The sequence below is a fragment of the Notechis scutatus genome, chromosome 2 (genome assembly GCF_049901735.1).
Source record: "Notechis scutatus isolate UNSWTSFEM ecotype Mainland chromosome 2, rNotScu1.2, whole genome shotgun sequence".
Lineage (NCBI taxonomy): Eukaryota > Metazoa > Chordata > Lepidosauria > Squamata > Elapidae > Notechis > Notechis scutatus.
In genome coordinates, this window is record NC_142010.1 from 261,073,382 (window position 1) to 261,145,470 (window position 72,089).

Consider the following 72,089-nt stretch of genomic DNA (forward strand, 5'->3'; position numbering starts at 1 on the left):
TAAGTCATCTGGGTGTTTTCTTTTTATATGTGAGCTTACAAGTGTCATCTGCACCTCTATAACTGTCTGGTTAGGCTCTGCAACCAAACAAGACAGACACAGACTTAAATGGATAATTAGAACTGCAGAAAAAGCAACTGCTACCAACCTGCCTTCCATTGAGGATCTGTATACTGCACGAGTCAAAAAGAGGACTGTGAAAATATGTACAGATCCCTCTGGACATCCTGGACATAAATTGTTTCAACTTCTACCCTCAAAATGATGCTATGGGACACTGCACACCAGAACAACTAGACACAAGGACAGTTTTTCCCTGAATGCCATCACTCTGATAAACAACTAATTCCCACAACACTATCAAACTATTTACTAAGACTATATTACTATTATTCTTTTCATCCTTCCTATTACCTATCTCCTTTTCTACTTAGGACTATAAACTTGTTGCTTGTATCTTTACGATTTATATTGTTTTATTTAGTTTCCTAGTATGATTTATGTTGATTGCTTATTTAGTATCCTAAGACTATCACTAAATGTTGTATCTTATGATTCATGATGAATAATTTTTATGTACACTGAGAGCTTATGTACCAAAGACAAATTCCTTGTGTGTCCAATCACACTTGGCCAGTAAATAGTTCTATTTCTATTTCTATTTGTATTTGTATTTCTATTTGTATTTCTATTTCTATTTGTATTTGTATTTCTATTTGTATTTCTATTTCTATTTCTATTTCTATTTCTATTCTATTCTATTCTATTCTATTCTATTCTATTCTATTCTATTCTATTCTATTCTATTCTATTCTATTCTTATTCTTATTCTTATTCTTATTCTATTCTATTCCATTCCTATTCTACTCTACTCTACTCTACTCTACTCTACTCTACTCTACTCTACTCTACTCTACTCTACTCTATTCTTCTAAAAGTCATTCTTGACTCCTAGAGACTGTCTGGATAAGTCCCTGCAACAATGTTTTATAATTGGTTTCCCTTACTTTCTTTTTCCTGAGGAATAATGAGAACAAAGTCACCCATTTGGCTTTGTGTCTTGGGCAGAACTGGAACTCCTAGTCTACCAGTTTCTAGCTTGGCATCTTATACCACTACACTAATTTGACTCTCATCTAGGTATCTAGCTGCTATTAAATTTCTCCAGGAGATATCAACGGAAAGTCCATGGACATCACACTATTAATCCGAGGAGTAAAGAGTTTCCCTATTAAAATGAAAAAGAGCATAGTCTTATTTTATCTTAATGCCTTCATTATATTATTCTCATGGCTCAATGTTTAGATTGGATTTGGCTTTTTTGTCCATGCACCGAGTCCTTTCCAAAAACCTGGGATAGGCAGTTGTTGATGTTTGATGGTGTTCGAGGTATTGTTGCAGGATGTAAGCTTTTCTGAGTAAAGCTGCCTTTTGCAATTAACTGAGTTTGAATTTGTCAATGCCGATGGGGTTCAAGTGATGGGGTTCCAGTTGTATTCGGATTGCACACACCCTATCTTTGCTTTTGTGGTTCTATTTCTATTTATTTATTAATATGAGGGTTGGTCGCACCGTCAACCAGATTTACAGTAGAATAGAGCTGGAAGGGACCTTGGAGATCTTCTAGTCCAGCCCCCTGCTCAAGCAGGAGAACCCACAATTTCTGAAGGCAGCTTCTGTTCCTCTGTTTAATTGTCCTCACTGTTAGGATGTTTCCCCTTAGTTCCAGGTTGCTTCTCTCCTTGATTAGTTTTTATCCATTGCTTCCTGTCCTGTTTTGAGGTGCTTTGGAGAATAATTTACCCCCCCACTTTCTTTTTGGCAGCCCCTCAAATACTGGAATACTGCATTCATATTGGATTTGGCATTTCTATCCGCCTATTAAGGCTTTCCCAAAGACCCGATGTTGTTGTTTGATGGTGTCAAAGCCATTGTCACAGAACATAACCTTTATTATTCTTATTATAAATTATTATTATTATTATTGGCATTATTCCAATCCACAATTTTATTTGACCCACCAAAATGTCCATGCTCAGCTTTTTTAAATTTTATTTTCAGCTTCCTTAGATATTGACCTTTTGTGAGTCACTTTTTCTAAGCAGGGTAATATCTGTCTTAAAAGTGGAGCTCTTCCCATACAGTATATACTATTAAAAAAAAGAAGAAGATTTATGTCTGAACTGTTTTATAGAATGTGCACTATTACTTGTTCTATGCAACTTCCATAATCATGTTCTTTTTCCATGGTTGTTTGTTGATTTGTTTCTTCTTGAATAATTAAAATGCTATTTTCTATGAATTTTTGACCAGGAAATTATGAATGCGAAGAGAATGCATTCATTGCCATGCTTTGAGCCATGATGAGATCCGTTTTGACAAATATTTCAGTTCATTCCAGGAGAAATATGTTGCAATTTTTGCCTCCCCTCCTCTCCCTCCTTCTCCTTCACCTCCTCCTCCTCCTCCTCCCACTCCACTTCCTTCTCCTCCTCTTCCTTCTCCTCCACCATCTCCTTCTCTTCTTCCTTCTCCATTTCCTTCTCTTCTCATTCTCATTCTCCTCCTCCACCACCTCCTCCTCCTCCCCCTTTTCCTTCCTCCTTTCCCTCCTTCTCCTCCTTTGCCTCCTTCTTCTCAATTTCCTTCATCTTCCCCTTCTCCTTCACCTCCTCCTTCCCCTTCCCCTCCCCTTTTCTTCTCTTCCTTCTTCTTCATTTCCTTCTACTTCCCTTTCTCCTTCTCTTCTGCTTCCAGGGATATTTTCAGAGGTATCTCATAGCTTCAAATAACACAAGATGTATTAAAACAAAACTATGTATCATGCCATCCTATGAGAAATGCTGGTCACAAAAAGGAATGCAGAGCTATCCAACCCACCAAGACAAGGACCGTTACCCAAACAATTTGTTAGCACAATGTCTATGAAGATTCTCAGTCATCCAAGTCATGGTTGTTCCAAAGGTGCTTTTTCAAGAGGCAACTGGACTTTCTTTATTTTTTCTCTTGAAGATGTTTCACTTCTCATCCAAGAAGCTTCTTCAGCTCTGACTGGATGGTGGGGAATGGGAATTCTTCAATCAGAGCTGAAGAAGCTTCTTGAATTGGAAGCAAAACATCTTCAAAGAAAAACCAGAAAGTCCAGTTACCTCTTGAAAAAGCACTTTTGGGACAATTTGTTAGCACCTAACTGGACACTCATCGATAACCAGGAGAGTGGGTAGGAACAAGGGAAGTTAACCATATGCTTTGAGTATGAAACCCTCAGATCCAACTTTGCTTCTTCTGTAACCACTTGACTTGAATAAATTATCTTTTTGGCTAACTGTGGGCCCAGGTGTCTTTCTTTTCTACCTGTCCAAGTTAAAATGGCTGACACCTCCCTCCCTCCCTTCCTTTCTTACTTATTCCTTTCTTTCTCCTTCTTTCATCATCCAGTTCTACCCACAGATTCTTTCTCTGCTTACACTCTGCGGGAGTCCAGATTATACATTTTTGGAGAGAATCCAGGGAGAAAGGGAGAAAATGTATGCATTTTCACTCCAGGAACAAAATTGTGGATTTCAAAAGTAAAATAGTTTTCTAATTATGCCCTCTTTTTAAAACTACCTCTGGGAGCACATAAGAGAAATATAATTTCCCTTTTAATTACAGGAATGAGAAGGGGGTATCTCTCCGTTCTCTGTACATGGCTGCAAATAAATTCTTTTGCTCATCCTTTCTTGTGTGGTTAGTAGAGGTTACTACTAACATACTCCTTTGACCCTGAAGAAAGCTAGGTTTTAAACATCTCTTAAAGACCTACTGAAGAATATACATTAGAAGTCCTGCCCCTGCTTGTTATGCTGTAATAACAGGGACAGATGTAAAATGCTTTAAAGGAAAGGAGCCTCAAACACACAGGGGAAAAAAACAGTAATGATGATAGAGAATTAGAAAGAGGGGAGAAAAGAATAATCTGTATTAGCATTTGGTTTTCTTACGGAAGATTATGTCTGTTAGGAATAACATTGTTTACCCTAACTGGTTTGGGTAAAAATAATAAATATGGTATCATGGTTTGTTAGTTAAAGTGTGTGTAACTTTAACTGCAAGAATATAATTAAGGGTGTGGTTGTGAAAGCACTATATAAGAAGCGAGGCATTTGCAGCCTCTCTCTCTGGCTTACTGATCTTAATTACTGGATGGATTGATGACTGCGTTCTTGCTGAAACGGGAGTGTTGATATTTCTCAACGGAGAGAAGATAAAGATTGATTTATTGTAAGTGAACTGACATTGGCTATTCAACACGGACTTTGCAAATAGAGTATCCCCGACAAGACTTGAATGAAATTGATATATGACTAATGGACCGTTTATTTTGACTATGCTATAATTCTTAAATGGAATAAACTATATTTTTGATAGCACAAGTGTTGTGTCCCTGACTAGCTAAGTCTTCAACCTGGTCCGCATTTTGAGCGGGACCATCTTACTGTTCCCATTGGTTGGTGCCGTTTGACAGCAGACTATATAAGGAGCTGTCAAGCGGCATCAGCTGGGGAGTTGGGGCTCCGGCTCCAGCCAGCCGGCTGCCAGCCCAGCTGGGCAGCCACGTTAATCTGTTACTGCTTCAAATAAAGAAACGTTACTCTTCAGCTCCTGTGTCTGCCTGGTGTGTCCGTCTAGCCCAATACAACACTGGCGACGAGGGTGGGATGTCAGAAGAGACACCCAGGCAAGAAGCTAAGTCACTGAAGAAAGAGCTGAAGCCACAGAATGTCTGGAGCCGCAGACAGTCTCTGCGCCGCCAAATTTAAAGAGCCTCCTGAGCTGAGGAAAAGAAGTCTCCTGAGCTGAGAAGAAAGTCTCCTGAGCTGAGGAGAAAAAGTCTCCTGAGCTGAGGAAAAGAAAGTCTCCCTGAGCTGAGGAGAAAGTTACTGCCTGACAGGCACTCTAGCCTCCGTGCGAAAGGCACCCCTGTTAGCGCTACAAAAGCGCAGAAGTCTGAAAAGCCTCCCCAGTCGAGGAACAGACGTCGCCTCAAGGCCCGTGAAGGCTGGCGAAAAAACCCCACCCGTGGGCGCTACAAGAGCGCAAAGCCTACAGCCTCTAGCAGAGGTCCAGATTTTGCCTCAAGGCCGTGAAGGCCGGCGAGACTACACTTCCACCCCCCACCGATCCGGCCGCTGTTACCGTGCGCTGCCGCCACCGCGGCCCGACAGCCGCTCCCGCCAGGGCGCCGAGCGCCTCCGCTGCAGCCGCTCCCGCCGAGGCGCTCGCTCCGGCCATCCGCTCTTCAGCCGCCGCTGCGGCCTCCGCTACCGCCGCCCGCGCCATCCGCTCTTCAGCCACCGCTGCGGCCTCCGCTGCCGCCGCCGCGGTCATCCGCTCTTCAGCCGCCGCTGCTGCCGCTCTCCGCTGCCCGCCCGCGCGCAGCCTCCGCTCTTCTGCGCCCGCCGCGCGCCTCCGTTCTTCAGCCGCGCGCGCTATCCGCTCTTCGGCCGCCGCTCGCGCTCCGCTACCGCCGCCGCGCCATCCGCTCTTCAGCCGCCGCTGCGCCTCCGCTCGCCGCCGCGGCCTCCGCTCTGCCTGCCGCCGCGCGCCTCCGTTCTTCAGCCGCCGCCTGCATCCGCTTCAGCCGCCGCTGCGCCTCCGCTGCCGCCGCGCGCGCCATCCGCTCTTCAGCCGCCGCTGCGCGCCTCCGCTGCGCCGCCGCGGCCTCCGCTCTTCTGCGCGCCGCCGCTGCCTCCGTTCTTCAGCCGCCGCCGCGCAGCATCCGCAGCCGTCGTCTCTCTCCGCGGCCGCCGCGGCCTCCGCTGCAGTCGCCTCCCGTCCCGGCCATCGCCGCCGCTGCCGCCTCCGCCGTGGCCGCCGACAGCCCGCCTCCTCGACTTCCACCGGCTGCCGAGCGATGGGCCTACTGCGGGTGCAGCTCTTCGTGGGCCTGCTGCGTTCAGCTCCAGGCCTTTCTCCATTTCAGGCTTTTCACCATTGTGGACATGGGTGCAGCCATTGGCTCTGCAGAGATGCAGATAATAAAAATTCTCTCTGCCCCCCCTTCCAATGGCTCTGGGGGGATGGATCCGGTATTTAGGGGGGGGTGTCAGGCGTTGAACAAGGAAGTTCCATGCACCCACCTCCAGGGTCTCTCCCACCTTGGCTTGTCTCCCTTGTCATTAGCACTACACTCCCCAGGGGGCGAAAGCTAGGTAGGTGGGAGGTTGGATGTTCTTGTCCCAAGGGGGCCAGGAGAGCACAACGAGCCTCCAGCCTTAGGGTTCAGGCACCTCTGCCCTACCCCATGCAGGCAGTCACCAGACAGGTTTATTCACCATCTTACCTGGTTCCCTTCTTAGGCTCCTGCCTTGTGACAGGTGGGGTGCCATTTTTGTGCAAGCCACAGCTAGACCTGCCATCTCTGCAGCGTTGGTTCCAAGGCAGGCAGCTGTCAGTATTTGACCCACAACCCTTGGGATGTGGGGGCCCTACTCCGCCACAGGCGGAGGTCACCTGGGCAGGGTTGCTTGCCACGTTTGTCAGGGTCTCCTTCCCAGGCCAGGTGCTCGTCCCCTGGCCACTAGTTCAGTTTCCTCACTAGTTCAATTTCCTGGTTATACCATTGTATTCCCAAAAGGCTGGGCAGCGCATGTCCTTAGCTAGGGAAAGGGGTGTTGTGTCCCTGACTAGCTAAGTCTTCAACCTGGTCCGCATTTTGAGCGGGACCATCTTACTGTTCCCATTGGTTGGTGCCGTTTGACAGCAGACTATATAAGGAGCTGTCAAGCGGCATCAACTGGGGCAGTTGGGGCTCCGGCTCCAGCCAGCCGGCTGCCAGCCCAGCTGGGCAGCCACGTTAATCTGTTACTGCTTCAAATAAAGAAACGTTACTCTTCAGCTCCTGTGTCTGCCTGGTGTGTCCGTCTAGCCCAATACAACAACAAGCGTATCTGTATTTTTACTGCGTGTTAACTAGAAAACTTATCTCACACATTTACCTGTCTTCCTATCTGACTTCGCTGCACGTTCTGTTTAGTTTGTTTTCCTTGACACCCGTTGGGGAATCCAGGCTTAACAATGTCCATGAAGAGTCTCAGTCATCCAGGTCATAGATGTCCCAAAGGTGCTTTTCCAAGAGGCAACAGGACTTTCTGGTTTTTCTTTGAAGACGTTTTGCTTCTCATTCAAGAAGCTTCTTCTGACCATCCAGTCAGAGTTGAAGAAGCTTCTTGGATGAGAAGCGAAACATCTTCAAAGAGAAAATCAGAAAGCCCAGTTGCCTCTTAAAAAAGCACCTTTGGGATATGGAAGATTATGTATGGTTTTAAGGTGGCGGAGATGGGAATAGGTTATATGAGTTGTTGGGGATGAGATGTCCAACTCTCAGAAATGTGATACAGCAATCTTTCAGCTCATATCCAACTCCATCCCTAGCTCCATTCCATCTCCACATCCATCACCACCTCCATGCAACCTTTTTTTAACTCCATCTCTATTTCTGTCTCCATCTCTGTCTGCTTCTCCTTTTCCACCTCCATATTCACCTCCATATTCATCTCCATCTCTCTCTCCCTATCTACCAAAATGTCATCTCCATGTCATCTCCATGTTCATCACCATGTCCATGTCTGTTAGGAATGATAGTCACCTAACAGTTGGGTTGGCAATATATAAACCAGGATAGTCATTTAATACTGTTGTAACTTTAAGAGAATGTTGTAATTGTGATTGGCTGAGGTTCCTCCAATGGCCATAAGATGGAGCCAGAAACCTGGTTTGTTCTTTTTTGCATTTCCTTTTGCCTTTTGCCTGATCATCATTCTGCTTGAATTGCTGTGAGTCTTGCAACTATTCACAAACTCCGTTTACTGAACTTTGTTTATGATACTGGTAAAGAAAAGGACTTCATTTTTGGATTATCCCTGGACTGATTATTTTGAATAATAATTGCTTTAACCACGTATGATTTGGACTGTTTGTTGGACTTTGTTTACCTGTTTACAGGAAGTAAAACTTACATTTTACTATTCAGTGTATCTGTGTGCTGGTTGTGTGCTTATTCATCACCACTCTCACTATGTTTCCCTGAGTGCCTCATTCTCCTAATGGGGAATACCTCAACAATGTCCTTCTCCTTCTCCTTCTCCATCTCCTTCTCCATCTCCTTCCCTTTCACCTCCATGTCCAGGTCCATCTTCCTCTCTCTTTCCCTGTCTACCACCATGTCATATCCATTTCCATTTCTACCTCTATCCCATCTCTACCTCTATCTCCAGTTCCATCTCTACCTTCACCTCCACCATCCCTACTTCCACCTCCATATATCTATTTCTTCATCAAGACCTAATATCTGACAATGCTGTCCACAAATAAGGTGATGAAAAGTTATATTTGCAGTGAATCCATAGATCTCATTCAGAACATGGTCATTCCAGAAAATAGTAAAGTCATCTTCCATAAGGTAGAAAACAGTTCAACATAAAACTCCCAGTCACGTGGATATTAAGTCAATGTTCAACATTTCTTCTTGCAAAAATAATTTCTCCCTCACAAGATTAAGTATTCTGTATATTCTGCGCTCACCCACAAAGTAATCTCACACCATAAATTTCAAGGGGAACATTATAAATCTGTAGAAAGGTAAATCTGTTCGTAAGCAAAGCTGGTTTGTTTCTTTTTTTTTAAAGTTTCTGTTTGGATAACTAGGAAGGAAGTGTGGAAAAACACCAGAGTAAATGCACAACAAGTGGCCTGTGGAATCTTTTAATCAGCTTCAAACTGTATTTGAGGTAGGCAAGGAAGCATCCATTTAAAATTACTCTTTTCAAAAGGAAATGAAAAAGAGGACTTCAATGATGGAGCAGTTTTCTCTCTCTGTGTGTGTCTTTTAACAGAATAACAGAATTGGAAGGGACCTTGGAGGTCTTCCTCTCCCCTCTTTTTTTGTAGGAGCCCCTTAGATATTGGAAGACTGCTATCATGTCATCTTTCTTGCCCCATACCCCTGAATACTTTAAGGAGCTCGGGACAAGCAGTCCAACACTACAAAGGCTTCCACAGAATGTTAATTTATTGGATTTTATTAGGTATCCTCAAAGTATAACTCACAGGTATGTTGAGATTCATCTAATGTCCAATCTTTGCCTCAATAGTCACCTCAATAGTGTGAAAAGATGGTGCTCTTCATCCCATATCATTATAGCAAAGGAAAACTCCAGCACAATGGTTGGGGTCGAGGTGAGAATGCCCAAAAATTCCCCCAGCCCAACCAGAGATCAAGTCAGTGACCAATCAGAATTACAGATGTGACCATGTGACATGAACTTCATCTCCCAAGAGACATTAACTACATTTCCCATGAAGCATTCCCTTAAGGGGGCAGCTTTCGTTCCTAAACTAACCATATACTGTCTAACCAGCACATCACCCATGGTCCTTCTTTTCATTAAATTAGACATACCCACTAATTCCAACAAATGTATGTATTTTATTCATTTATTTTGATTTATTTTGATTTGTCAATCGCTTACAAGATAATAGGTATAAGTATATACATAGTTATGTATATATGTATATTCATAGTTATGAATACATGAAATGGGTACATATAAGAAAAATAAAAGAAACAATAGGACAGGGGCAGTAAGCATGTTGGTGCACTTATGCACGCCCCCTACAGACCTCTTAGGAAAGGGGTGAGGTCGATAGTAGACAGTCCAAGGTTAAAGTTTTTGGGGTTTGGGGAAGAAACCACAGAGTCAGGTAGAGTATTCCAGACATTGACCACTCTGTTGCTGAAGTCGTATTTCCTGCAATCAAGTTTGGTGCAATTAACCTTGAGTTTGTATCTATTGTTTGCTCTTGTTTTGTTATGGTTGAAGCTGAAGTATTCATTGACAGGTAGGACATTGCAATGTATGATTTTATATACTATACTTAGATAGGACTGAAGGCGGCATAGTTCCATGTTTTCTAGGTCTAGAATTTCGAGTCTGGTGGCATAAGGTATTCTGCAACGAGTAGAGGAGTGGAGAACTCTTCTTGTGAAATATTTCTGGACTTTCTCAACTGTGTTAATATCAGATATGTAATGTGGGTTCCAGACTGATGAGCTGTATTCAAGTATTGGTCTAGTAAATGTTTTGTATGCTCTAGTTATTAGTGTAATATTACCAAAGAAAAAGCTACGTAAAATTAGGTTAACAACTCTTAACGCCTTTTTGGCTATGTAGTTACAGTGGGCTCTAGCACTCAGGTCATTAGAGATGAGTACTCCAAGATCCTTGACAGAGTTTGGATCATCAACAAGGTCTTGACTATTCAGCCTGTATTTTATTTTCTGATTTTTTTTTTTTTGCTAACATGTAGGACAGAGCATTTATTTGTTGATATTTGAAGTTGCCATTTGTTTGACCATTCTGATACATAGTCAAGGTCTTTTTGAAGGGTAGCAGTATTGTCTGTGGTGTTGAATACCTTTACATCATCAGTGAAGAGAACGCAGTTGCTCTTAATATGATCACAGAGGTCATTTATGTAGAGTATGAAGAGAGTTGGTCCTAGAACACTGTCTTGGGGGACACCACTGTTGACAGGTACAGAATTTGATAGGACGCTCCCAATTTTGACCATTTGTTGTCTGTTTGACAGGAATGTTTCTATCCAGTTGTGCAGGTGTTCAGAGATACCATAAGATTTTAGTTTTAGGAGTAGTTTGTCATGTACCACTGAATCAAAGGCTTTACAGAAGTCTATGTAGATTGCGTCTATTGCTTTGCCCTGATTGAGTTGTGTAGTCCATATGTTTTTGCAGTGTAATAGTTGCAGACATAAGGTATTCTGCAACAAGTAGAGGAGTGGAGAACTCTTCTTGTGAAATATTTCTGGACTTTCTCAACTGTGCTAATATCAGATACGTAATGTGGGTTCCACATTACATATCTGATATTAGTTTATGATATTAGAAGTTTAGTTTTAGCCTCCCTTCCCTAATCATCTTTGTTGCTCTTTTCTGTACTCTTTCTCTGTGTATACATCTGTGTGTGTGCGTGTATGTGTGTGTTTGTTTGTATGTATGTTTCTTTGTGTGTTCAAACTTGGAGGTCAATTTTTGAACTGATGTAGCCTTCCACATCATTCTCTGGGCCTTTTTAAATCTGTTTGAAGATTCAGTGGATTTTGACATATGTTTTCGCGCCCTTTCTTCACATTTCTTTGACTTAACTGGATTCATCAATTTTAATCACCAATTCAAACCCAATTCGTCTTGATCTTCAAATAAAGTCTATTAGGCTGATTTTCATCCCTGATTGTATATTTGTGTATATACAGGAGTCTGTGCATCTCTTTAAAAAAAAATTCTTGCATTATCATTGTCCTCTTATCATTTGGTCTACTTTGGATTTGTGATGGTCATTGGGAAATCATAACCTTAACCCAAGAAAATAGAGGTGTGAGAAAGAAACTCAATATTTCCTTACCTTGACTCTCTTTGGTATTAGAAGAATGGAAGGGAAAAAGATGCAAGACTTTCAATACTTTGTTACTAGATCAGGGGTGGGCAAACTACGGCCCGGGGGCCACATCCGGCCCGTTGGTCTGTCCAATGCGGCCCGCCCCTGAAAAAAAATAACTGCCATTGGTCTGTCCAATCCGGCCCGCCCCTGAAAAAAAATTGCTGGGTGTGGCGTATTGCCCTGTGCCGCGTGGCCCCCAAAGCTGCAAAACAGTGCGGAGCGATCTAGGGGTAGGAAAGAAAAGAAATTTGCAAAGGCCTCGGCTGGGAGTTCGAAATCACCTTCGAGTGCGACCTCTCCGAAGGTGAGTCCCGCCGATCCCCTTTTTTTTCCGGGGCTTCCAGGCTTAAACTTTGCAAAGGCAAAGCTTGCAGGCTGGAGCGTCTTCCCGCCGAGGAGCGGGAAAGGTTCCACCCGGCGGGCGGGCGGGCTGCTTGGAGCCACCTAAAGCTAGGCCGCTGCTGGTGGAGCCTTGCCCTGCCTTGGTGCCCGTTTCCCGGCTCGGCGGTCCTGCTCGGGCGGCACTTTAAAAGCCTGCTCCCAGCACCCGAGCAACTTCCCAGCAACTTTCGGCTTCGTTTTAACTCGCGGGCGCCAGGCATGATATTCCGCTCTGAAAAAATAATCGGGGCCAGCCAAAAGAGACCCCCCGCTGCGCGCCCGGGGAATGCCCACTGCTTTCCCTCACCGGGGCCGGGCGGCGGCGTGTTGCACGGAGGCTGGTCTGTGGCTGGCCCAGCTCCCTTTTCCTGCCGCTCAGCGGCCTCCGCTCGCACCGCCCGGGCTCCGCTCAGGTATCCGGCTGGGGCTGTCAGGAGTTGCTACGCCGGCGCAGCTCACGCGGCCCAGTCCCACGTTGCCTCGGGAAGGGAAAGGCAAAACCAGGAGCCGCTGCTGCCGTTGCAAAGCACCGCCGCGGCTCTTCCTTTTGCCTTTCCTTCCCGAGGCAACGCGGACTGGAGCAGCGCAGAGCTGCGCCCGGTAGCAACTCCTGACTCAGGGGCCTCGAGGGGAGGGGAAGGAGGAAAAGGGGGAAGGGTGGGGGGCGATTCCCAAAAAATCTTGTGCTGACCCGGCCCGTCTGTCAAATTTTAAAAGTCAATGCGGCCCCCGAGCCAAAATGTTTGCCCACCCCTGGTCTAGATCAAAGGCTTAGTATTTCTCATAGTATCTATTTCCTACCATCAAGAGCTGACACCAGGCCAAGATAGTGAGAGAAAATTTCTTCCTGTGATGTAACCTTACTCTTTTAATGAACTTCAAGATAGATTTTGCCTTTTTAGCAATCACATCACACTCATATTTCACTTGTGACCCACAAGGATACCCAGCTCTTTCACACATGCTACTTATGAAAATTATCTAGGTGCCCTTGCTGAGCTTCTAATTGGAAAGGCACATGGGGGAAGAGTCATTTAGGAAATTGTGGGTCATTTCTACACAAAGCCAATCCAGACCTAGGCTGTATTAATAGATGAATAGAAGCAAGATCACATGAAGTATTAATACCACTTTAGTGCCTTAGTAAAACCCCACTTGTAATATTATGTCCACAATATAAAAAAGATGCTGAGACTCTAGAAAGAGTGTAGTTAGGGGTTGGAGGCTAAAATATATGAAGAACGGTTGCTGGAATTGGGTGTGTCTAGTTTAATGAAAAGAAGGACTAGGGGTGACATGACAGCAGTTTTCCAATATTTGAGGGGCTGCCACAAAGAAGAGGGAGTCAAGCTATTCTCCAAAGCACTCGAAGGTTGGACAAGAAGCATTGGGTAAAAACCAAACAAGTGGAGAAGCAAGCTAGAACTCAGGAGAAATTTCCTGACAGTGAGAACAATTAATCAGTAAAACAACTTTCCTCCAGAGGTTGTGGCTGCTCCAACATTGGATGTTTTTAATAAGAGATTGGACAACCATTTGTCTGAAATAGAACAGGGTTTCCTGGCTGAGCAGGTGGTTGGACTAGAGGACCTCCAAGGTCCCTTCCAACTTATTCTGTTATTCAATGCACTTGAACTATTCCATGGGCTTAGTAGAAGAACCTATCAGAAAATACTTGCAATACTGTTTCATTAGAATATACTTTTCTGATAAGAGAAATTGGAAAATTCTCATTCCTTTTCTGGAACAAACTTCATGGGTGAAGATTGCTGTGATTTAATACGAAAGGCTTCCTTCTCTGATGCAAACAAATAAGGGAAATTGGAAGGTTTTTCCTTTTTTTTTTTTTAAACCACCAAAGAAATTTTTTTCGAGAAAGCCATGAATATTTCATATACCTGTCAGTTTTAGGGAAGGGACACCATTAAGCCCAGAGCTAAATATTACATGGCATATGCAATTTCCCCGAATAAGTGGTTGCAGTTTTGGGAATGGCTGGTCAGAGAACCCAAATACCATGCACTGACCAGAAAAAACTCTCTCCATGCACAGCTATGTCTAGCTGACTCAACTATAAATGAATGGACAATGTCATCTCTCTTTGTGTGACTCTCTCTCTCTCTCTCTCTCTGTGTGTGTGTGTGTGTGTGTGTGTTTAAGAAGCAAAAGTGGACATCTGTTACGAGCAGAGGAATTGCTCCCCGAACAAAATGGAGAAGGAATAAAAACCATTTTAATGCTTCAGCCGAGTCAAATTATAAGTAGTGAGGCAACTAGCCAAAAAGAATTGCTCTAGAATTTTATGGGCCTCTTATTTCCAAGGAACAGAATGGAAGAGGGTGACCTCCAGCATGGACTGGACATGGTTTCATCACTTGAGCTATAAAAACTGGAAGGATTTGTTCAGACCGAGCACATGGACAGTAACTGGGATGTCATAAAAAATTTCTCCAGTTCCATTTCTCTGTACTTTCTCACAGGATGGAGGGACCATTTATTCCCTTCCTGGCATCGCTCCCATCCTAAACTTTCTGAACTCATCAATAGCCTACTCTTAAGGTTCTGGATTTCCAGCCTCTTAAGACTGTCTTATGGAGGATGTACCCACAAGTACACATCCTCTATAAGACAGCGGTGGCTCAGTGGCTAAGACGCTGAGCTTGTCGATCAGAAAGGTCGACAGTTCAGCGGTTCGAATCCCTAGTGCCTCGTAACAGAGTGAGCGTGTTGAGGTAATTCCCCGTTAGGAGAATGAGTCCATACAGGGAGACGTATAGAGAGTAGTGTTGGAATAATAGACACAGAGCACACAGATACACTGTACAGTAAATGTAGGTTTTTACTTCCAGAAACGTTAAGCAAAGTCCAAAATAAGCAATCCAAAGTCATTCACAAGTTAAATCAGTCAGTTTTCAATCCAGGGATAATCCAAATATCAAAGTCCAGTGTCAAAAAACAGTTCAGTAACAGACTTACATTAAATCCAGAAAATATCAGTCAATTAGGAAAAATGGAGCAACGGCAATACTTTCCAACAGAAGGAAACAGAGATACACTCTCTTCTGAGACTCAGACTAAGACGAAACAACCCAAGTTTCTGGCTCCATCTTATGGCCATTTGTGAAACCACACCCAATTGCATGCTCTTGCATTCCCTTAAAGAGACAGTATTAAAATGTCTATCCTGGTTTATATATTTCTAACCTGAATAGCTGTTAGGTGACTCATATTCCTAACAGAGCTCCCATTACTTGTCCCAGCTTCTGCCAACCTAGCAGTTCGAAAGCATGTAAAAAATGCAAGTAGAAGAATAGGGACCACTTTGGTGGGAAGGGAACAGCGTTCCATGCGCCTTTGGCATTTAGTCATGCCAGCCACATGACCACGGAGACGTCTTCGGACAGCACTGGCTCTTCGGCTTTGTAACAGAGATGAGCACTGCCCCCTAGAGCCGGAAATGACTAGCATGTATGTGCGAGGGGAACCTTTACCTTACCCACAAATGCCATGTTTTTCAGAGTATAAGATGCTCCAAACAGTGATCCCCAACCTTTTTTATGCCAAGGCCCGGTATCCCCAACCTTTTTTATGGCGCGGCCCAGTACCGGCATCAGCTGGGCGCCGCCATCTTGTTTTGATGAAAAAGTGCTTCCGGTGAGCTTTCTACCCGGAAAAGCTCACCGGAAGCACTTTTTCATCAAAACAAGATGGCGGCGCCCAGCAAACCAGCGGCCTGGTAGGACTTGTTCCACGGACCGGTACCGGTCCGCGGACCAGTGGTTGGGGACCCCTGCTCCAAAGTATAAGATGCTTTTGGGGAGGCAAACAAGAAAAAAAATCTTCCTCTGTCTCCCAGCAATTTGCCTCCTTGCAGCAAACAGCAAACAGCCTGTTCCAGTTTCAGTCTCAGCACAGCCTGATTAGCACAAGCAGCTGATTGTCGGTTGGATCGGCCTCCTGATGATCAGCTGTTTTAGGCTGCAGGGATTGCCAATGCTTATTGCCACCTCTGCGTGCCCCATTTTTGGCCTCTGCATCCCATTTTCAGCCTCCGTACACCCCGTTTTTGGCCTCCGTGTGCCCAATTTTCTGCCTGTTCTGGGTGGTGGAGATCCGAATGGCAGAAAATGGGGCATGCGGAGGTCAAAAATAGGACGTGGAGGCCAAAAATGGGCTGCATGGAGGCGGCAATAGGCAACGACAGTCCCTGCAGCCTGAAACAGTTGGTTGGCTGACCCAGCCAACTATCAGCTGTTCGTGCTAAATCAGGCTGTGCTGAAGCTGACCAGGCTGTTTGCTGTTTGTTGCAAGGAGGCAAATTGCTGGGAAGCAGAGGCCAAAGGGTGGGGGCCGGAAGGTGGGCAGGGCTTCATCAACATTCACTATATAAGACTTTTGGGGTGAAAAAGACCGTCTTATACTCCAAAAAATATAGTAATCAGAGAAGACTTTATGTAATAAAGAACTGAATGTGTTTTTTATTTCTTCAACCTGATCTGTACTGAGGAATGAATATTCCATGGACTAGAAGAGCCATGGTGGTGTAGTCGTTAGAATGCAGTATTGCAAGCTAATTCTGCTCACTGTCAGGAGTTCAATCACGACTGGCTCAAGGTTGACTCAGCCTTCAATCCTTCTGAGATCAGTTAAATGAGGACCCAGATTGTTGGGGGCAAAATGCTGACTCTGTAAACGGCTTGGAGAAGGCTGGAAAACACTATGAAGTGGTATATAAGTCTAAGTGCTGTTGCTATTCAGTGAAATTAAGTGCAGGAACTAGGAGGAAGTAGGTAATTAAGCCAATAAACCTTGCTCAGCAAATTCAGGTAAGAAGCATTCATGCAAAGTTTTTAAGAAGAGATTAGACAACCATTTGTCTGGAATGGTAGAGGGTCTCCTGCTTGAGCAGGGGGCTGGACTAGAAGATCTCCAAGATCCCTTTCAACTCTGTTATTCAGTATTCTGTTAAAAATGGTCATAACTCTCTTTTCAGCATTGATTAGAGCAAATGACAGACATGGGCAGGGGTGGGATTCTACTGGTTCGCACCTATTCGCTAGAACCGGTTGTTAACATTCTAAGCAGTTCGGAGACACCGATTGTTAGAAGAAATTACTGGCCTAATCCTGTAAGGAAGGCAGGAAGGAAACATTCTGGTGTTGCTTACAGAAACGGCCTCTCCGTTAACCCTTACTACGTTCTTGGCAAGACTAGACTTCCTATTTCAAGAACTTCTCTGGAGTTTTTTTCCCCCTCCTTTGCTGGTACTTTGCTTGTGTGGAGTGACCATTCAAAGTTACAATGGCACTGAAAAAAGTGACATGACTGTTTTTCACACTTATGACTATTGCAGCATCTCCACATTCATGAGAGGCCAGGCAAGGATATGCGTGCCTCGATGTGAGTGATGTTGAGTTGGCCATGCCCAGTCAGTCACATGACCACCAAGCCATGCCCACCAACTAAGCCATGCCCACAGAACCGGTTGTTAAAAAATTTGAATCACACCCCTAGACATGGGTAACTTACAGTCTTGCTTTCACCAAACCAGATAAGATCAAAGGAAAGAAAGAAAAAAGATACTATCTAAGGTATAATATTAATCCAAAACAAAGAGATGCCATGCCATTATTATACCATCAACTAATTAATGTAGGCTCATGCCCACACTAAATCAAATCAACTTTGGCTTATCCTTCACCAATATTCTCTGATTTCTAATGGTTCATCTCAAGAAGGTTCTCAGGCCCAACCCAGGAATGACATAAAACTCTCCAGACAAAGTTTGATTCTTTATTTGCTTTATACCACAAAGACAGAATCTTGTGAGTTTAAACCCACACTACTCTCAGCTGGGTTACGTGCTCGGACTCACCATCTCCTGGTGATTGGCCCAAAGTTACTATCATGCCCCCCCGTCAGACCCTGAATTTTGAGAGGAAGACGAGCTGAACTGGAGCCAAAAGAGATCAAGGAGATGATGTTTGTTGGCTTTGGGGAGGAGTGAGGCTGAGTCAGGCCAGCGCCTTTCAGGATTGGGATGGCTTGTAGGTAGGGAGGAATGGGGGTAGGATGCTCAAGAGAGGCTAAGCAGTGAATATGAGTGCCCCACCCATCTCCACAAGGCACACCTAGGGACTGATACTTAACAAGATCCTGTGGGGAGGGGCGTGTGTCAGGAACAAATGCTGAATTCCTGGAGTGTTGAGTGCCATTGCCAATGTTTGAAGTTTCCTGGATATCCTGCTTTCTTCCTGGCTTCCTGGATTAATTGACTTGCTCCTTTGCTTCCTGGACTCATTGTCTCAACCCTGATGGATTTTTTGGTTTGCAGCCATTGTGCTCACAGCATTGGGCTGGACTATTTGCTGCCAGAGGCTGCTGGCTTTCTAGAAACGTGGGAGTGTTTGGGGAAATTTGGAGCAATAAAGAGTTCGGTTTGAACTGCCAGCTGCCTGTGTAGCCTCTGTGCCATGCTCCGAGTCCAGAGGTGGTATTCAGCAGGTTCTGACCAGTTCTGGAGAACTGGTACTGGAAATTTTGAGTAGTTCAGAGAACTGGCAAATACCACCCCTGACTGGCCCCACTCCTATCTCTTCTCTGCCTCCCGAGTCCCAGCTGATTGGCTGGGTCTCCTTTTGTTGCCCTGCACAGGAGAATTGAGCTGGAAAGCAGGTTAGTGGGGTGGGGAGGGAATGGGGATTTTGCAATATCCTTCCCCTGCCACACCCACCAAGCCACACGGCCACAGAACCAATAGTAAAAAAAATTGAATCCCACCACAGCCCGAGTCATCACTGTTACCTAACTGCCTTTCATGCTTAAGGCAGGACTAGAACTCATTATCTCCTGGTTTCTAGCCTGGTTTCTTAATAATTAGACCAAAGTGGTTCTTTTCCTACATTTTGGAAGTAACAGCATTGCTGAATACTTGATGGAGGCAATTTGAGTCACAGGACATATAAGCCTCCAGCATCAAAAGAACATTACTTCTTAGAAATATCAAACACATTTCCCTTTGGACCAATGTCATAAATGATAGAAATCCATTTATCACTATTCTTTTTTTAAAAAAAGAAGAAGATACAAATAAATAAATAACCCTAGGGCTGCTGTTAATGTAATCGAGAGTGTTAAAATCAAGCTTGCATCCTTTGCAAAGAAAAACTGAAATTGGAAGCACATGCTTTAAAAAATTACAAGCATAGCTTTATTACATTTCTTGCCATGATTGGGTTTATGGTAGGTAATTTGAAATATGGCTTTTTGTGTGCAACAAGCAAGAAGGCAAGCCATAATGCTCACTGATGAATGGATTAGGGAGGCATCTGTTTGAGGGTCTTCTCACCAAAAGAGGAAGTCATAACAAATATATTCATCCTCAAGGTAATGTTTATCTCCTGACAGGACATCCCTATGCTCCTTCAGAGCAACATCAAAATGTAGACCTGTCACATTTGTTCTCAAATGTATCATAAATAGGCTACAATGCATTTGGAGGTCCACTGACATCAGCAGCCTGAAAGTGCCACCTTGGGATGTGAGGTGTTGTTCTGAGGTACCAATAGAGGACAATATTTGCAGCTCAGGGTTGAACTGTGGCACCTTGGATGCTCTCTAAGCTTGGTGGGTTTTTTTTTTTTTGCAGATATTTTATTACCTGATTAGTTAGCATCATCAGTGTTGGAAGGGAATGGGTTTGTGGAGAGGAGGAGGAGGGGGGAGGAGGAGGAGAAGAAGAAGAGAGGAGAGAGGAGGAGGAGGAGGAGGAGGAGAGAGGGGGAGAAGAGAAGAAGAAGAGAGGAAGAGAGAAGGAGGAGGAGGAGAGGAGGAGGGGAGGAGGAGGAGAAAGAAGAAGAGAGGAAGAAGAGGAGGAGGAGAGGAGGAGGAGGAGGAAGAAGAGAGGAAGAGGAGGAGGAGAAGGAGGAGGAGAGGAGGAGGAAGAAGAAAAGAAAAGAAAAGAAAAGAAAAGAAAAAGAAGAAGAAGAAGAAGAAGAAGAAGAAGAAGAAGAAGAAAGAAGAAGAAGAAGAGGAGGAGGAGGAAGAAGAAGAAAGGAAGAGGAGGGGATGGGAGGGGAGGAGGAGGAAGAGGAGAGGAGAGAGGAGGAGGAGGAGGAAGAGGAAGAGGAGGAGGAGGAGGAGGAGGAGGAGGAAGAAGAAGAAGAAGAAGAAGAAGAAGAAGAAGAAGAAGAAGAAGAAAGAAGAAGAAAGAAGAAGAAGAAGAAGAAGAAGAAGAAGAAGAAGAAGAGAGGAAGAGGAGGAGGAGGAGGAGGAAAAAGAAAGAAAGAGGAGGGGGATGGGGAGAGGGAGGAGGAGGAAGAGGAGAGGAGGAGGAGGAGGAGGAGGAGGAGGAGGAGGAGGAGGAAGAAGAAGAAGAAGAAGAAGAAGAAGAAGAAGAAGAAGAAGAAGAAGAAGAAGAAGAAGAAGAAGAAGAAGAAGAAGAAGAAGAAGAATTAACTCCATAGAAACATATGAGTTGGCGCACGAGCAGGAGGAGCAGGAGGGATACCAATAGAAAAGAACATTTGTAGATCAGGGTTGAACCGCGGGGTCTTTGGTGCTGATTGAGCTTGGTGGTTTTCTTGCAGACATTTCATTACCAAACTAGTTAATATCATCAGGGGTATAATGGAGTGGGATTTGCTTTCATTATATACAATTATGGCTTGCCCTGTCAGCGTTGGTGGGAATATTCTTAGCAGTTCCTTGACTCGGCTGATATTTACTGTTAGCTTGTAACCGTGGTGGTGCAGTGGTTAGAGGGCTGTACTGAGGACATTTCTGCTGACTATCAGCTGCCTGCAATTTGGCAGATCGAATCTCACCAGACTCAAGGTTGACTCAGCCTTCCATCTTTCTGAGGTCGGTAAAATGAGGACCCAGATTGTTGGGGGCAACAGGCTGACTCTGTAAAACTGCTTAGAAGGGCTGTATGTTAGATTTTGCAGCAGAAATTCAAATCCAGAAAGCACACATAGATGAATGATTCAGCAGGATTCATTAACTTCTTTATATACCTAACAACACATGAAGTAAAGTTTCCAATACCAACAAGTACCTGTGGTGGCCCGAGCTCTCTGCCTCAGGGGTGGGCTTCAAAAATTTTTTTAGCAACGGGTTCTCTGATGGAATAAATAGTTTAGTCATGGATGATTATTAACTGATGAATATATAAGCATATGTTAGTTTGACAATGTGAAAATTTATATAAGCTGTGAGTAATGACTACGTAAGTATAGCACAAAGGATTTTTAACCAACTGACACACTGTATGTATATAAAATGGAAGATGGTTTTGTGTTTTTATGTTTTGTTTGTATGTTTGACTTTAAAAAATAAAAATATATATATATATATATATATATATATATATATATATATATATATATATATATATATATATATATATATATATATATATTTAGCAACTGGGTTCTCTGTCCGGTTGTTCAGTGGGCGTGGCCTTGGTGGGCGTGGCCTAGTCAGCCTCCTGCACCATGGTGGGGGGGGGGCGTTTTTTGCCCTCCCCGGGCTCTGGAGGCTTTCCTTGAGCCTCCGGAAGGGCACTGGAGCTTCTCTGGAAGCTGGGAACAGGCCCATTTCAAGCCTTCCCAAACTTCCGGGAGGCACGTTTTTGACCCTCCCTGAGCCTCTGTGCGCACCCTGCACTTTCCTGCACCGAAAACAGGCCCCCTGGGGACTCCTGGGGGAGGCGTGGGGTGGGTGGGGCCAACCAGGAGTAGGATGTGAGGGTCCTCCGAACTGCACAGAATCTTGGCTCTCCCGAACCCCCCAGCAGTGCACCCTGGCTCTGCCAGGGAAAACAGGTTGCTGAGATCCATTTTCAGCCGGGACAGCCTCCTGCAACCTTCTGCCATCAAAAATGGAGCTCAAGAGGGCCACACACAGCCCTCCCGAGCTCCACTTTTGTTGACAGGGGCACTATGGGCCGGTCTTTTGCTGTTTCCAGGTGACCCCATGGGCCAGATTTAAGCACCCCGTGGACCAGGTTCAGCCCCTGGGCCTTCAGTTTGACACTCCTAATATAGATATAATAGATATCCTGTAGATATATAGAGAGACTTATAGACAGAGAGAGAAATAGAGAAACAGAAAGAGATAGAAAGAGATGATACAGTTACTGATAAATTGATATAGATGTTTTCTAGGCTTTTCAAAGACTTACCCATTCATCTCAAGAAAATATGAATAAATTGTGTTTTTAAAATTGAGAAGGTGGTAAAATACCCGGGTATTACTATGACAAGCATGAATTGCATGTTATTTCAACATAACTGTGTTGAGACATGGAATGAAGTTTGAAAAAGATACGTTGCGACGGAAAAAATTACAACTGTCATTGCTGGTGAGAATTTCTGTGATTAAAAATGAATGCGTTGCTTAAAATGATGCTTTTATTTCAGACAATACCTGATTTGACAACCGATGCGCCATTTAAACAGCGGGAAAAGGATATATTTATATTTCTGTGGCAGGCAGAGGAAAACATGAGTTAAATATAAGGTGTTAGAAGACACAACGGAAGGAGGTTTTAGGTGTTCTATCGATTTGGTGACAATTATGCTTTTGAGTCTGGGACTGATTTTCTCCTCCTGGCTGTATTGTTCATGGGACAGAGTTTTGTATGTACTTTGAATTAATTTTTTTTAATTTTTTAAATGCTTTTTACTGTTTTTATTGTTTTAAAATGTTTTTTTTTTAATTTTAATTGTAATAGAAGTTTTGAATTGTGAGCCACCAAGAATCATTTTCTGAGATGAGCAGCTATAGAAATTGAATGAATGAATGAATGAATGAATGAATGAATGAATGAATGAATGAATGAATGGCTACATAAAACACATAAACAAAAATAAATACATAAAACGGTTAAAAACAAAATGCACAGGTACAGTATATGTGGTACCTTGCTCAATAGTAGTAACTGTGAGAGGGATCTTGGAGTTCTAGTGGACAATCAATTAAATTTGAGCCAGCCGTGCTGCAGCTGCCGGAAAAGCCAGCACAGTTCTGGGCTGCATCAACAGAGGGATAGAATCAAGATCAAGTGAAGTGTTAATGCAATCCTAAATTGTATTAACAGAGGGATACAATCAAGATCAAGGGAGGTACTAATACCACTCTATAAAGCCTTAGTAAGACCACACGTAGAGTACTGCATCCAGTTTTGGTCACCACATTATAAAAAAGATGTTGAGACTCTAGAAAAAGTACAGAGAAGAGCAACCAGGATGTTTAGGGGACTGGAGACTAAAACATACAATGAATGGTTACAGGAACTGGGCTTGGCTAGTCTAGTAAAGAGAAGAACCAGGGGAGACATGATAGTAGTCTTCCAATATTTGAGGGGCTATCACAGAGAGGAAGGGGTCAAGCTATTTTCCAAAGCACCTGAAGGCCAGACAAGGAATAATGAATGGAAACTGAACAAGGAGAGATTTAACCTTCCAAGGTCTCTTCCAACTCTGTTATTCTGTATGTAAATACATAAAGATATCACTCAATGTTTTGATCAACACATCAATTAATCAATTAATCAATCAATCCAGCAGAATAGGAGGGGAAAAAACTGTTACCAATAAAGAAGAATATTTGTAGCTCAGGGTTGAAATGAGGAGTCCTGATGCACTGATGATGCTATCTAGTTTCGATCATGAAACATCTGCAAGAAAACAACCAAGCTCAGAGAGGACCCCTAAAAATAAAAAATAAAAACCTTTGCACGGACATTACTTTGAAAACTGTGGGTTTCCCAACTCAGGAGATTTTTAAGTCAAGGCCTAACATTTACCTCTCATGGAAGTTTTAATTGCAAAGGGTTTGACTTGATGATCTATGTCAGGGGTGGGCAATTAATTTCCCCAGTGGGGCCACATGAAGGGGCCAGCAGTCTCAGTGAGGACATGGTAACTGAGTAGAAGGCTCTTGCCCTTCTACTTGCCCCCACTTATTTACCTTTGATTTGTATTTTTTAACTGGAGAGGGACAGCCAAAGGGAGGGCTACCTAAGTCTTTGGGGCCATAAAATGCCCAAGTCTGAAGTGCAAATACTTTCACCACCTAATAGCAATAGCACTTAGACTTAAAGCACTCTTTACAGTGCTTTACAGCCCTCTCTAAGTGGTTTACAGAGTCAGCATATTTTCCCCAACAATCTGGGTCCTCGTTTTACCCACCTCGGAAGGATGGAAGGCTGAGTCAACCTTGAGCCTGGTGGGATTCGAACTGCCAAGTTGCAGGCAGCCAGCAGGCAGCTGAAGTAGCCTCTAACCATTGTGCCACCATGGCTCTTACGAGAAGAGACATTGGAAAAGACGCTATGGTTGGGAAAGATGGAAGGCAGAATAACAGAATAATAGAGTTGGAAGGGACCTTGGAGGTCTTGTACTCCAACCCTCTGCTCACCCAGAAAACACTATACCATTTCAGACAAATCATTGTCTAATCTCTTCTTAAAAACCTCCAGTGTTGGAACACCCACAATTTCTGGAAGCAGGTTGTTCCACTGGTTAATTGTTCTCACTGTCAGGAAATTTCTATTTAGTTCTATGTTGGATCTCTCCTTGATTAGTTTCCACCCATTGCTTCTTGTCCTCCCTTCAGATGCTTTGGAGAATAGCTTGACTCCTTCTTCTTTGTGGCAGCCCCTGAGATATTGGAACACTGCTATCATGTCACCCCTGGCCCTTCTTTTCATTAAGCTAGACCTACTCAATTCCTTCAACTGTTCTTCATATGCTTTAGTGTCCAGTCCCCTAATCATCTCTGTTGCTCTTCTCTGCACTCTTTCTAGACTCTCAAGGTTAGATAGGACAGGGGATCCATGGGGTCACAAATAATCAGGCATTGACTTAATGAACAACACCAACAATCAATGTGAACCTCCTGAGATCTATAATTCCACAATTCTATGCTTTAATGCAAGGGTCTTGAAACTTGGCAAGTTTAAGACGTGTGGACTTCAATTCCCAGAATTCCTAAGTTAACATGACTGGAGGAGGAATTCTGGGAGTTGAAGTCCACATGTCTTAAAGCTGTCAAGTTTGAAGACCCCTGCTTTAATGCAACTAAAAGAAGATTTTAGTATGTCTCAGCTGTGGAGTTCCTTTTTTTTAAGAGGACAATTTTTCTCCAGCGCTCAGACATGCCTTTAGTCACCAGTTTTGGAAAAGAAAAAAAAAAGAGAGAGAGAGAATGTTTTCTGATGCAGTGCTGGAATAAATTCTTACCTTTTTCATCTCTCTTGAATTCAGCCAACTTTGAATTTGAATTCCTGCCAGTTGCATGCTTTATCCATCCAGATTACTCTGGGCTTCTCCAGCAACTGCAATATTTTGCAAAATTTTTTGTTGATGCAGGTGCCTATTTAAAAAAATCTCACCATAATCCTGTCAAATATCTACTGCTCCAAATCCACCACTCTTGTTCAGAAAAAAATTAGGTATACTGGGGAAAAAGAACTAGGAATGAATAAAGGGGTCTCATTCAAAATCAACGTGGAGTCTTAAGTCCATAGAGAGATCAATGGTATGTTTCTGCTTTCTTGAGTCCATCTTGTCCAAAGGTTCCAAAATTTAATCATGTGAATCATTTTTGGGGGGAAGGGAGGGGAAATCTTCCAAGTATCTTGTGGTCCCTTAAAAACTAGAACATGAAACAGAGTTGGAAGGGATCTTGAAGAGGTCATCTAGTCCATTTTAGACAATTGGCTGTCCAGTTTGTTCTTGAAAACTTCCAGTGATGGGACGCACACAACTTCTGAAGGCAAGCTGTTCCACTGGTTAATTGTTCTCACCACTAGGAAATTTCTTCTTAGTTCTAGGTTGGATTGCTCCTTGATTAGTTTCCATCCATTGTTTCTCCGAGTCCTAGTGGACAACCATTTAAATATGAGCCAGCAGTGTGCAGCAGCTGCCAAAAAAGACAACACAATTCTAGGTTTCATTAACAGAGGGATAGAATCAAGATCATGTGAAGTGTTAATACCACTTTATAATGCCTTGGTAAGGCCACACTTGGAATATTGCATCCAGTTTTGGTCGCCACGATGTAAAAAAGACATTGAGAATCTAAGAGCAACAAAGATGATTAGGAGACTAGAGGATAAAACATATAAAGAATGGTTGCAGGAACTGGGTATGTCTAGTCTAATGAAAAGAAGGACTCGGGAGGCATGATAGCAGTGTTCCAGTATCTCAGGGGCTGCCACAAAGAAGTGGGAGTCAAGCTATTCTCCAAAGCACTTGAGGGCAGAACAAGAAGCAATGGGTGGAAACTAATCAAGGAGAGAAGCGACTTAGAACTAAGGAGAAATTTCCTGACAGTGAGAACAATTAATCAGTGGAACAACTTCCCTCCCCACCCCATTAACCTGCTTTCCAGCTCCGTTATCCTGTGCAGGACAATAAAAGAAGACCCAGCCAATCAGCTGGGACTCAATGGGAGGCAGAGAATAGATGGGGCTGGGCCAGTCAGAGATGGGATTTGACAGTTCTCCAAACTACTCAAAATTTCCGCTACTGGTTCTCCAGAACTGGTCTGAACCTGCTGAATACCACCTCTGGACCGACTACTTGGTTCAGCTTGTATCAAAAGAAATGGGAAAATGTGGCTTCTTAATTTGAGTATGGAAAGACAGCAAAGGAGGAGGAGGAGGAGGAGGAGGAGGAGGAGGAGGAGGAGGAGGAGGAGGAGGAGGAGGGAGGAGGAGGAGGAGGAGGAGGAGGAGGAGGAGGAGGAGGAGGAGGAGAAATAATCAGTGGAAGAAATTGCCTTTAGAGATTGTGGGTGCTCCATCTCCAAAAGATATTGGGCAAGCACTCGTCTGAAATAGTAGGGTCTCCTGCTTGAGTAGAGGGTTGGACTAGAGGACCTCTAAGGTATCTTCCAACTCTTTTATTCTGGGAGGAGGGGGGAGGAGGAGGAGGAGAATTAGAAGGAACTAGAGTTGGGTTGAGGACAATTTTGTTTATTCATGTCTTCATCCTGCAGTTGGCGGGGAAGTTTGCACCTGCAAAGCTGGATGTGTGCACAAACTGCAAAGTAGAAAGGCTGGAACAGTTTTCATAAGGGAAGGAAACCTTTGAGAAACAGCATGGTAGGTATTGGCAAGCATACAAAGAGATGCTGGTTGTTACACTTGAAGCTTTGGAGAGATCAAGAGACATGTTTGTGTCTGATAAGCTCAGGACCGGCATTTGGGCTTCCAAACTGAAGCAATGTTACGATAAAAAGCACACGTTTAGAAGCGATGCTGCAGTATTTCTTTTTGCTAAATGTGACTTTTGAAGTACTGCTGAAAGACACATTTTTTTTTTCTGAGTGACAAGTGATTTTTGCTCCAATGTCAGAAAGCTCCCATCTCAGAAGATAAGACGAGTGTAATATGTTAATTCAGATGAATGGCACTCTTAACCTGGATAATTCAAATACAGGGTGAAACAATGTTTGGACACAAAGGGATGATAAAGAATGCTGTAGAAAATGATATAAGGTGGCCATCAGTCTGCTATTATAACATCACATTCTGAAAGTAATCAGAATAACAGAATTGGAAGGGACCTTGGAGGACTTCTAGTCCAACCCTCGTCCTCAAGCATACAAAGTTCATACAAATGGTTTGAAATAAGTTGTCCAATCTCTTCTTAAAAATCTCAGTGTTGGAGCATCCACAACATTTGGAGGCAAGCCGTTCCCTTGGTTAATTGTTCTTGTTTGTTTATTTGTTTGTTTGTTTGTCAAACATGTACAAGAAAACAAGTATAGGTATGAACATAAACATGAACAAAGGAAATAAATACAGATAAATGGGGACAGTAAGACAGGGACCGTAGGCATGCTGGTGCGCTTATGCACACCCCCTTTAAGGACTTCTTAGGAATGGGGTGAGGTCCATGGTAGACGGTTTGAGGCTGAAGCTGTGAGGGTTTGAGGCTGTAACAACGGAGTCGGGTAGGGCGTTCCAGGCATTGTCCACTCTGTTGCTGAAATGATATTTTCTGCAATCGAGTTTGAAGCAGCTTACCTTGAGTTTGTATAAATTGTTTGCCCGGGTATTATTGTGGTTGAAGCTGAAGAAGACATTGACATATTGTAGTTCTTACTGTTAGGAAATTTCTCCCTAGTTCTATGCTGGTTCTCTCTTTGACTAGTTTCCATCCATTGCTTCTTCACCTGCCTTCAGGTGTTTTGGAGAATAGGTGGACCCCCTCTTCTTTGTAGCAGCCCCTTAGGTCATCTAGGTTTATTAGCACCACAAAACCAATGTAAGTATAATGAGAATAGACATCATTAAAGAATCATGGATCCTTTATCAAATGCATTCGCATCCTGTAAAAAGCTAGAGGACCCATATGGACAGATGTCTACGGAGATTCTCAGTCATCTTGGCCATGGTTGTCCCAAAAATGCTTTTTTAAGGGGCAACTGGACTTTCTGGTTTTTCTCTGAAGATGTTTCGCTTCTCATCCAGAAAGAGCTGAAGAAGCTTCTTGAATGAGAAGTGAAACATCTTCAAAGGAAAACCGAAAAGTTCAGTTGCTTCTTGAAAAAGCACCTTTGGGGCACACCTTGACAGGGCCATACTCACAAAGTAAGTGCACTTCACTTTTTATGGCTCCATCTCTTCCACCTGATCAGCAGGGCAAAAGGTCATTTTATATATGGTGGAAACATGGAGATTTTAGATGCATTCTAGATGTACTTCTAGTCCAGTATTATTGGCACTGATTAAGAACATCTTTTGAAGTTTTCAGGTAGGGGAAATCTAATTGGAGATGCCAGCAATTAAATTTGAGGTCATTGCATCTAAAGCGGGTGTTTGAATGTTGGAAAGCCAGAAGTCAGATAAATAAGGCATAATCTGATGGTTGCAGACTTTAAGTGATACTTGGACAACTTTCTCCTAGCAGATGTCCATGGTTTCAGACAAGGTCATCCTTTCTCATGCCATTTCCCCATTTTTGATTCCAATCCCTCCTGCCAATTTGGAGAAAACCTAAGCAGAAATTATTGCATTATCCTTTTTTTGTCTTTTAGAAAGAAAAAAGAGAAGAGTGATAGAAAATAAGACAGGGAGTTGACTCATAGGCTATATATTTTGTTGGTCTTCTCTGTTCTGGAGAAGAATCATCACCACATTTTGGGATCTTCAAGGTCTTCAAGAAAAGTTTGAACAGCTGTTTGTCCAGGATGGAATAAGATCTCCTGCCTTGGGCAAGGGGTTGGGCTAGAAGACCTTCAAAGTATCTTCCAGCCCTATGAGTTTATAATTTTGAGATCTGAAAGAATGGATGTCAAGAAATGCTTAATGAAACAAGCCTGAACGTATGGTAGGAGACAAATGTAAAAAATATAAGAAAATATAAGAAAATTTTTCTGGGTTATGTTTTACAGTAGTAAGTGGAGAATTAAGAACAATCCAAGTTCCAGTTCCTCTGGGGATCCTTCTCACAATGTCAGTAGAATGATTTTCCTCAAGGAAGAGATTGTTTGCTGCAGAGTGATGGGTTATATATTTCTATACAATTTCATTAGCCCATTTTGTGAATTCACAGATACCCTGAACGATAAATTAATCAAATGAGCAAGTCTGAAAGATGCTTTTTCAAGAGGCAACTGGACCTTCTGTTTTTTCTTTGAAGGCATTTCACTTCTCATCCAAGAAGCTTCTTCAGCTCTGACTGGATGGTGGGGAAGGGGAATTCTTCAATCAGAGCTGAAGAAGCTTCTTGGATGAGAAGCGAAATGTCTTCAAAGAAAAACCAGAAAGTCCAGTTGCCTCTTGAAAAAGCACCTTTGGGACAACCATGACCTGGAAGACTGAGAATCTCCACAAACAAACGAGCAAGGTTGAAACAATACTCTAAATAAACCATAGAAAACTGGGGGAAAAAAGTCAAAATTCATGGTTAAAATGAGAAGATAGGAGACCATATGTAATTATGATTAGGGGCCTGGAGGTTAAAACATTTGAAGAATGGTTGCAGGGATTGGATATGGCTAGTCTAGTGAAAAGAAGGACCAGAGGTGTCATGATAGCAGTGTCCCAATATTTGAAGGGTTGCCACAAAGAAGAGGAGTTCAAGCTATTTTCCAAAGCACCAGAAAGTAAAACAAGAAACGTTGGATGCAACCTAATCAAGGAGAGAAGCAACCTAGAACTAAGGAGAAATTTCCTGACAATTAGAAAAAAAATAATTAGTGGAATAACTTACTTCCAGAAATTGTGGGTGCTCCAACACTGGCAGTTTTAAGAATAGTTTGAACAACTATTTGTCTTCAATGGTATAGGGCAGTGGTGGCTAACCTTATTGGGCTCCTGTGCCAAAAATTGTGTGCACGTTAGTGCGTGCACACTCGCAGGCCAGCACCCAGAATGCAATGTGCACCCCACCCCCATACACACCCTGCTCATGCATGTGTAATCCCCACCACCACCCAGGGGTGGGATCTGACCGATATAACTACCAGTTCAGTGATTTACATTTTGCTGTGCGCACGTGTGAAACATTGTCAGCTTGCTGCCTGGACAGCTGAGCAGCGCTGCGCGCAGGTGCGCAGCATTTAAAAAAGCACTTTTTTCTTGCTTTTTCAACCGCAGCTGTGCCACGCAAAGCAGCTGAGGTTGAAAAAGCAAGAAATAAAGGTCAGGTAAGAGCCCAGGCGGGTGGGTGGGCCAAAACAGCAGCAGACATAGAACCGGTTCTATGTCTGCTGCTCTTCAGAGCTACCGGTTCTACAGAGCCAGACAGAACTGGTAGAATCCCACCCCTGCCGCCATTACCTGCACTGCACCTCACAGCTGCTTTTTCAGCTGGTTTGAGGCCTTTTTCGGCCTCCCGGGGACTTGAAAAAAGTCTCTGCAAGGCTTTTCAGACAGAATAATATGCCAGTTTCATCACTTCCGGTATTACAGGAAGTGATGAAACAGTCCTATTCGTCCTGAAAAGCCTCACAGAGGCTTTTTCCAAACCTCTGGGAGGCCGAAAAAGGCCTCAAACTAGCCAAAAAAATCAGCTATGAAGTGCACACATGCGCAGTGAGGTAAGTTTGCTCGTGGCTCACGTGCCGGCACAAATGGCTCTGCATGCCACTTGTGGCACGCGTGCCATAGGTTCGCCATCACGGGCATAGGGTTTCCTGCCTGAGCAAAGGGTTGGACTAGAAGACCTACAATGTCCCTTACAACTTTCCTCTTCTCTTCTCTTCTCTTCTCTTCTCTTCTCTTCTCTTCTCTTCTCTTCTCTTCTCTTCTCTTCTCTTCTCTTCTCTTCTCTTCTCTTCTCTTCTCTTCTCTTCTCTTCATAGATTTAAAAATTAAAGCAATCTTATATTTTCCTCACTCAACTTGTTTCTAGGTTAGAAGAACTTGGATTTTGTTTTTCTTCCTTTCCTAAATCTTTTGTAAAACAAAAATTATTCAAATTCATTCTCAGATGCTCCATGTTGGTGGCAGATCACTGTAGAAATAGAGAATTCCACAATTTAACAATGTGGCCAGCTTAAAAAAATCACAACAAAACCAGCTGGAAATTTGGAGAAAAAAATGTTTGATGAATATATTTCTGCTTGCAGAGAAGAATATTTTTAAGTGATGAAGAACTTATAATTCCTGAGGGAAGTTTCTCCACATCTCTAATTAAGCACCATTTGCAATCAGATTGCAAGTTGTTGATTAAACCACGAGGATGTTGCTTCTATCGTGTCTTGGATAACGCATATATGGCATTATACCATTCTAAATTGCTTAAACTTCTCTCTGTCTTAAAACTCAAGCAGAATATAAATTTCTAACCCCCACACTAAATGACACTCCATTATTAGGACTGCACAAAGACTCAACCTTCCGTTTAGTTCAATGGCAATTTCATCAAATCTCCAAAATAAATAATTTTTTGGGGAAGGGAATCGATGCAGATCAAATCAGGACTCCATATCATTTTGATTTATTTTTTTTCTATTGAATTGAGATGATTGGAGTTATTTGAATTGATCGTTTTCATTGAATTGGTTGCATGAAACAGACAGGGACAGATTCTCACGTACCCATTTGCTACTTAATGATGGCTAAGGCAGAACGATGGGATGGAGAGTTTGCCTGGATTCGCAAACAGACAATGCTATGTTTTTTTTTTTTAGTTTAGCCAGGGATCGGCAACCTTAAACACTCAAAGAGCCACAAAGGTCCTAAACAGAAGCCCCCCCATTCAATTCTGGAGCCAACTGGAAGTCCGGTTCCCCCACCCTAGAGTCTCTGTCAACTCATAAAATATGTCTATGATCTTTTTAGAGTTGCCAACAGAAAGGGAGAGGAGAGCAGTGGGCAATTTGCATTCCATAAATGTTTTCAAAGATAGTTTCTAGGTGACTGAAGTTTCTGCTGCACAAAATTCTACCTGGAGAACATGGATTGATGACTCTTGGCTATGGATGTGTCCCATTGGAGAATGTGAATTATCATACACCCAGGGGCTGGGGGAAAACCAGGGTCAAGGGTGACAATGAATGATGTGTCTCAGAGTCGGCTATCCCCAGGCAGCGCTGGAATGTTTACTCCTAATAAATCTTCTTTAAGTTTTGAAAATCCAACTAGAGACTCGTGATTTAAATGGGGGTAATTGCTGGAGCCCTGACAGTCTCCTCCTAGCGCAGTGTCCTTTTTCCTCTATCTGTCCTAAATTAAAGCCCTATCAATTGCGTAGGAATCCGCAGTAAAGGGATGAAAGAGCCACATGTGGCTCCAGAGCCGAGGATTGCTGACTCCTGGTTTAGCCATTATATTGTGTAAGCAATTAGCAACAGGCTAATTGAATTGTATATAACTTTTAACCTATTTTGGTCACCACATTACAAAAAAGATGTTGAGACTTTGGAAAAAGTGCAGAGAAGAGCAACTAAGATGATTAAAGGCCTGGAGACAAAAACATACTAAGAACGGTTGCAGGATTGGGGTATGGCCCGTCTAGAGAAAAGAAGGATTGGGGTGACATGATAGCAGGATTCCAGTATTTGAGGGGCTGCCACAAAGAGGAGGGGGTCAACTTATTTTCCAAAGCACCAGAAGGCAAGACAAGAAGCAATGGATGGAAAATACTCAAGGACAGAAGCAACCTGGAATTAACTTCCTAGCCTTGTAGACAATTAACTGGTAGAACAGCTTGCCTTCAGAAGTTGTGGGTGCTTCATCACTGGAGGTTTTTTTTTTTTTAAAGACTTCACAGCCACCTATCTGAAATTGTATTTCTCCTGCTTGAGGAGAGGGTTGGACTAGAAGACCTCCAAAATCCCTTCCAGCTCTGTTATTCTAGGTTCTATGTTTGGTCTCGATTTGCTGCCCATAATTAATACCCCCCGACATTTCTACAGCTCACTTGTATTAGCCAACACAGTTAGCCTTTCCCACGTTTAAGCTTACTTGACGCTTCAGGAGCAACGGTGTTTTAATTCTATTCAGTGTTCAAATTCATTTAGCACATACAAGTGGAAACTACACATCAGGGTCTCCTCCAATCACTCACGGCAACTCAAAAGATTTTTCTCCCTCGACCGGTCTTACGCCATCCATCTTCACAGCAGATTTCAAGCATCCTTCCCACTCCACACACCCCCAAAGTAAACCTATCTAGGGTTGATGGCTTTAACAGATGTTTCTCCATGCATTTTAGAATAACCCCACCTAAATCTTCTTTGTGGGCAAACAGAACGTGGAGGTAGATTTATCTGCATGGTGACAATATCCATTAAGGGCTTTAGCAAAGGGAACAGGACACAGGCGGTCTCTGCTTGCTCAGGCAGATGTTATCCCTGGCCGACACTTTTGATAAAAGCAACAGCTGTATCACTATAACAGAAATATTTTTAAAGTTTGTCTCTGCCTTAGCCAAGGAACACCGGGAACATCTGTCTTGCTGGACTTGGCTGTGACAGGTTTTTTTTTTTTTTTAACAAATTCCCTCAGTGGGTTTTTAATTGAAGTTGCCAAACCATTGGACATTTGACACTAGACAGTGAGAATTCGCATTGCAGGGAATTCATTCATTCTGAATCTTTCCCTCTAGGATTTCTCTCCATTAATTTCTTGCAGATTATCCAAAGACAAGCCGGAAAAGTAAAACAAAAATGATACAGGTTTAGCTGCTTAGCATGAACATACGGATTGTCCATTGATTGCTCGCTCTTCTCTCTCTCTATTTCTCTGTTTCTCTCTCTGTGTGTCTCTCTGTCTCTCTCTCCATTCTCTGTCTGCCTGTCTCTCATTCTCTCTCTCTCATTTGCTCAGTCTCTCTCTGTCTCTCTCTCTCTCTCATTGTTTTTCTCTTTAATTTTGTATCTCTGTTTGTGTGTCTCTCTCATTCTCTCTCTCTCATTCCCTCTCTCATTCTCTGTTTCTCCCTCATTCTCTGTCTCTCTCTCTCTCTCTCTCTCTCTCATTCTCCCTCTGTCTCTCTCTTTCTGTGTGTCTCTCTCATTTTCTCTCTCTTTCATTTTCTCTTCCTCTCATTCTCTGTTTCTCCTCAGTCTCTCTCAGTCTCTCTCTCTCTCTCTCTCTCATTCTCCTCTGTCTCTCTCTTTCTGTGTGTCTCTCTCATTTTCTCTCTCTTTCATTTCTCTTCCTCTCATTCTCTGTTTCTCTCTCATTTGTCTCTCTTTCTTTCATTCTCTCTCATTCTCCCTCTCTCTGTCTCTCATTCTCTTTGTCTCTTTCATTCTCTTTGTCCCTGTCATTCTCCCTATCTCTGTGTCTCTCTCTGTCTTTGTCTGTGTGTGTGTGTGTGTGTGTGTGTGTGTGTGTGTGAGAGAGAGAGAGAGAGAGAGACAGACAGACAGACAGACTATTTAATGGTATTTATTTTATCTGTTCCTTTTCAATCCAAACTTTTCTAAATGGAAAGAAGGACTAGGGGCGGCATGATAGCCATGTTTGAATACCTAAGGCAGGGGTATCAAACTCAAAGCCTTAGTGGCCTCAAGGACTCTATAAAAAGAATACAAACGACCAGCTGTCTGCAAGGAGTATAAATCTTTTCATTCCCCACCATCCAGTCAGAGCTGAAGAAGCTTCTTGGATGAGAAGCGAAACATCTTCAAAGAAAAAAAAAACAGAAAGTCCTGTCGCCTCTTCAAAAAAACAACAACAAACAAACCACCTTTGGGACTTTTTAATTGCTATGTTTGCAAAGATCGACAAAGCTCTCCGATCACCAGCCTTCTTTGCTGTTATAATCATCACTTCTTCTGATGCCTGAGCAGTTCCTAATCAACAGTTCCTGAGGACCAAATGAATTCAGCCATTGAAAACATGGCATCTCCCCCAAGAACAAAGTCAAATCCTGCTTCTCTTTTGAAGAGGACTGGATAAAAGAAGGGGGCTGATGTTATGGACCCTCAGGAGAGAAATCACAAAAGAAAATGAAAGGAAACAAATGGCCAGGGGAAATCTGCTTTCAGAACTGCTTACGAGCCCCTCAAAAAAATAGCTTCTTAAGAGCCTTGTCAAAACTCCCATGTGCTCAGAAGTTTTGGAGGAATATTAGAAATTGGATTTTAAATATAACAAAACAAACTTTAAAACTTGAACCCGAAACCTTTCTGCTAAGTATGATAGATTTAAACATGGAGCAAAAAATATCAATATTTAATTTTGCACGTTATAACTGCGGCCAGAATAACCTACGCACAAAACTGGAAACTGTCTTTCATTCCTTCAGAGGATATGGTAATTAAAAAAAAAAAATACATGAATGTGCTGAGATGGATAGCCTAACCAAATTGTTAAGAAAGTAAACAAGATAGTGACTGTTATGAAATACGGAACATTTGGTATGATTGGTTAAAGAAAAGGTAATATTTGATATTTGGATAAGTTATGGAAATGACAGAAGATATGCATTTAATTATAAACTCTATAGAGAAATTAAAACATTAAAAGAACGAAGGAGTTATTGTAACAAGGCAGATCACGTCAATGATAAAGATAAAGAAAAAAAAAATAACCATTGCTCAATATACGCTGTAAAATGTATATATGTATGTATATGTATATGTATATGTATATGTATATGTGTTCTGTCCCACCTGTATCCACAGATGAAAACTTCAAGTTCCAGAGTTCAAATACTTTACGCAAACAAAACCAGAGACAGAAGATTCAATTGCTCTGTTTTCACAGCCCTTTGGCAATCCTCCTAGAATCTGTCCGGCAATTCTGTATAGTTCGTAAATCACAACGCAGTAGTCAGACGCATTTCTTTCCAAGGCAAAATCCACTTTGTTTCCAGCAAAGATTACGAACTCGTACGCTCCCTTATATCCTCTGAGAGAGGGCGTGTCAGTCTCATTAATTAATCCTTTGCTGGACGTCTCTTTTCTAATTGAGATTGACGTCTCAATCTTCTCCTAGTTCTGGCATCCAGCCAGCATCCGGCAGTTTCATCACCGCTTGAAGCCTCTGATACACTTTCCTGATTAACAGTTAACACCTGAGGTGCAATCAGGGAAGTAGATTCAGGGGAGGGAGTGGACTCTGAAACCTCCAATAAATCAGGTTCATATCTCAGATCCAACTCCTCTCCCTCTACTTGACTCCCCTCTAAGTCACTTAATAATGCAGGCTCGAATCTCAGTGCCAGATCTTCTTCATCGCTCGAACCCACATCTGCTGACTGATCAGGTTCAAGTCTCGGAGTCACAACATGTATGTATGTATGTATGTATGTATGTATGTATGTATGTATGTATGTATATGGTATTCAGCTTTGTTCGGGTATTTTCCCACGTCATTATAGTTGTGCTTTTAAAGTTATAGCAACGTTTCGGCAAAATCTCATCTGCCATCATCAGGCTTCTGTATTGTGTTCGTCCAGAGCCTATATCATTTCAGACAAGTGACTATTCAGTCTCTTCTTAAAAACCTCCAGTGATGGAGCACCCACAATGTCTGAAGGCAAGCTGTTCCACTGGTTGATTGTCCTCACTGTTAGGAAGTTTCTTCTCAATCCATCATCAATCAGATTCTTGCATACAGATAACATGAAATAAACTTGTAGTACTTTTGAACTTTGCTCTGGTTCCTGATTTCTTTCACTTGACACATTGCTTGTTCTACATGTTGTCATTTATTCAGTCTTCTTTCATTGTAGACTCATTTTTTCCATTGTGCTCCTTGGCTTTTAGTACTATCTGGAACTAAGTGATTTGAAAATTATTGAGCTTCCAATTATGAAAATGATATCATAATTATGTAGGAGATAAAACCATAATTAAGTATCTGAGCTCATTGTTGCTGGTAGAGAATCCAATGATAAGAAACATTAGTTACTCCAGTTGCAAAATAGACTTTAAAAAGACATAGAAGAATGTGGAATATATACCGAACTACAACAATTGGATAAAATTCTAACAGGCTTGGATGAGAAAAATATTACAAAAATTTATAAATACTTATTAGAAGTAGATTTAGAAGAAGAAATTGTTAAAGGATGTATGATAGCATGGGCCAAAAACATAGGACTTAATACTGTATAAATCTAACAGAATGAGAAAGTATTTGGAATCAAAACAATAAATTAACAAGATCTTCAGCATACAAAGAAAATATATACAAGATGTTCTATCAATGACATTTACCTCCAACGAGACTGGCTAAAATATATCCCAACATGAATCCGGCATGCTGGAAATGTAGAAAGAAACAAGGTACCTTCTACCACATGTGGTGGTCCTGCCCAGAAGCTCAAAAATATTGGATTACAATAAAGCAACGGTTACAAGATATTGTTAAAGAACAAATAGAGTTTGAACCAGAGTTATTTATGTTAGGAATATTTAAAAAGATACATGAAAAATAGATATATTATATATGTTAACGGCAGCTAGAATATCATATGCAGAACGTTGGAAACACAATAACATTCCCCCTGATGAATTGGTCATTCAAAAAATCTTGGATTGTGCTGAAATGGACAAAATGACCCTAACATTAAAGGATAAAGAAGAGACTGAATGTTATAAAATTTGGAATAGGTGGTACAATTGGCTGGAATCTAGACAGATAGGAAATAAAGGAATTTAAGACTAGCAATCTATAGATAAATGTATATAACTGTACAACAATGTATATAAATGTAAATATGCACAAGAGATAAATATGTATAAGACTGATGCTACAGTATTGTTAATGTTATTATTATTATTTTTTGTTTTTTTAAAAAAGTAAAAGAACAATAAAGTTTATTTTTTTAAAAAAGATAAGAAACATTAGTTAAAAGGATTGGATAAGCAAATGGTGTGCAGAATATTTTTCTTGGCAATGCTTTCTAATTTGATGTTCTCCAACAACAATGCCTAAATTAGCCTTTCCTTTCTGGAAAGGGGGAGATTAAAATTTTCCTAGAACATAGAATAATAGAGTTGGAAGGGACCTATGATGTCCCAGGGTGGGATACAAAACAAACACAGTCACAGAAAACAGGTGAAGCCCCTTTTATTTCTTCACTTTGCTTCCAAGCTCCGAATATTCTTGACGAAAGACAAAAAACTCCCACACAAACAGTTACAAGAAGAAGGAAAAATGCAAACTAGGCAAGATAAGGGCTGGAGGACGTCCACAGTTAACACACACTAGGAAGGATGCCAAACACAGAGAGGAACCATAAAATAGACACATTTCCACACTTTGTTTCCAGCGTTCACTCCTACGCATGTCAGTACTCTTATTCAGTGGTCACAGCTGCAGCCCATGAAGAGGATCAAGGCCCTCTCCTCCCCCATAGACGACATCTCTCCCTTATCCTCTCCTCCCTGCGTGCCCTAGGAAGGGTAGGGGATGGGCCTGGGTCTTCATCTGACTGCTCAGCTAGACTCTGCCCTTCCCCAGCCTCCTCCACAACCTCCGGAGCCACACTTCCACTTCCTATCGGCTGTTCCTCCTCTCCCTCAGAGTCAGTCTCCACCAGGGGCATGACAGGACAAGCAGGAGACCTCATTATTTCAGACAAATGATTGACCAATCTTTTTTTGAAAGCCTCCAGTGATGGCACCCACAACTTCTGGAGGCAAGCTATTGTTCTCATTGTCAGGAAATGTCTCCTTAGTTCTAGGTTGCTCCTCTCCTTGGTTGGTTTCCATCCACTGTTTCCCATCTTGCGTTTTGGTGCTTTGGAAAATAATTTGACCCTAACCCTAATCCACTTGTTTTTATAGGAACCCCTCAAATATTGGGAGATTGCTATAAGGTCTCCCTTAGTCCTTCTTTTCATTAGACTAGACATACTCAATCCCTGCAACCGTTCTTCGTATGTTTTAGCCTCCAGTCCCCTAATCATCTTTATTGCTCTTCTCTGCACTCTTTCCAGAGGCTCAACATGTTTTTTTATATTGTGGTGACCAAAATTGGATGCAGTATTCCAAGTGCAGTCTTGCTAAAGCTTTGTAAAGTAGTACTAGAACTTCACATGATCTTGATTCTATCCCTCTATTAATACAGTTTAGGATTGCATTGGGATTTTTTTCTGGCTACCGCCGCAGTGCTAGCTCATATTTAACTGATGGTCCATTAGGATTCCAACATACCTCTCACAGTGACTGGCATTAATCCAAATTTCACTTAGCTTATAAAGAAAACTGTAGGTATAGCATTTTCTTTTGAAAATCCCACACTGCTTGAACACTGATCTGACTGTAGAGAAGTTTTCTATGTTAATTGTGAGCAAATTCACTAATATTGATTAAAATGAAATTTCAAGATTATCCCACAGGATTCCCATCTCCAGTTATGGGAAATACGAAAAACAAAACTACCGCACAGGAAGCAGTAGGTGGTGTGTTGGTGAAATGGGGAGAAGGATTTCATATAAACCCAGAATATTAAGCTAAGATAATGCTTCCTTTGGAGTTAAAGTAATATTATGCTGGAATTATAAATGGGCTTGCCAGAAATGCTGAACTCTAAAGTTTCTCTGGTTATATATATTTTTTAGAGTTCAGCATTTCTGGCAAGCCCATTTATAACCCCATCAATGAAAGTAATGGGACAAATTGTTTCCAAATTGCTTGCAAACCCCTCTTATGTTTCCTCTCCCACAAAATTAGTAAATAAACTACGGTATTCAAAAAAGTAGGAATTTTTTTTTGTTAAAGAAAAGAATATGGGTTGCTAATTGACTGTTCCTCCTTCCCACTTCTTGAAAGCATTAGCTAATATCATGAAACAGATACAGGAACTGGGATCAAAGCCGTTTTACCTGAACACTTTGGCATCCGTTCAACTTTAAATTGCTAAGACTAGCTTAATTTCTCTACGGATTTTTGTTTTCTTTGCTTTTGAGCAGATATGGTGCATAAATTATTCTCCCCCCCCCCGCCCCCAATTCCTCCCAATTTCAGATATGGCTACTTCTCAAATATACACGATATGTGTGTACGGATAGATAGATGCACATGTGTGTCTATCTATCATCTGTCTCTCTGTCTGTTCACCTGTCCCTCTGTCCAGCCATCTGTCTATCTGTCCATCCATCCATCATCTTCTCTCTCTCTCTCTCTCTCTCTCTCTCTCTCTCTCCCTACCTACCTACCTACCTACTATCTATCTATCTATCTATCTATCTATCTATCTATCTATCTATCTATCTATCTATCTATCTATCTATCTATCTATCTATCATATATCTATATACCCATATAAATACATCTACATATATGTATTTTATATAAATAGACATACATAAATGTACATGTGTGTATAATATATATGGGATATGGGATGGGATATGAAAGGGGAGGAAGGAAGGAAGGAAGGAAGGAAGGAAGGAAGGAAGGAAGGAAGGAAGGAAGGAAGGAAGGAAGGAAGGAAAAGAAACAATAAAGAAAGAGAAGAAAGAAAGAAAGAAAGAAAGAAAGAAAGAAAGAAAGAAAGAAAGAAAGAAAGAAAGAAAGAAAGAAAGAAAGAAAGAAAGAAGAAAGAATCACTAATACTACATTGGAATAGCCAAGTTACGGTTCAGACCGTGCTTTATTTTGGTTTCTCTGATTTCCATTCCTTCTGACTAAATTTCTCTTCTACCACTCAAAGCTTTGATTCTCAGGCCTTCTGTTTTTTTCTCAGAACAACACGACCATTACTGGATACCCCGCGGGCTTTTTTTTATTAGCTTCTTTTGAACTCCTGAATGATTACCTTGGGATTTTGGCTGCTTATAGACTGACACGTTCCTGGCAAGTTTTTTGACGTACATTTTTATGCCAGGGTTGCTATGACAATAGAGCAACGCCATGGTGGTTTAATTGGATTTTTCTTTCATTATGACTATCATTGTTTTCTTGTTACTTAGAAGGCTTAATATGTTTTAATAACTGGTTCAGAAGTTTTTTGTTCCATTGTTTGCAGCTTTTGTGTCTCTCTCTGTGTGTGTATATGTTAAGTGTTACTACTACTACTGCTACAAGATGCAAGAATCTGTTTTTGCATTTGTTTCTTCAATCCCTGTGTCTCCCTTTGGCTTTGTCTATTTGTTACAAAGAGTGGATAAATACTGTGCAATTTTTATTTATTTACTTTTTAGATCTAAAGGATTTTGCAGAATTCTGCAACAGATGAAAACAAGGGGCAAGGAGAAATAGTGCATAAATCAGATGCAATGCAGGAGATAAAGGTAAGGGTATTGTGATTGTTGTGTTGTACATATCTGCACATGCGAAACAAGTTTGAAATCGCCATCAATGAAGCAGTATGCTTAGTGGCAGCAGGTTCTTGAGAAAACATATGTTCTTGGCATTGCCACTGATGATGTGGCATAGTGGTGGCGTTCAACCGGTGTAACAACCGGTTCCATTTGAAAACAGCAAGAAAACTTACCTTTTACTGCAGCTCCAGTGAGTAGAAACAGCTGAAGCACAGCAATCTTCGCTGCCACGCCAATCAGATGGACTTCAAACAAAGGAGAGATAGGACAGGGGTGGGTAGGTGGGGCCAAACAATCCCCAGAACTACTGGTTTGCTTGAACCGGTCTGTACTGGCTGAATCACACCCCTGAATGACATTAATAAAACACCTGAAGAAAATCACCAAGCTAAGAGAGCACCAAGGATCCCACAGTTCTCCTTCCCCTTCTCCTTCTTCTCCTTCCCCTTCCTTTCCCTTTCTCCTTCTCCTTCTCTGTCCTCTTCCCCTTCTGCTTCCCTTCCCTTTCTCCTTCCCCTTCTTCTCCTTCCCTTTCTCTTTCCCCTTCTCCTTCTTCTCCTTCTCCTTTCCCTTCCCCTTTCTCCTTCCCCTTCTGCTTCCTCTTCCCCTTCTGCTTCCCTTCCCTTTCTCCTTCCCTTTCTCCTTCTCCTTCCCTTTCTCCTTCCCCTTCTCCTTCTTCTCCTTCCCCTTCTCCTTCCCTTTCTCCTTCTTCTTCTCCTTCTCCTTCCCCTTCTCTTTCTCCTTCCCCTTCTCCTTCCCCTTCCCCTTCCCATTTTCTCCTTCTCCTTCTCCTTCCTTTCCCTTTCTCCTCTCCTTCTCCTCTCCTTCCTCTTCCCTTTCCCTTTCTCCTTCCCCTTCTCTTCTTCTCCTTTCCTTCCCTTCCCTTCTCCTTCTCCTTCCTCTTCCCTTTCTCCTTCTCCTTCTCCTTTTACTTCTACTTCTCCTTCCCCTTCCCTTTCTCCTTTTCCTTCCCCTTCCCCTTCCTTTCTCCTTCTCCTTCTCCTTCCTCTTCCCTTTCTCCTTCTTCCTTTCCCTCTTCTCCTTTCCCTTTCTCCTTCTCCTTCTCCTTCCCCCCTTCTGCTTCTCCTTCCTCCTTTCTCTTCCCCTTCTGCTTCCTTCCCTTCTCCTTCCCCTTCCCCTTCTCCTCTCCCAATGATGATGTTACCTAATTTGGTAATGAAGTGTCTGTAAGAAAACCACCCAGCTCACAGAACACCAAGGACCTCATCCCCATTTTTTCTCCAGATTAGTACCCCATTAATAAGCATTTCCCATTTTGTTAAATACAATGCTTCTATATCGCTGGGATAATCTATTACCCCTATACTTAGCACGTCATGCAATCCTGGGTCCTCCTAAAAGGAGAGATTAATGCGGAACAATTTTAACAGCCGAAGACACATTTTTATCAACAAAGCCATGCGTTAATGTTTGAACCAAAAGGAGTCCAGGATTATGCAAACTAGGAAAATAAAATTGCCGGTTGAGTCTAACAGTAGGTGACAATTGTTTATTCTTTTAAATGGATATGTGATTTTTCTTTTTTGGCAGATGGATCTGGATATGCATTTCCTCCTGACCCCTTTCTCAACTGTTCCATTATGCTGATGGCATTGATTGACCAACAAATCCATTAAAAAGCAAATAATTATGAACTGATTAAACCCAGAATCAAAGGTAGCCTTTTCTGTATTACAGGACAGTCTTCCATTCTGTAATCCCTTCACTTCTATTAGCATAACATCTTCTTTCTCTTCACAGTAAAAAAAAAATGACTTTTTTTTTCTCCTGTCTGTCTGGTAAAATACATTAATAGCTCTCACTGATGGAACCCAGACATGAAAGCAAACAGCAGCTGACCCTCCCACAATTGCAAATTGCAATGTAAACTCTTAATGTAAACCCTTAAATGGGGCAACTGTGTGCATAGCAAATGCATTAAACTTTGATAAATCACAGAGCCCAAAGGGATCAGTCACCTTGTGCAGGCAAAAATTCCTTGTGGGCCTCTATAAAGACATTTACTGGGATCCAAGCCAAAAGAAAAAGAAAAAAGAGAATATTTAGACTCTAGAAAGAGTGCAGAGAAGAGCAACAAAGAGGATTAGGGGACTGGAGGCTAAAACATATAAAGGATAGTTGCTGAGAATGGTTATGTCTAGTCTAATGAAAAGAAGGACTAGGGAAGACATGATAGCAGTGTTCCAATATTGGAGGGGCTGCCATAAAGAAGAGGGAGTCAAGCTATTCTCCAAAGCACCTGAAGGCAGGACAAGAAAAAAATGGATGGAAACTAATCCAAGAGAGAAGCAACCTGGAACTAAGGAGAAATTTCCTAACAGTGGGAAAAATTAACCAGTGGAACAACTTGCCTCCAGAAGTTGTAAATTCTCCAACACTGGAAGTTTTTAAGAAAAGGTTGAACAGCCATTTGTATATGTACATGTACTGTATATATAAGAGCTGTGGTGGTACAGTGGTTAGAATGCAATACAGGTGCAAAAAGGGCAGATAGAATAGAATAGAATAGAATAGAATAGAATAGAATAGAATAGAATAGAATAGAATAGAATTCTTTATTGGCCAGGTGTGATTGGACACACAAGGAATTTGTCTTGGTGCAAATACTCTCAGTATACATAAAAGGAAAGATACATTCGTCAAGAGTCAAGAATCCTAAGGTACAACACTTAATGATAGTCATAGGGTACAATAAGCAATCAAATCATACTAGGAAACAGTCAATATAGATCGTAAGGATACAAGCGACAAAGTTACAGTCATACAGCCACAAATGGGAGGGGATGGGTGATAAGGAGTGATGAGAAGATTAATAGTAATGCAGGACAGTAGTAATTGCTTTTTTCTGTACTCCTACTTACTCTCTGAAGTCTGTGTCTGTCTTGTTGGGTTGCAGAACCAAGCCAGATCGGTAGAATTTAACATATGAATTTAAATAAAACTAACTTTTTGATATAAGTCTACACACAAGAATCATTATCTGCTTAGAGTTAGATAAGGGTCAGTAGCTCTCAAGGGAATCTGGACTTAGTTTATTTGTGTCTGTGAAGGGATTCTAGGCTAAACCCCCAGGTTTTGCCACTCCTCCCACACCAATGTAGTTGGGTAGATGCTGTCATAGAAGGAACCACCAAAACACCAAGTCTATGGAATAATAAGTTGGCACGATGTACAAGTCTGGGAATCTTTAATTCCAAGATTAGCAACCTGTCTCAGTCTCAACCAAGCTTCAAAGACCATTCCAAACTGTATATCCCAGTGCTAATAACATGTGAAACATATTTCAGCCTGGAATAATGGGTAGCCAGGAAGTCATAAAAATACATGCTTGACTTCCCCAATTGAAAGGGAATGGGAAATATTAATAAAAGAAGAGTGTGCAGCATTTTGAAAATGCATAATTTATAAAGAAATGGCTGAGATGGAGTCATTAAAAAAGAAAAAGGCTGGGCATGGGGTCTGTTTCTCTACATTAGCAAGAGTAGAAAGGACAAGTAGATGCAACTTGCTGATAGCTGGAAAAGAGACATCTCATTCTGAAAGCCCACTCCCTTTAAAAATATGAGATGAAGGATGACATTTTTGCAAACGTTGACCCTTTGATTTATTGTCTCCTTTAAGCAAGAACATTTAAATTAGCTCTGATTTCAAAACTTGCTGCCTGTACTTGGTTCCACATGGAGTCATTAGGTCTCAACTCAACTAAGAGTAAGTAGATTAGCTGAGTAGAACTCTCTTTGGCCCATAAATCAGAAAGCATATTCAAATTCCTTCCTATGGTCACATATTATCAAAACAGGGCATACTATCAGCTTGGTCCCAGTTCTCACATAAGAAACCCAACCCAACTCAACCCAACCCAACTGAACTTAACCTAACCCAAACAAAATCAAGCTAAGCCAAGTCAAGTGAAGCCAAGCCAAGTTAACCAAAGCTAAACCAAGCCAAACCACTTCACCATCACAGGTAAGACATATCAGAAAGAAATTCCTTGCTTCTTTTTCAGGAAGATTGGATAGAGAAGCATTAGGACTTAGGTATGACAATGAATGAGAGGAGAATGGTGATGCAGTTAATTATACTTACTACATACTCATAAGAAGAACACTCTCAAACAAGCCAGCCTCTCCTAACCTCAAAAAAAAAAAAAAAGGCTAAATGGGATCAGGTCTGGTTGGTACTGAGATGGAAGACCACCTAGAAAATCCAAGGACTATAGGATAGAAAGGGAAGTAAAAAAAAAATGTTGATGGGAGCCAGTTGGGTGAAGGAGTTAAGAGGCTGGCCTAGAAACCAGGTAACTGTGAGTTCTATTCCCACCTGAGCCATGAAAGCCAGATGGGCATCCTTGGACTAACTACCAGGAGATTCTGAATTCTAGTTCTGCCTCAGGCATGAAAGACAGCTGGGTGACTTTGGACCCAATCACCAGGAGAGTGTAAGTTCTAGTCCCAACTTAGGCATGAAAGCCGGTTGGGGGATTTGGAGCCAATCATTCTCTCAGCCCAACTCTCCTCACAGGATTGTCGTTGTGGGGAAAAAAGAAAGGGGAAGGATTATTAAGTATGTTCACCACCTTCAGTTACTTATAAAGCAACAAAAGCATGAAAAATATAAAGCACCCCAAAAAGCCAATGCAATCTTAAATTGCATTAATAGAGAGATACAATCAAGATCAAGTGAGGTACTAATTTATTTATTTATTTATTTAGTTTAGTTTGTCAAGCATGGATGAGAAAACAAGTATAAGTATGAACATAACATATAAACATATCAGTATAAACAGGTACAAGAATATACATAATAAATGAGTATGAATAAATAGGAACAGTAAGACAGGGACAGTAGGCACACTGGTGCACTTATGCACACCCCCTTACAGACTTCTTAAGAATGGAGTGAGGTCCACGGTAGAACAGTTTAAGGTTAAAGTTTTGGGGGTTTGAGGATGTAATAAGAGAGTCAGGTAGGGAATTCCAGGCATTGACCACTCTGTTGCTGAAGTCGTATTTTCTGCAATTGAGTTCGGAGCTGTTTACTTTGAGTTTGTATCTATTGTTTGCCCATGTGTTATTGCAGTTGAAGCTGAAGATTGACAGGTAGGATGTTGTAGCAGACAATTTTGTGTACTAAGCTTAGGTCAGACCATAAGCGGCATAGTTCTAAGTTGTCTAGATCCAAAATTTCAAGCCTGGTGGCATAAGGTATTCTATTGTGAGCTGAGGAGTAGAGTATTTTTCTTGTGAAATAATAATAAAAATAATAATAATAAATAAAAATAATAATAAAAATAAATAAAAAATAGAGTAATACCACTCGACAAAATAAAACCACAGTTAGAATACTGCATCCAGTTTTGGTCACCACACTATAAAAAAGATGTTGAGACTCTAGAAAGAGGGCAGAGAAGAGCAACCAGGATGACTAGGGGACTGGAGACTAAAGCATATGAAGAACGGTTACAGGAACTGGGCCTGGCTAGTGAAGAGAAGGACCAGGGGAGACAGGATAGCAGTCTTCCAATATTTGAGGGGCTGCCACAGAGAGGAAGGGGTCAAGCTGTTTTCTAAAGCACCTGAAGGCCAAACAAGGAACAATGGATGGAAACTGAACAAGGAGAGATTTAACCTGGAAATAAGGAGAAACTTTCTGACAGGGAGAACAATCAACCAATGGAACAGAAGTTCCCTCAGGAAGTCATGGGAGCGCCATCACTTGAGACTTTCAAGAAGAGATTGGACTGCCCTCTGTCAGAAATGATGTAGGGTCTCCCGCTTGGGCGGGCAGTTGGACTAGATGATCTACAAGGTCCCTTTCAACTCTATTAATCTATCCAACAAAGATGGGATAAACATCTAATAAATAGACTTTAAAAAATGGTAACGGATATATTCGTTTGATTTTATATTCTGCTCACATAAAGGCTCTTATTTGGCCACCAAGAGAACTGTGTAGAATCCTTGATACATGAAAATGTGAAAGGCAGGGAAAAACTCTGCAAATATGTATGAATCCTTTTAAAATTCCAATCACCCTTTTTCCCCTTTCTAGAAAGTTATATATTTCTCTCTCACCCGCGCTTCTAATTCAAGTCATTTAAACAGCCCTCATAAAACGAAGGCTGTTCCATTATTCTTTTTATAACTAGAAAGGCAAACGATGTGCCAGAGAAAGCTGGTATTAAATAGAAAAACTCCTAGATCCTTAACTCTACTGCAATCTTTTGATTTTTCATATGGAAGGATTGTGAATTTCTTGTCGTACAAGAATTTAATCCTTTTTATTTTTCTCCTTCTAAGAAAGGACCAGGTTTAGCATCTGAACGGAGCCTCTGAGGATGCACAGGAAAATTACATAGCCAGGACAAAAGCATGATTAGATTTAACTTAATTTAAATGTGTGTGTAAATTAAATGAAATATGGTGAACGTAATTGCTTTCCGTGTATTTAATCATTCTTCCTTCCCTGATTTGCACAGCAGGTGAATGCTTTGAACTAACCTTTGTTGAGCCTGAAAAAAGCTAAACAGGCTCAGAGCTGGTTAGAATGTGGATGGGAACCTCTACAAAATTTCAAGACTATAGAGTCTAGGAATTTAAAAGCAAAAAAATCGTAGAAGAAAACAAAGGATTTTTTTAAAAAAGTTATTTATTTAGCAGTATATGTCGCTGCTTATCTCACCAACACATAACTCTATGATACAATAACCATTAAAAACTCCATAACAATCTAAAAAGAATCAAAAATAAATAGGTAAAATAAACAGATAAAACCCACAACAGAGGGAGAACGAACACTGCTTAATTTTATGAGTTGCCATCACACTGCTAAGAGACTTGCTATCTTGATTTTGTGGCATAGAGAGTCCGTTGGGTCTTGTGGTGAAGATACCAAGCTAGAAACTTGGAAATTGTGAGTTCTAGACCTACTTTAAACATGAAAGCTGGGTGCATGACTTTGGGCCAATGGCTAGGATACTGTTAAGATCTAGTCCTGCCTTAGGCATGAAAGGCAGCTGGATGCCTTTGGGCAAATATCACAACATTGTGAGTTTTGATCCCACCTTAGGCACAAAAAACAGCTGGATGACTTCGGTTCCATCATAAGGAGATGGTGAGTTCTAGTCCTGCCTGAGTCATGAAAGTGTCAGTAGTGCAGTGGTTAGAATGCAGTACTGCAGGCTACTTCTGCTGACTGCCGGCTGCCAGCAGTTTGGGTCTCACTGGCTCAACATTGACTCAGCCTTCCGTCCTTCCAAGATCAGTAAAATAAAGACCCAAATTGCTGGGGGAAATAGGATGACTCTGTAAACCACTTAGAAAGGGCTGCAAAGCATTATGAAGTAGTATATACTGCAAGTCTAAGTGCTATTGCCCTTCCTTCCTTCCTTCCTTCCTTCCTTCCTTCCTTCCTTCCTTCCTTCCTTCCTTCCTTCCTTCCTTCCTTCCTTCCTTCCTTCCTTCCTTCCTTCCTTCCTTCCTTCCTTCCTTCCTTCCTTCCTACCTTGAGCCATGATGGTGCAGTGGTTGGAGTGCCTATTCATACCTGTTTGCTAGAACCAGTTGTTAATATTCTAAGCATTTCGGAGAACCGGTTGTTAGAAGAAATTTCTGGCCTAATCCTGTAAGGAAGGCAGGAAGGAAACATTCTGGTGTTGCTTACAGAAACTGCCTCTCCATTAACTCTTATTACATTCTTGGTAGGACTAGACTTCCTGTCTCTGGAACGTCTCTGGAGTTTTTCCCCCCTCCTTTCTCCTACTTTGCTTGTGTGGAGTGACCATTCAAAGTTACAATGGCACTGAAAAAAGTGACTTGTGACCATTTTTCACACTTATGACTGTTGCAGCATCCTCACAGTCACGAGAGGCCAGGTGAGGAGATGCATGCCTCGATGTGAGTGATGTTGAGTTGACCACGCCCAGCCAATAACATGACCACCAAGCCATGTCCACCCAGTCACATGACCACCAAGCCATGCCCATCACCTAAGCCATGCCCACAGAACCGGTTGTTAAAAAATTTGAATCCCACCCCTGTGTGAAGCGGTATATAAGTCTAAGTGCTATTGCTATACAGTAGGCTGACTCTGTAAACCGCTTAGAGAGAACTGTAAAGCACTGTGAAGCAGCGTATAAGTCTAAGTGCTATTGCTATTGCTAAAGGCAGCTGTGTGCTTTGGGCAAATACCAGAACACTGTGAGTTCTAGTCCCACCTTAGGTACAAAAACCATCTGGATGACTTCAGTCCAATTACCACGAGATGGTAAGTTCTAGTTCTGCCTTAGTTCTGCATGCACTCTAGTTCTGCATGCGCTTCAGGGAACTGCTCTTCCAGTTTCCAGCACTCCCATGCAAAGATTAGCTGGCTGTCAGAACCCGGAAGATCAATGAGCGATGGATAGCATGCCCGGAGAAATGGCTCTGCATGCCACTTCTGGCATAGGTTCGTCATCATGGATATAGACTATAAGCCAGAATTATTTTTGTTAGAAGATACAATTTTATATATGTGTATATATCTATATCTATATATCTATATATCTATATATCTATATATCTATATATCTATATATCTATATATCTATATATCTATATATCTATATATCTATATATCTATATCTATATCTATATCTATATCTATATCTATATCTATATCTATATCTATATCTATATCTATATCTATATCTATATCTATCTATCTATCTATCTATCTATCTATCTATCTATCTATCTATCTATCTATCTATCTAATTCCACCAGACTGTCAATCATTTGGAAGCCTGCACTCACAAACAAAAAAATCTCCACACCACAAGCCAGGCAAACACCTGGGCACAAACAGATCCCCCCTGATACCTCCAGCTCAAACACACCCCAACCAGGCACCCAGATGAAACCTAGCTTCCTAACTAATGATAGCCGTCCATTTACCTGGAGCCAAGCTGCACTAAAGGCCTCCAATAAAGTAACACAATGTTGCCAGCCAATCAAGATACAAAAAGAGCCAAAAAACAGACAGAAGATATTAGAAACACCAATCAAGCAGAACACAGCAAACTCCAAGACCAATAAACACAGACCAAGACTTTCAACCAATCAGGATGAAGAAAAAAACATTCTGGCACAGCAATAGGCTGCCCCAAATTCAAATCTGAAACCACTGTAAAAGCCTGTCTCACAGATGAACACTATACAGAAGCCTGATGATGGCAGATGAGATTCTGCTGAAACGTTGCTACAACTTTAAAAGCACAACTACAATGATGTGGGAAAATACCCGAACAAAGCTGAATGCCATACATGTAAGTACCCGCGAAAACTTAAGAATGTGTGTGTGTGTGTGTGTGTGTGTGTGTGTAAGTTGTGGCTCGGAGGTTTGAGCCTGCTTTGTTAGAGGACGAAGACTTGGACAATGAGGAAGAGGAGGATTTGGCTTTGAGGTTTGAGCCTGCTTTGTTAGAGGACGAAGACTTGGACAATGAGGAAGAGGAGGATTTGGCTCTGGGGTTTGAGCCTGCTTTGTTAGAGGATTTGGAGTTGCCTTCCTCCCCAGGACTTTCCTCCTCGGCAAGACCTTCCTCCCCGATTGTGCCTCAGGTGTCGGCAGATAACCAGAAAGGCGTATCAGAGCCTCTGACTGAGGATCAAGCTGAGGAATGCTGGCTTGATGCGAGGCAAAGGCGCAGGCAAAAGTATGAGCTGCAAAGCAGAAAGAAAGGATGAATCAGAGACTGAGATGAGGGACTGACATGCCCCACAGGGAATAAAAGTGGGTGTGTTCGCTCTGGGAACTTGTTCGGGACAATGTGTTAATTATTCAGAGAAGCTTCGGTGTGTATTCTGTGTTGTGGCAGCTTGCGTGATTTAATATTCCTCTTATCTGGTCGGACTTGGCAAACAGTGTGTGTGAGACTGCCAAGAACATTATCGGCTCAAAGGAGTTAACTCCATAATTACTGGACTTGCTTGCATGCTTGTATTCAGTTGGAAATTTGGACTTCTCACCTCATTTGTACATACATATATATTTGTTTTCTTAAGTTTTCATGGGTACTTACATGTATGGTATTCAGCTTTGTTCGGGTATTTCCCCACGTCATTGTAGTTGTGCTTTTAAAGTTGTAGCAACGTTTCGGCAGAATCTCATCTGCCATCATCAGACAGAAGCCTGATGATGGCAGATGAGATTCTGCCGAAACGTTGCTACAACTTTAAAAGCACAGCTACAATGACGTGGGAAAATGCCCGAATGGATAGACTAACACTGAAGTTAAAAGAAAAAGAAGACACATAATATTTTTGAACTTGGGACTTGTTTTATCAACGGTTGGACAATAGAGATAGAAATTAGGAGTTTCATATTGTCATGTAAACGAATGGACTCAGACAGTACACTGTTCACTTAGCACTTATTGTATGCAAAGAGAAAATAAATAAATAAATAAATAAGCACATACATACATACATACATACATACATACATACATACATACATACATACATACAAAGGGATGGGGGTTTTTCCCCCATGGAAGGAACAAAAAAATGACCTTGACTCCCCAAATCTTTGTTGGATGCTCTACTCTATCTTAATCAGTGGGAAGAGTATCTCTGGCCATTTGAAAGGTCCCCAAAGTGGTCATTAGTGGTGACTGAGTTGCTAAAGTTCTGGAGGGCTTGGAGTAAACCCTTGGGAGGCTTTGATACATCCTCATCAATCAATATGAAAGTCAGTAGATTTTGCTTCTCTTCGATTTTGAATTCCATTTGGTTGGCGGGAGATGCTAATGGTCGTAAATAAATGCAATTATGTTGGTGGCACACTGTTAGTGAGGCTTGAACCTCAAATGTCAAGCTGACTTCTTCAGATTCATTAGCCTGGCATATCGTTTCTCAACATTTTTTAAAAGGATGTAATTTGCCGTGTCGAGCTGGTCTCTGACATATCGGTCGTCAAAATGTTATTATTTTATAACGCTTGCTTATTGCAGCTAAAAATAATAATAATAAAAGAGGCTTTTAAAGGCTAAAAGTAAAGTCTCTTTTTCAAATCAAGATCAAAGCGTAGCAATTTCCTGGGTACTACACAGAGGTGGTATTCAGCAGGTTCTGACTGGTTCTGGAGAACCAGTAGTGGAAATTTTGAGTAGTTTGGAGAACTGGCAAATACCACCTCTGACTGGCCCCGCCCCCATCTCTTCTCTGCTTCCCAAGTCCCAGCTGATTGGCTGGGTCCTCTTTGGTTGCCTTGCACAGGAGAACAGGGCTGGAAAGCAGGTTAGTGGGGTGGGAAGGGAATGGGATTTTGCAGTAACCTTTCCCCTGGAGTGGGGTGGAGATGGAGATGTCAGCATTCCAGCAAAACTCCATTTCACCCAATAACTCCGAGACAGACATATTTCAAAAATTCCTTTTATTTGGATAGTAACTGGCACAACTGTGGAATCCCGAATCGAATCTGGGCTTCCTTACAATAAGTAAAAACTACAAATCCATCCCCGGCACCCCTCATCACATCACATGGCCCAATCCCCATCAACATGACCTTGAATCAGAAAAAGAATGTTATTATGTCTTAGATATACTCCAGTAAATTCCCCCTTCCCACTTTCCCAGGCTCAATTGTGGCAGCATGGGAGTATTGGATCTCAATATGGCTTCCAAAGCTGACAGGAGATTTTACAGTATCCTTCCGTTGCCATGCCAACCAAGCCACAGAACCGGTAGTAAAAAAAACTGACTCCCACCACTGGTACCACAGATAGAATAGAATAACAAAGTTGGAAGGGACCTTGGAGGTCTTCTAGTCCAACCCCCTGCCTAGGCAGGAAACCCTACACCACATGGTTGTAAAGCTAAAAGAGTTTGCTCTCTAGCATAGCAACTTTTGCAGTGAAATATACCCCTAGATCAATTCATTACTAATATAAGTGCAAGGGTCACGCACTCTATCCAGGAACATTTTATCACAATCGGCTTCTCCTTTCAAAACAAATGAAGGCTTTCTGGAATAGAAGAACCCTTGAAACTAACAAAAAAATGAAATTTGGGAGAGGAAAGGACAAGAAAAGCCTGCGTTGGGTAGATTTGTTGTTGTTCAGGTGCTGAGTTGTGTCTGACTCTTCATGATCCCATGGATCTAGCACACCAAACCTTCCTGTCCTCCACTGTCTCCTAGAGTTTGCCCAAAACTCATGTTCATTGCACTGATGGTGCTAGCTAACCATCTCATCCTCTGCCATCCCCTTCTCTTTTTGCCTTCCCTCTTTCCCAACCTCAAGGTCTTCTCCAATAAGTTCTCTCTTCTGAGGGGGGAGCAAACTATTTTCCAAAGCACCAGAAGGCAAGACAAGAAACAATGCTTGGAAACTAAGCAAGGAGAGAAGCAACCTGATATTCAGGAGAAATTCCCTGACTGTGAGAACAGTCAACTGGAGAATTTCCTTGTCTTCAGAAGTTGTGGGTGCTTCACCACTGGAGGCTTTCAAGGAAAGATCCACTCCACTCCATTACAAAATTCCATCCCATCCTTCCATCTATTCTATTCTATTCTATTCTATTCTATTCTATTCTATTCTATTCTATGTTCTGTTCTGTTCCATTCCATTTTTCTATTCATTCCATTCCATTTATTCTCTTCTCTTTCTTCTCTTGTCCTCACTTCTTCTCTCCTCTTCCACTCCACTCCATTACAAAATTCCATCCCATCCTTCCATCTATTCTATTCTATTCTATTCTATTCTATTCTATTCTATTCTATTCTATTCTATTCTATTCTATTCTATTCTATTCTATTCTATTCCATTCCATTTTTCTATTCATTCCATTCCATTTATTCTCTTCTCTTCTCTTCTCTTCTCTTCTCTTCTCTTCTCTTCTCTTCTCTTCTCTTCTCTTCTCCTCACTTCTCCTCACTTCTTCTCTCCTCTTCCACTCCACTCCATTCCAAAATTCCATCCCGTCCTTCATTCTATTCTATTCTATTCTATTCTATTCTATTCTATTCTATTCTATTCTATTCTATTCTATTCTATTCTATTCTATTCTATTCTATTCTATTCTATTCCATTCCATTCTATTCTATTCCATTCTATTCTATATCAAACTTAAGCTTGTGTGGCTTGTGCCCTCAACCACCACTTGGAGAACTTAAGGTGGCCTTCAAATCCTGGCATATTTTATTCACAGATACTTTGAGCCAAGCACACTTGGCAAGACTTCTGAAAAAATATGGAAGCATTCTGGGAGAAAAAATCATCATTTAGTCAGGCTCTCCATTCCCCAAATATATCAAACCTTGTGAAATGGTAGGATGCATTTACTACAGGGAACCTTTTCATTGTGGTAATTAGGACCCACTTCCATCTTTTTTTGACTTACCACAATGTGTTAGAGTAGGGTCAGCCAATGAGTCATGCTTTTTTTTGTCATTTCCCCTTAGGATGATTACAATGCACAACTTCAGATTTGGGTTTTATGAGGCAATACACTACTGGCAATTTATTGATGGTGATGTGACTATTATCCTACGGGGGAGCACCCATTTGTTCAAATGCCACATATTTTTTAGGAGAAAAAAGAAAATGTATTTATGAAAGATCCATGGGTCATGTTTTAGCTCCATAATTTCCATAATTACTTTTAAGGTTCTGTAAAACAAAGAATATTACATGATGGGGAGGAGGAGGAGAAGCAGAAGAAGAATTAGCTGCATAGAAACATGTGAAGGGGAAGAGGAAGAGGTGGATGAGGAGAAGGAGAAGAAGAGGAGGAGGAGGAAGAGGAGAAGGAGAAGGAGAAGGGAAGGAGAAGGGAAAGGGAAAGGGAAAGGGGAAAGGAGAAGGAGAAGGAGAAGGAGAAGGAGGAGAGGAGGAGGAGAAGAAGAAGAAGAAGAAGAAGAAGAAGAAGAAGAAGAAGAAGAAGAAGAAGAAGAAGAAGAAGAAGAAGAAGAAGAAGAAGAAGAAGAAGAAGAAGAAGAAGAAGAAGAGGAGGAGGAGGAGGAGGAGGAGGAGGAGGAGGAGGAGGAGGTTGAGGAGGAGGAGGAGAGGAGGAAGAAGAAGAAGAAGAAGAAGGGGAAGGGGAAGGGGAAGAAGAAACAATTCTCTATCAGTTCCTTATCACTTTCAAATCCAGAAAACCATATGGAAGAATCTACTTAAATTTCAGAATACTTTCTACCAAGTTCAAGGCAAATCTTCTGGATTTGCATAATTTAGACGGATTGCCATGTTCAGCTTTTTTTGGCACAGCACTCCAATCACCTGGGAGGAGAAGAATTGTCTATTGTTCCGGCAGGCTACATCTGGACTTGTCTATGGGAATCATGAGCACCATCCATCCTTCCCCCACTCTTCTTTCCAAAGAGGCCCCTTGTAATGTATAGTACAAAAGAAAATGAGTAAGAAAAAGATGTTCTTTTCAACAGATGCTGGAGTTGAAAAATGGTCTGGGTGATAGCAATTTATTATTTATTTATGGGGCCACCATCTGTTGTCTGTAGAGGCTTAATGCATGTAGAGAGAGTCAACCTTCACCAAGAAATGTGGATTCTTCTCTTCCCCCGCTTCTCACCCATGTCCCTCCCACCCACCCACCCTCCCTTCCTCTCTCCTTCCTCCCTCCCTTCCTTTCCATCCCTTCCTTTCTCTCTCCTCCCATACTCCCTTTCTCTCTCCTCCCTCCCTCCCTCTCTCTTCCTCTTTCTCACGCCTTCCTCCTTTCCTTCCTTCCCTCTTCCTCCCTCCCTCCCTCCCTCCCTCCCTTCTTCTTCTATATTCCTTCCTTCCCTTCCTTCCCTCCCTCACATCTTCCTCCCTCCCTCCCTTCCTTTCCATCCCTTCCTTTCTCTCTCCTCCCTCCCTTCCCTCTCTTCCTCTTTCTCATGCCTTCCTCCTTTCCTTCCTTCCCTCTTCCTCCCTCCCTCCCTCCCCCTTCCTTTTCTATATTCCTCCCTTCCCTCCCTTCACATCTTCCTTCCTTCCTTCCTTCCTTCCTTCCTTCCTTCTTCCTTCCTTCCTTCCTTCCTTCCTTCCTTCCTTCCTGCCTTCCTTCCTGCCTGCCTGCCTGCCTGCCTGCCTGCCTGCCTGCCTGCCTGCCTGCCAAGAGCCATGGCAGTGCAGTGACTAGAATGCAGTATTGCAGTCTAACTCTACTCACAGAAGTTCAGTCCTGACCAGCTCAAGTTTGACTCAGCCTTCCATCCTTCTGAGGTGGGTAAAATTGTTGGGGAAAATGCACTGACTTTGTAACCGCTTAAAGAGGGCTAGTAAAGTACTATGGAGCAGTATGTAAATCTAATTGCTATTGCTATTCCTTCCTTCCTTTCTTTTTTCCTTCCTTCCTTCCTTCTTTCAAGAGCCATGGAGTGCAGCAGTGGTGGGATTCAAATAATGTAACAACCTGTTCTCTACCCTAATTATTTCTTCCAACAACCAGTTCACCAAACTACTCAAAAAGTTAACAACCAGTTCTCCCAAACTGGTGCGAACTGGCTGAATCCCACCCCTGGAGTGCAGGGGTTAGAATGCAGTATTGCAGGATAACTCTGCCTACAATCTGGAGTTTGATCCTCACCGGATCAAAATTGACTCAGCCTTCCATTCTTCCGAGGTTGGTAAAATAAGGACCCAAATTGTTGGGGGCAATATGCTGATTCTGTAAACCACTTAGGGAGGGCTGTAAAGCACTGTGAAGCAGTACATAAGTCTAAGTGCTATTGTTATTCCTTCCTTCTTTCCTTCCTTTCTTCCTCTTTCTTTCTTTCTTTCTTTCTTTCTTTCTTTCTTTCTTTCTTTCTTTCTTTCTTTCTTTCTTTCTTTCTTTCTTTCTTTCTTTCTTTCTTTCTTTCTTTCTTTCTTTCTTTCTTTCTTTCTTTCTTCCTTCCTTCCTTCCTTCCTTTCTTTCCTTTTTTCCTGTAGTCATCTGAACAATATTTTTGTTACGATCCTCAACTTAACAAATATTATCCACCCTGTAAATGTAATCAAAGAAACCGACAACATACTTGAAAGCAAGGCTGACACTCAACTTCAATCCTTATGAAAATTGCTTTGTAAGAGTTGCAGAGGAGAAATAAAACGAGTAAGGATGCAGTTACAGGAGCAATGGCCACCCCATTGGAAGACATATATCAACCGAAAGGCTCATGGTCAAACAATCAGTGGTAGTTTACCCAGTAGAGTGAATCTAGTCCTACCACCCATAGAAAAATGTTCAATTGCAACTCGGATTTGAGATTCAGTGTGTTGCTGGTAAGTTTACATAACAACATCTGCACGTGTAAAAAGGAAAATGGGAACACTGAAAAATCAATCCAAAGTTTTCACTTAAGGCAAAAAATTATCAGGCTCAAATTACAGGTAGTCCTTGCAAGAGTTCATTTAGGGACTGAAGTTACATCAGCACTGAAAAAAAGTGGCTTATGACCATTTTTCATACTGTTGCAGCATCCCACAGTCATGTGATCTAAATTCAGAGGCTTGGCAACTGACTCATATTTATGACGGTTTGCAATGTCCCGGTGTTGTGTGATCCCCTTTTGCAACCTTCTGACAAGCAAAGTCAACGGGGAAGCCAGGTTCGCTTAACAACCGTGTTATTAACTTAACAACTGCAGTGATTCATTGAACAACTGTGTCAAGAAAGACCATAAAATGGGGCAAACTGTCTGGCTTAGCAACAGGGATTTGGGGCTCAATTGTGGTCATAAGTTGAGGACTATTTCCATCTCACACACCTGGTGAAGACCTTGCTCTGTAGAGAAGGCTCTGATGTTGGGAAACATTGAAGGAAAAAGAAGCAAAGAACAACCAGAGAAAGGAACATGGACTCAGTTACCATGGAGATTTGCTACCAGATGTTGTGGGTGCTCCATCACTAGAGGTTTGAGATTGGACAATCATTTGTTTGAAATGGTATAAGGTTTCCTGCTTGAGCAAGGGGTTGGACTAGTAGACCTCCAAGGTCGCTTCCAACTTGTTATTCTGTTATTTTGTTATGCTGTTAATCTGTTATTTTATTGTTATTCTGTTATTCTTTATTCTGTTATTTTGTTGTTATTCTGTTACTCTTATTCTGTTGTTCTTCTGTTATTCCATTGTTCTATTATTCTGAAGTTATTCTGTTATTCTGTTGTTGTTATTATTCTTTATTCTGTTATTCTGTTGTTATTCTGTTGTTATTCTGTTATTCTGTTGTTATTCTGTTGTTCTGTTATTCTATTATTGTGCTGTTGTTCTGTTATTCTTGTTCTATTATTCTGATGTTACTGTTATTCTATTGCTCTGTTATTTTGTTGTTATTCTGTTATTCTTTTGTTATTTTGTTGTTATTCTGTTACTCTTATTCTGTTCTTCCATTATTCCATTGTTCTATTATTCTGAAGTTATTCTGTTATTCTGTTGTTATTATTCTTTATTCTTTATTATATTGTTATTCTGTTGTTATTCCGTTGTTCTGTTATTCTATTATTCTGCTGTTGTTCTGTTATCCTTGTTCTATTATTCTGATGTTACTGTTATTCTATTGCTCTGTTATTTTGTTGTTATTCTGTTATTCTATTATTCTGTTGTTATTCTGTTATTTTGTCATTTTGTGATAGGTGCACCATTGGAAGACCTGGTTGGGGATAGATCATTGGACAAAAATCTATGCAGTTGCTAAGAGTTGACAACAACGTGATAGTACCCAATAATCAATCAAAGTAAACATACATGTGGTTCCATTATTAGATCAAACAGACCAAGCAATATCAGCAGTTAAGAGATGGCACATTTCATTTCTTATGAGTGACTGTGTCATGAAATCAGAGATAAAAATGCTACTCTCTCTTCTTCCTGGTAACAAAAAAAAGAGAAAGAAATAGAGTTGGTCGAAGAGACATGTCCAACCAAAGGCTGAAGACATAATATATCCTCAAAAGAAAAAGGTCCCCAGCTGACATCAAATAAAGGGCAGGCACTTAGGGAGTTTTAGGAGAAAATTTTTCATTCTGGGAGTAATAGACTGTTGAAATGGACCAAGAGAGAAGGCATCAAATTTAAGGAACATTAAAAGAGAGGCAATAAATATTAGAAAAAGAGATACTCTGGGCAGGGAATGAAAAGGTATTCTCTAAGAGTTCGGACAGCAAGAAAAGAGCAGTGGGTGAAAATGAAACTGCGAGGAAAGGCTTTGTAATGGATGAGACGTGGAGGAAATTACAAAATTACTTTTCTCAGAGGTGTTTTAGATCGGTTGGTGAATCACCAAGAAAAGGAACTCAGGAAAACAAAGAAAGGCTGATGAATTCATGACAGGTGGATCCACAGGACAACGACCCAACAAAGGAGAATATTCAGTATTAATATTTAGTATTTAATATTTTGGACAAGTGATGCGACGCCCAGAAAAATATGGCATACTTCACTTGTGTCAGCTTTGGAAGCCATATTTTACTTAGAAGTTTCCAAGCTGCCATATTTTAGTGCCTGGAAATGTGGGAGTGGGGAATCTTACAGAGAGTGGAAGTTTAGATATAACAACATTCTTCTTCTAAAGTCAAGGACCAGTTACCCTGCACCTGGAAAGGCGTGGTTGGAGGAACATCTCCAGTTGGGATGATGGGTGATTGGGCCATGTGATGGACTAATGGGGGCAGGGGATGGATCTTTGATTTTCTTTTGGGAAGAGAAAATCTGGAATTCTCAGATTTGGGTTTTCCCAGATGTGTCAATATGACAACTCTAAGAAAATGGAAATTTGAGAAAATGCTTGTCTCTGAGTTTATTGGGTTGGAGTTTGTTACCTGGAATGCTGACAACTTGATCCTCCAAGGAAAGATTGTAGGCAAACGAGATCCAGTCAGAAGAAGAACATCATGGCTTTAAAATCCAAGGTTTATATAAAACTCAGGAACACTTTTTGGGTGCCGCTGTTGATAAAAATAGGATCACTAACATGATGGCCAATGGCCAATGGTATGAGAAGAAGAAGAAAAGATTTAATATTTGGAATATGAGGGGTCCTTGGTGCTCTCTGAGCTTGGTTGGTTTTTTGCAGATGTTACATTACCCCAAACCAAGTAACATCATCGGTGCACTGATCATGATGAGCACTGATGTTTGGGTAGGGAAACGTCTGCAAGAAAACAGCCAAGCTCAGAGAGCACCAAGGATCCTTCATTTCAACCCTGAGATATAAACATTCTCCTTTATTCATATTTAGAACATTTACTAGTGACCCAACAATCAGTTAGAATCATTTTGATCCTCATAGGGGTGAAAAGCACTTTTTAATGCTTTCCCAAGAAGCTGTGCTACTTTTAATTAAGAAGAGGAAAGGGGATGAGAAATGAAAGGGGGAGAGGAGGGGAGGGAAGAGGAGGGAGAAAGGGGAAGGGAGAAGCAGGAAAAGAAAAAGAAAAGAATGAAGGGAGGGAGTAAGGGAGAGAGGGAGTCTTGGAAGTTAAAAGCCACCCCGCTCCTAGAAAAATGAAATATTTCAGGATATATTAAAAAGGAAGAATATTTCCCCTAAAAGAAAAGTAGAAATTCAGAGAGGCAGAAACTCACCTCTCCCACCACCCTGGTTAATGGGCCATTAAGGCCTGGGCCAGTCTATTCAACATAACAAAGATCTACCTCCTTCAGGCAGGAATTGCCCAAAGCCCCTTCATTGCACCACCCAGCAAGTTTCAACCAAACTTAGTACACAGACAACCTACAAAGCTAGCTATGACCTCTGACAGCAACCAATCAGGATACTCTTCCTACAGAATTGCCCCTGCATGGCCCTATGAGAGTCTGACAACCAATCAGAATGCAACCTCAAATTCAAATCCCAACAGAGGCCATAAAACCCAGGGACTCTTAGCATCTCTTCTCTTTCCTTCACCCAAGAGCTCCAAGGCCTGTGATACTGTCCACCATTAAATCTTCTTTCCAAACAGCCTCCATGTTTCCAGTGTCTTTCTCTCCACTTGGAATTGAACCCAGATGGAGATTTCTTCCAACAGGAGGGAGTGGAAGGGAAGTCCAAGCTTTCTTAGTAACTATTCTGGGTGAACTTCAACATAGTCAAGAAATATGTAGCTCTTTTTTTTTCTCCTCCTGCAGTGTATTCCAGTTTCCATATCTGAATTGCAAAAATCCCAACCATCATGAGATGCCTATCAAGTATTAGTGGCACTACATTTCTGCCATCTGGTGATTTGGAGTTTTTGTAGCCCAGCTTGGGCAAACTAGATTGACTATCATTCACTTGCAAAGCCTTCCCGACACAGATATTTTCTTTCCGTTACCAACTGTTAGGGATAACATTGGTTACCTAACTTAGTTTGGGTTAAATAATATATAAACTATGTTAGTGAGTTTAAGTGTATGCATCACTTTAAACTGTAAACCAAGTTTTTGGGTGCGGTTGTAAAATCACCATAAGAGGGAGCAAGAGAGCTCACTGTTTGCTCAGCTTTTACTGGAATGCTGACAATGAAGGATTGATGGTGATAAACTGCGTGTTTGCTGAGAAGAAGAAAGGAGGTTTGATTTTCTTCATATCTCTGACTGCAAAAGAGATATATCACAGGACTGATTGATTGTAAGTTTACTGACCTCTTTTTCGACACTGGACTTTGCAAACTGAATAATCCCCGGATGGACTGAACTTAGTGTATGATATATGGACTGTTTTGACTATGCTATAACTCTTGCTGGAATAAAAACTATTTAACTTGCACAGTGTATCTGTCTTACTGAGTGTAAGCTACAACAACGTTTTGTCTCACATATCTGCCTGCCTGCTAGACTGCCGTTGCACGTTCTGCTAGGGTGTATATCCCTAACACCAACTTTGCATTTGCACCTGGAAAACTCACTTTCTTGCCTGCAATATTGAAAGTTGAACGAATCAGCTCTAATCACTTGGCTTGCAGCAAGCTGGAGCATTTGCAGGAAAAGAGAGAGAGGGAGAGACAGAGAGAGAGAGAAATCAGCTGTAAGCAGCGGGGAGGGTCGCATTTTGTGATGACAGGAGCTAGAGCAACAGAAAAGGCAAAGTTTCAGGAAAGGAGAAACATCTAAACAGTTGAAAGTATTGCTACAAAAGAGAACAGAGGAAAAACGAGGCAAAGGGAAGCCAAAAGATGGGAAGTTTAAATCATGAGGGGGGAAAAAATCAAGTAGAAGTAGCAGCTAGAAAAGAAGAAAAGGAGGCTTGAAACAGATAAAGATTCCCCTCACACCTACGTGCTAGTCATTTCCGGCTCTAGGGGGTGCTGCTCATCTCTGATACAAAGCTGAAGAGCAGCGCTGTCCGAAGACGTCTCTGTGGTCATGTGGCCGACATGACTAAATGCCATCAAAGTGGTCCCTATTTTTCTACTTGCATTTTTTTACGTGCTTATGAACTGTTCGGTTGGCAAAAGCTGGTCCAAGGAATGGGAGCTCACTCCGTTATGCAGTGCTAGGGATTCGAACCACCGAACTGCTGACCTTTCTGATCGACAAGCTCAGCGTCTTAGCCGCTGAGCCATAGCATCCCCGGTGATAAAACAGATAAACAGAAAGGAATAAACAGATAGGGAGAAACAACTCCAGCAAACAGCATCAGAGCGAGGGCAAATGATAGAGAAAGGGGGCTTTACATCAGATGAAGGGAAAGGTGGAGAGAGAGAGAGAGAGAGAGAGACAGAGACAGAGACAGAGACAGAGACAGAGACAGGCAGAGAGGGGTGGGACTACAAGAGGCCATGAGAGCAAGGATGAAAGGGAAAACAGAGTTTTTTGGCAACTGGCAGTTAGCAGAAGTAGCCTGCAGTACTGTACTCCAACCACTGCACCATCGTAGCTCAAGGAAGGAAGGAAGGAAGGAAGGAAGGAAGGAAGGAAGGAAGGAAGGAAGGAAGGAAGGAAGGAAGGAAGGAAGGAAGGAAGGAAGGAAGGAATAGCAATAGCACTTAGACTTGCAGTATATACTACTTCATAGTGTTTTGCAGTTTACAGAGTTTATTCTAAGCAGTTTACTTAAGCAGTTTACAGAGTTTACTCTAAGTGGTTTACAGAGTCAGCCTATTGCCCCCCAACAATCTGGGTTCTCCTTTTACCCACCTCGGAAGGATGTAAAGCTGAGTCAACCCTTAGCCTGGTGAGATTTGAACTGTTAAATTGCAGGCAGCCAGCAGTCAGCAGAAGTAGCCTGCAGTACTGCACTCTAACCTCTGCACCACTGTGGCTCAATAAAAAACTTAATGATAGCAAAGACCCTGAAAGCATCATCAAAAACACAAGCCGATTGTCCTGTTCTTTGATAGACTGTGCAGAATCCAATGGGTGGCCATTAGAATCTACAAACAGGAATAACGCATATGCTTGTCATTCTATTTCTCATTCTCCTGATTTCTGTCTGATATTTTTGTTTATCACTGAATTGCATTAAAGTCTTCATTTGCAGCTCTATTGGGCAAATAACTTATGTTCTGTCATGGGGAGAAATAAAAAATAAATAAAAAGCCCAGGAGAATAAATTGATCTATGGCCATCTTCTGCGACTTAGAATGACAGTCATTTTAACTTTTTCATCTCTTCCTGTTCTGAGAGGAAGGCAGCCCTTTGCAAAGCTGATGTCAGGAGAATTAAGTCTTCCTGAATTATCTTGTAGCATGCAATTTCTGGATCTGTTATTTTTTTAAAAAAATGTGGTACAAATAACCATCCTGAGTTTGTGCAAAATCTGTCTCCGGGGATGTGTGTTATTAAAAGTGGAATGGCTGTGATTGGCTGGAGGATCTGAAATTTTACTCCGTTGGGCTTCAATTGGGCTGGATGAATCTTTATTTTGGATTCTGAATCACCAATAATTGGGTTAAATCATTACTTGGAACCGAAACTTCAATCTTCAGATCCAATCAAGGGCTGAATGAAAATAATTTTTGAATCCATTCAAAAACTTAGTAGCTATTTACACTTTGCGCAGACATTTGTTTTTGTTCAACACTGGATTGAATTAACTTGATCAACCCCAAATTAATTTCCAAATTTGAATTAGATTGACAATAGGAAGGGACGGATGGATGGACAGATGGAAGGGAGGGAGAGAGGGAGGGAGGGCAGGGACAGAGGGAGGGAGAGAGAGAGGAAGGAAAGGAGGGAAGGGCGAAGGAAGAGAGAGAGGGAGGAAGAGAGGGAGGAAGGAAGGAGAGGGAAGAAGGAACATGAGGGAGGGAGGGAGAGAAGAAGGGAGGGAGGGAGGGAGGTAGTGGTGGGATTCAAATAATTTAACAACCGGTTCTCCGCCCTAATGATTTCTTCCAACAACCAGTTCAAACTGTTCAGAAACTTAAAAACCGGTTCTCCTGAAGTGGTGTGAACTGGCTGAATCCCACCACTGGAGGGAGGATGTCATGCCCCTGGTGGAGACTGACTCTGAGGGTGAGGAGGAACAGCTGATAGGGAGTGGAAGTGTGGCTCCGGAGGTTGTGGAGGAGGCTGGAGAAAGGCAGAGGCCGGCTGAGCAGTCAGAGGAGGACCCAGACCCATCCCCTCTCCATCCTAGGGCATGCAGGGAGGAGATGATAAGGGAGAGATCTGGTCTACTTGGGAGGAGAGGGCCTTGATCCTCTTCATGGGCTGTAGCTGTGACAACTGGATAAGAGGACAGACATGCGTACGGGCAAACTCTGGAAACAAAGCGTGGAAATATCTCCAGTTTATGGTTCCTCTCTGAGTTTGGCGTCCTTCCCAGTGTGTGTTATCTGTGGACGTCCTCCAGCCCTTATCTTGCCTGGTTTGTGTTGCTTTTTTCCTTCTTCTTGTAACTGTTTGTGGGAGTTTTTTGGCTTCCGTCAAGAATATTTAGAGCTGGGAAGCAAAGTGAAGGAATAAAAGGGGCTTCACCTGTTTCCTGTGACTGGGTTTCTTTTGTATCCCACCCTGGATCATCACAGAGGGAGGAAATTTCTCATGCTCCCTGCCATGTTTCCACAAGAATACTAAATGGAGAAACCAGCCGGAAGTTTCTCCTGCTCCCAATGCTGTTTACTGATTTATTGGTTTATTGATTTATTATTCTGCTTCCTATCTCTCTACCAAGTTCACCTATGGTAATTCTGTTTCACTGTTTAGGAAAAGAAATGTATCTGAAATGACAACTCTTCCAACAGAGTTGGAAGGGACCTTGGAGGTCTTCTAGTCCAAACAACTGTTCAATCAGGAGACCTTATACTATTCCAGAGAAATGGCTGTCCAATTTCTTCTTGAAAACCTCTAGTGATAGAACACCCACAACTTCTGAAGGCAAGTTGTTCCACTGATTAATTGTCCTCACTGTTAGGAAATTCCTCCTTAGTTCTAGGTTGCTTCTCTCCTTGTTGAGTGTCCATCCATTGCTTCTTGTTCTGCCTTCTGGTGCTTTGGAAAATAGGTCGACCCCCCTCTTCTTTGTGGTAGCCCCTCAAATATTGGAAGACTGCTATGGTGTCACCCCCTAGTAGTTCTTGAACATTCTTGAAAAATCCCCAAACTTCAGCTACATAATTTTCTTCCTGGACATTTGGATCTACAAGGACATCACAGCTTCTTTTCCCAACCTATGCATTTGGGATATCATTCCAATGCTTAGTACCCATCCCCATATAGAGCTAAAAGCAAACTGGGTAACTGTAAATCAGGTTTCCCTGAGTCATCTCAAGGAATAAGTTTAATTAAGTTGCTACATCTTCAGACCCAGAACAAAGCAGAGCAATCAATATGCTTCATGAGTGGCAAGATAATAAAGTCCAACTCTAATTCATAGTGCTGGAAATAATGATCTTGGGAGATCCCTTTAATGTAGAGATGTGGGCTTAATGGCCATGATACTATGAAACTGATCCTGTTTCAGATCGGGTGTTATCTTTGGCCCAAGTAGATCTTTACAAGTTTGCTTACTTGCTTGCTTATTTATTTGTTTGTTTATTTTCCTATCTATCTAAATTTTTATTCCACCTTTATTACTTAATGAGTAAATCAAGGTGGTGAATATGTATCATGTTCCTTCTTCCTCCTATTTCCCACACAACAGCAACACTGTAGGATGAGTTGGTGGGGGGGTTGTGCCTAAGGTGGGACTAGAAGTCACCGTCTCCTGGTGAGTTGCTCTAAGTCAACCAGGTGGCTTTTGTGCCTAAGGTGGGACTAGAACTCACAGTCTCCTGGTGATCAGTCCAAAGTCACCCAGATGGGTTTCCGGTTTAAGGTGGGACTAGAACTCACAGTCTCCTGGTGATTGGTCCAAAGTCACCCAGATGGGTTTCCGGTTTAAGGTGGGACTAGAACTCAGAGTCTCCTGGTGATCGGTCCAAAGTCACCCAGATGGGTTTCCGGTTTAAGGTGGGACTTCAACTCACAATCTTCTAGTGATTGGTCCAAAGTCACCCAGATGGTTTTCATCCAAAGGTGGGACTAGAAGTCACCATCTCCTGGTGAGTCGTTCAAAGTCACCCAGATGGTTTTCATGTTTAAAGTGGAGGTAGAACTCACAGTCTCCTGGTGATCAGTCCAAAGTCACCCAGATGGGTTTCCGGTTTAAGGTGGGACTAGAACTCACAGTCTCCTGGTGATCGGTCCAAAGTCACCCAGATGGGTTTCCGGTTTAAGGTGGGACTTCAACTCACAATCTTCTAGTGATTGGTCCAAAGTCACCCAGATGGTGTTCATCCAAAGGTGGGACTAGAAGTCACCATCTCCTGGTGAGTCGTTCAAAGTCACCCAGATGGTTTTCATGTTTAAAGTGGAGGTAGAACTCACAGTCTCCTGGTGATCAGTCCAAAGTCACCCAGATGGGTTTCCGGTTTAAGGTGGGACTAGAACTCACAGTCTCCTGGTGATCAGTCCAAAGTCACCCAGATGGGTTTCCGGTTTAAGGTGGGACTAGAACTCACAGTCTCCTGGTGATCGGTCCAAAGTCACCCAGATGGGTTTCCGGTTTAAGGTGGGACTTCAACTCACAATCTTCTAGTGATTGGTCCAAAGTCACCCAGATGGTGTTCATCCAAAGGTGGGACTAGAAGTCACCATCTCCTGGTGAGTCGTTCAAAGTCACCCAGATGGTTTTCATGTTTAAAGTGGAGGTAGAACTCACAGTCTCCTGGTGATCAGTCCAAAGTCACCCAGATGGGTTTCCGGTTTAAGGTGGGACTAGAACTCACAGTCTCCTGGTGATCAGTCCAAAGTCACCCAGATGGGTTTCCGGTTTAAGGTGGGACTAGAACTCACAGTCTCCTGGTGATCGGTCCAAAGTCACCCAGATGGGTTTCCGGTTTAAGGTGGGACTTCAACTCACAATCTTCTAGTGATTGGTCCAAAGTCACCCAGATGGTGTTCATCCAAAGGTGGGACTAGAAGTCACCATCTCCTGGTGAGTCGTTCAAAGTCACCCAGATGGGTTTCATGTTTAAAGTGGAGGTAGAACTCACAGTCTCCTGGTGATCAGTCCAAAGTCATCCAGATGGGTTTCCAGTTTAAGGTGGGACTAGAACCCACAGTCTCCTGGTGATCAGTCCAAAGTCACCCAGATGGGTTTCCGGTTTAAGGTGGGACTAGAACTCACAGTCTCCTGGTGATCGGTCCAAAGTCACCCAGATGGGTTTCCAGTTTAAGGTGGGACTAGAACTCACAGTCTCCTGGTGATCGGTCCAAAGTCACCCAGATGGGTTTCCGGTTTAAGGTGGGACTAGAACTCACAGTCTCCTGGTGATCAGTCCAAAGTCACCCAGATGGGTTTCTGGTTTAAGGTGGGACTAGAACTCACAGTCTCCTGGTGATCAGTCCAAAGTCACCCAGATGGGTTTCCGGTTTAAGGTGGGACTAGAACTCACAGTCTCCTGGTGATTGGTCCAAAGTCACCCAGATGGGTTTCTGGTTTAAGGTGGGACTAGAACTCACAGTCTCCTGGTGATCAGTCCAAAGTCACCCAGATGGGTTTCCGGTTTAAGGTGGGACTAGAACTCACAGTCTCCTGGTGATCGGTCCAAAGTCACCCAGATGGGTTTCCGGTTTAAGGTGGGACTAGAACTCACAGTCTCCTGGTGATTGGTCCAAAGTCACCCAGATGGGTTTCCGGTTTAAGGTGGGACTAGAACTCACAGTCTCCTGGTGATCGGTCCAAAGTCACCCAGATGGGTTTCCGGTTTAAGGTGGGACTAGAACTCACAGTCTCCTGGTGATCGGTCCAAAGTCACCCAGATGGGTTTCCGGTTTAAGGTGGGACTAGAACTCATAGTCTCCTGGTGATTGGTCCAAAGTCACCCAGATGGGTTTCCGGTTTAAGGTGGGACTAGAACTCACAGTCTTCTGATGATCGGTCCAAAGTCACCCAGATGGTTTTCATGCCTAAGGCGGGACTAAAATTCAAAATCTCCTGGTGTTTGGCCCAAAGTCAACCAGATGGCTTTCAGGCTCTGACAAGCCCAGAAGTCACAGTTTTCTGGTTTCTAGCCTGGTAGCTTAACCACTAACTAGACCAAATGGGCTCTCCAACATATCAAAGCCTTGCCAGCTTTACTTAGAGGTAAAATGTCACATAGACGTCCCTTTGCAGGAGTACCATTTACAGCCTAAGCCATGTTTCCTCATCTAGCACTTACCAAACATCTAACCCTAGCTGGAAACTCAGTTTGTTTTAATTCCAAGATTTTGGGGCATCTTCTTGCCCTAAGAGAAATCCTCACCCAACCAAGCACCCCAAGTTTGGTTTTTAAGCCCCCTATTCTTTCTCTGAGTGCCATTCTCTTCTCTTTTTAATATCACATTTCCTGGCAAGCATGATTCATTTTGATCGCCAGAAACAGTGCAGCGCATAAAGAGGAGGAAGCTATTCATTTGTGAAAAATGATACCGAGCGTGACTGAGAAGATAAATTCTTCATGTAAAGAGAGGAGGGAGGGTGCGGGAAAGAATCTGTTACAACTTTCCGTGTCATGCATATCTCCTCATTGTACACTGCCTTCGGCTGCAAAAGCGGGGAGCCGGTATTCAAGTTAAGTGTCAGACACAGATGGCTGGTCCAAACCTCCGTTCGAGTTGAACTGACGGTGGTGCTAGTTTCCCAGAATGGTTTTGGAATGGAGAGTTGTCAAAAACATGGCATGCGTCTTCTCTGTGGAAGCCAGAAAGAAAGAAAGCTTGAAACAAAGGGTGTGCCAGGCAGGGATGGGCTTCAAACATTTTAGCAATGGGTTCTCTGCCCGGTTGCTGGGTTAGTGTGGCCATGGTGGGCGTAGCCTAGTTGGCCTCCTGCACTACGGTGAGGGGTGGGGGGCACGTTTTCACCTTTCCCAGGGTCCGGATACTTTCCCGGAGCCTCTGGGACAGAGTCCTGACCAGTTCTGGAGAACTGGTAGCGGAAATTTTGAGAAGCTGAGAGAACTGGCAAATACCACCTCTTACTGAACCCGCCCCCCATCTCTTCTCCGCCTCTCAAGTCCCAGCTGATTGGCTGGGTCTTCTTTTGTTGCCCTGCATAGGAGAACGGAGCTGGAAAGCAGGTTAGTGGGGTGGGGAGGGGAGGAATGGGGATTTTGCAGTAACCTTCCCCTGCCACGCCCGCCAAGCCACGCCCACAGAACTGGTAGTAAAAAAAATCCTACCACTGCGCTGGGAGGGTGAACACTGCCTCCCCTGGGCTCCGGAGGCTCTTTAGAGGCCATAAATGGGCCCGTTTCTGGATTTCCAGAACTTCCGGAAGGCCCGTTATTTCCCCCTCCCCAAGCCTCTGCATGGGCCCTGCACTTACCTCTTATCAAAAATGGGAGGGGCAGGGTAGGAGGGGTGGGGTGGGAGGGGCCAGCCAGGGGTGGGATTTGGTGGTTCGTCAAACAAGCCATAACATTAGCTACAGGTCCACGTGAACCCAGGCGAACCCGTAGAACTCCAACCCTGATGTCAGGGTTTTGATAGTTTGCTCTCCCATCTCCCTTTCCCATGGCAACTCGAGAGCAGTTCAGGGATGCTTTGCGAATTGACATTTGGCTCCCCTCACTTTCTGTGGGTGTCTGTGGAGATTCTCAATTATCCAGGTCATCACTGACCCAAAAGTGCTTTTTCAAGAGGCAACTGGGCTTTCTTGATTTCTTTTCCTTGAAAAAACTGCACAAGTAGAATTAAGCATATTTTATTGCGTTATGGAATGCATTTTGTATTTTTTAAAAAACTCTGCACTAACAGAATTATTACATTAATAGAGGAATAGAATCAAGATCACATGAAGTATTAATACCGCTTTACAAAGCCTTAGTAAGATCATACAGTTGGAATTCTGCATCCAGTTTTGATCACCACAATATATAAAAAAAAGTGTTAAGATTCTGGAAAGAGTGCAGAGAAGAGCAACAAAGAAAATGCAATTGGCCCGCGGGCTGCGAGAATGAGACCTCTGATCTAAGGGAAGGGGTGGGCTTCAAAAATTTTAGCAATGGGTTCTCCTGCCCAATTGCTGGGTGGGCGTGGCCATAGTGGGTGTGGCCTAGTCGGCCACCTGCACCACGGTGGGGCAGGGCGTTTTTGCACTCCTCAGCCTCCAGGGGCTTTCTGTGAACCTTCGGGAGGGCAAAAATGGCCTCCCCGGGTTCCGGAGGCTCTCTGGATGCCAGAAACAGGCTTATTTCCAGCCTTCCATAACTTCCGGGAGGCCCATTTTTCACCTTCCCCAAGCCTCCACATTTGCCCTGCACTTACCTGCATCCAAAACGGGCCACGTTGGGACTCCTCGGAGGGGAAGGGCAGGGTGGGAGGGACCATCCAGGGGTGGGATTTGGGGGTTCTCTGAACTGCGCAGAATCTTAGCTAGGGGCTCTCCCAAACCCCTGCCAACCCCCAGCAGCCCACCCCTGTCTAAGGGGCTGCCACAAAAAAGAGGGTGTCAACTTATTTCCCCAAAAACCAGAAGGCAAGATGAGACACATTGGTTTGGAAACTGACCAATGAGAGAAGAAACCTGGAATTAAAAGGAGAAACTTACTAACAGGGAGGACAATCAGCCAGTGGAACAGCTTCATATGTTGTAGGTGTTCCATCACTGGTGGTTTTTAAGAAGAGACTGGACAATCATTTGTCTGGAAGGATACAGGGTTCCTGCTTGAGTAGGGGGCTGGACTAGAAGATCTCTATGGTCCCTTCAGCTCTGTTCTGATTGATTGAGTAAAATCATAAGGCTGGAAGAGACCTCAGAGGTCTTCTAGTCCAACCCCCTGTTCAACGCAGGAAACCTGGTCGCAAGATTGTCCAGTGTAGTAGCTACTGAGATCTTATAGATGGCGCTAGATGCTAGCAGCAAACTGCAGTGTCTGGTGCTTATAGGGGCCTCTTTGTTATTGCATGATCTCATTCCCTATCTTGGTGAAGGTGGAACGTCCCGGACTTATAGGTGATGTCATTTTACTAACATCACCACTAGTATTAAGGATTGGTTTGGAGGTTGTACCAATATGGTTGGGGGGGGGGTTCACCCATGTGGGATCTATTCTCCAATCCAAATAC

At 42.4% G+C, this 72,089-nt stretch overlaps 1 long non-coding RNA gene across 2 annotated transcripts; it reads left to right on the forward strand.

The window, feature by feature from the left end:
- The first annotated feature begins 18,237 nt into the window (after positions 1–18,237).
- On the forward strand, positions 18,238–45,115 carry LOC148132618 (uncharacterized). 2 transcript variants are annotated; one of them, XR_015748284.1, is made up of 5 exons: positions 18,241–18,369; positions 39,656–39,797; positions 41,462–41,551; positions 43,133–43,258; positions 44,675–45,115. It is a non-coding gene; the product is annotated as an uncharacterized LOC148132618 (long non-coding RNA). The 2 variants fall into 2 exon arrangements; XR_015748285.1 differs by lacking the exon at positions 39,656–39,797 and having other exon boundaries at positions 18,238–18,369.
- Positions 45,116–72,089: the final 26,974 nt, after the last annotated feature.